At 39.5% G+C, this 72,089-nt stretch overlaps 2 protein-coding genes and 1 pseudogene across 14 annotated transcripts; 2 read left to right on the forward strand and 1 right to left on the reverse strand.

The window, feature by feature from the left end:
- Window positions 1-1,731: 1,731 nt before the first annotated feature.
- LOC148877922 (dynamin-related protein 3A pseudogene) lies at window positions 1,732-2,291 on the reverse strand (annotated as a pseudogene).
- A 6,669-nt stretch (window positions 2,292-8,960) lies between these two features.
- LOC148877923 (F-box/LRR-repeat protein At3g58900-like) lies at window positions 8,961-43,557 on the forward strand. 8 transcript variants are annotated; one of them, XR_016099620.1, is made up of 8 exons: window positions 8,961-10,334; window positions 10,840-10,995; window positions 11,142-11,183; window positions 11,296-11,366; window positions 11,441-11,557; window positions 13,837-13,891; window positions 42,766-42,903; window positions 43,001-43,557. XR_016099620.1 is itself a non-coding variant. In XM_088946704.1 (7 exons), the coding sequence occupies exons 1-7, from the start codon at window positions 9,249-9,251 to the stop codon at window positions 43,003-43,005; spliced, it is 1,740 nt and encodes a 579-aa protein (XP_088802830.1). In that variant the 5' UTR covers window positions 8,961-9,248; the 3' UTR covers window positions 43,006-43,557. The 8 variants fall into 8 exon arrangements, 5 of the variants coding, with proteins under 5 accessions (XP_088802830.1, XP_088802813.1, XP_088802842.1 ...); XR_016099616.1 differs by having other exon boundaries at window positions 11,296-11,557; XR_016099621.1 differs by lacking the exon at window positions 43,001-43,557 and having other exon boundaries at window positions 11,441-11,553; window positions 42,766-42,851.
- A 12,396-nt stretch (window positions 43,558-55,953) lies between these two features.
- LOC148877924 (F-box/LRR-repeat protein At3g58900-like) lies at window positions 55,954-58,667 on the forward strand. Of its 6 annotated transcripts, none has more exons than XM_088946771.1 (5): window positions 55,954-57,134; window positions 57,748-57,912; window positions 58,020-58,061; window positions 58,180-58,237; window positions 58,331-58,667. In XM_088946771.1, the coding sequence occupies exons 1-5, from the start codon at window positions 56,094-56,096 to the stop codon at window positions 58,462-58,464; spliced, it is 1,440 nt and encodes a 479-aa protein (XP_088802897.1). In that variant the 5' UTR covers window positions 55,954-56,093; the 3' UTR covers window positions 58,465-58,667. The 6 variants fall into 6 exon arrangements, with proteins under 6 accessions (XP_088802897.1, XP_088802915.1, XP_088802886.1 ...); XM_088946789.1 differs by having other exon boundaries at window positions 58,184-58,237; XM_088946760.1 differs by having other exon boundaries at window positions 58,180-58,667.
- Window positions 58,668-72,089: the final 13,422 nt, after the last annotated feature.

Here is a 72,089-nt window from a genome sequence, read left to right on the forward strand (position 1 = left end):
TTAAATGGTTACCGCATTTGGATCCCAAAAAAAAAAATCATTGGTAACATACATTAACCCTAAACATAACAAGTTAAATAGCAATCCCTTTTGCATGATTAGCAACACCAACACCATGGTTATGAAGAAATTCCCTCTAAAAACCTAAATGAGAACCAATAAACCCTAACACTTATAAACCTATTATTAGGGAGGAAGAGCACTCATCGACATGGGAATTGATGGTGTGCGATCTGGAAGCTCCTAACTAGAAGGATGCCTGGACGTTGTTCATGTAGCGAGCTAGACCAAGCTGCAAAATAGAGATCAGATCAGAGAGACCGGGGTGGATGACCCAAGGAGCTCGCTCTGATGCTTAAGTCAGTATCTTTGTTGTGGTTGCGAGCTGAAAGCTTGAATGCTATAGAGCTTGTGTGCAAATAATCGTGCGTACCTCTTTGTGTCATTGGAGTTGGTGCCTTTATGTTGGCTTTGTTTGGCATGGGCTTCACACACTGCATCCGAGAATTCTGGGAAGTCGCCTCAACGTGCGTGCTGGGTACCTCCAAGGATCTTGGACCGGTTAGGCGACCTCTCGGAAATCTCGGATGCAGTGCGTGAAGCCCACGCCAAACAAAGCCTATATAAAGGCATCAACCCCAATGACACAGAGAGATACACACGATTATTTGCACACAAGCTTTCTAGCATTCAAGCTTTCAACTCGCAACCACAACAAAAATACCGACTTAAGCATCGGAGCGACCTCCCTGAGTCATCCACCCCGGTCTCTCTAATCTCTGTTTTGCAACTTGGTCCAGCCCGCTACGCGAACAACGTCCAAGCATCCTTTCGGCTAGGAACTTCCAAATCACGCACCATCAGGAATAGTTGCCACAATAAACACCCACCTTCGCCTCCATCCAGGTGATCAACAATGTAACTTCGATACGAAGAAGATATGCTTCTAAAACTTCACCACGACAAAGTAGGAAAAGGGAAATAGGTCTGAAAAGTAAGTGTAATAAGTATAATAAGGATAATGAGGATAAAATTGTCTGAATAATCATCAAAAGGGCATTTTGGGGATTTAGAAGTCTTGAAATGGCAAATTGAGAATCTTTTTTGACGGAACACTAATAGAGGAGGATCTTTGTCACAGACCCCATAGTACGGGGGGGTCTGTGTAGTATACCCTTAGTTTTAATTTTACTCCATTTGAATCAAAAATAGAAAAAAGAGAAAGGCAAATTTCTTAAAGTACCCCTATTGTTTAAGAGATTGACTTACTCACTCCTACTATTTGGAAATTAACTTAAAGTACCCTTAAGTTTTTTGACAATTGACTAAATCCTCTTCTATTTAACATCTGCTAATAAAAAAAAAATGAAAAAGATTGTTTTATCCATCATTCTCCTTTAAATTTTCAAAATGAAACATTTGAATAATTTTTTTTTATCTTTTTATCTATTTTAATATGTATACAAAGAGTGGTTTGAAATGATGGTACAATATGGCTTTTACTTGGAGTCACGAACAGCATCGGATCACTGTTGTGAATTGGTGGTCATGTGGAAGAAAAAAATTAAAAAAAAAAATAGAGAACAAACGGTACGATATAGTGGCTTTTACTTCGAATAATCGAAGAAAAATTAGATATGGTGGCTCTTCACAAAGATTTGTTGGAAGATATAATGAATTCATGCTCCACCAGAGAGCTCAAATGTTGCCATTTCTTCATTTTCCCCTCAATCAATGATGTAAGGCTTCACAGTATTTAGAAAGAATGTTCAAGAGGAGAGTTCCTTGACCAACCTTTGATTCTGTTATTTCCCCATAACTGGCATGGTCCTTTGCAACAGAAACCAATCCAATGCTGAACTTATTCGTGACTTCAAAGCTGGAAGCACTGTCTTTTATGTGTTGCACCATAATCTGGTTCAATTTCTTTGCTAACTGAGGAATGCCACAACAATCAACAAAACCATTATAGACAGGGCGACTGCGGAAGAAGTTCTCATCATAGGCAAGTGAATCCTCAATACTCCGGCTGTACATAATATCCTCTGGACCACGATTCATGACACTCACATAACCAAGTCAAAGAGAGAGATCACTTTTCTAAGGAAATAATTATGGGCATCAATACCTTCGTCCATAATATCCAACTTTGTAATTACAACAATAGTTCGATAACCATCAAGATCAACAATCACAGCTATCTGAAGTGCATATGGATTAGCCAAATCTAAATTTTCTGGAGATACTACCAAAATTAAACAACTAGGGTGTTTGATGTACGATAGTATCATTGTTCTAATTCTTGCTTCAATATCAGATGGTTGGTTACCAACTGGAACCTTTTGTTATTCCAAGTAAATCCCCCAAGTCATCAATCTTCTCAAAGGTTAGGTTCTTTTGTCATTTTCTCTTGAATTCGAAATGCTACCAAGTGATGGATCAGTTTCTACTATTTACACCACCCAAAAGCCGATTTGTTCCCCCTGAATATGACAAATTCCCCCTGTTAGCCTATTAATTGATATATTGAGAAACTAAAAGCTTTACAGAACTAGTTTCACATCCAGATTTACAAAGGAATTCCACCAGCAAATACGGTATCTATGTCCTATCTCCCAAGGAAGGAGAGTCATCAACAATTGACACCATAACCATAAGAACACTCAAAAATCTAATTCATCATCTTGTTAGATAGTGTATGTCTTTAGCTCTAATCAGATTGACGTGCATATCCATTTATTGTAAATGAATAAAAGTACATAATTGGTTCATGTTATAATTGATGCATTTCTGTGTAATTATCCTTAAACTAAACACTTATGAGACTCGTGTTAGTTTAGAATGTTATCAGCCGTTGGATAGACTTGGGAAATTTTATCCTGCAAAGGCTAACACTAATGTGCTGCCAAGAAGGTTGGGGTAGCTTGTCTCAGTTACCAGGGTTAGACTCAAAGCACATGTAGTGTGTGTTTGTTTGAAACACTGAACCCGGACCATTTTCTAGTTGTGCCCTGGACCTTGGAGACTGGTGTACAAAACTGGAAAGTTACACCTAACCCCTAGATTCGATTATGGTACTACACTAGGTATCGGATTGGGCTGTCTTTGATATGTCAATCAGTGAGATCCTTTGGGGGTCAAAACCTAGGTATGTTGGGGTAGTCTGAGAATTCACTCGAGTGATCATAGTAACAGGATCAGCCCCTTTGTCAGACAAAGTGAATGATTGAGTCTACACTCTCTCTTATGGAAACCAAAACTGTTGGCAATCGATTTTAAACTATATATATGTTTTAAGAAAAATGTTTGCAAATTGTTTTAATTCCCGATATCAGAGTAGAGAGTGCAACACTACACCTTACAGCTAGGGGAGAGGTCCTTCCTTGTCGGACAGTGGTTAAGTGTAAGAGATCATTTAAGGCTATTTTACCTAATGGGTTATATCTCACTTAAATCCATTGTCCTTGAGCCTTCATAGGATGGCTAGGCTCAAGGACCATTTAATGTAAATGTTGGGCTCATTAATAGCCCATACTGATGGATCAAGGGTTCACTGTACTTGACAAAGAATTTGGCCAGGCTTTATCACATAAGTTGGGTTGAACCCATATGGGCTTCTGTGAGGTCATTGTTAGGGTCCCACGCCATACAAAGAGAATCAAATGGGCCAACAACTATTTAGGGTCGTGAGCCACATGTTTAATAGGCCTAAAGCCCATGATTAATTAGATTAATCAAGTGGTCACATGACAGGTTAGCAGTCATGTGACATGGGCAAATATGGGTTTGGATATGGGTTTAGATCAGCAATTAGGATAAGAGGATAAGTCTTATCCACTTAAAGAGTCCAAATCCAAATAAAGATTTGGATTAGGACCCTCCTAATTGGATTAGGAGTGCTAATTCTTAAGGCTTATAAAAGGAAGAGGGTGAATTGCTCCAGTTATAACATCTTCTCTCAGTTCTCTCCTGCTCTTGCCTCCCTAAACCCTAGTTCGCCCTCCAATTCTTGAACTAATAAAGATCAGTTTTGATATCTAAGTTTTGTAAGAAAATATTAGAACCAATTCATACTCACCTCCCTTGCTCGATCCAAGTTGTTAGATTACAGTTCTTGCTAAAGGACTATGTTGCTGAATCGACTTCAATTCAAGTAATGCCATCTTTAGTGGAAGATGGTTTTGGTACCCTCTTTGGGCGTGAACTACCACTTTGGGAGCTACACTTGTGGATTCCTTATTAGGTATACTTCTCCCTTTCTTTTAGTTTCAGATCTGGTCCAGTTTGGTGCAAGAACGATCCTTGAAAAATGCAGTTTTTCTAAAAGTGGAAATATAATTCATTGGAAGGTAAAAGAAAATTTTTTAAATTTTGTCCAGCCATTTAGCATGGTTTGGCCATCCATATGATGGATTTCCCCTTCCTTCAGTGGTATCAGAGTCAGATTCAATCTTGAACCGAAATAAAATCAGATCTAAAGCAAGACTGAAATCGGTAGAACTGTTCTAGCCGATTTGCGCAATTAGCAGTTTTCTGAAAAACCGGTTCTCAGATTTTGGGTGATTTGATCTAAAATTAATTTTGCTATATTCTGATATAATTTTAGAATTGTTCTATTATTATTTCTTGGATTTTTTGGTTGTTTGTGTGATGAAGATCAAATTCTTTATTGGCTCCAAGATTTGCACATCCGGCTGTTTATTTATTTGACAATTGGTCTCTAAATAATTTTTTTTAGACAAAATGTATTAGGATTTATTCTGATATAATTAATAGAAAATTAAGGTTTTCTATTTTTTTACATTGGAAGACCTGCTAGAGCGTGCGAAGGGGAAGAAGAAAATTTTGCAAAAAAATCTACAATCTACGATTAACCAGTTTTCTTGCAGGTTTGCAATTTGCCTGGATTCGGACCATCACACTTGCAGCTCTAGATTATTTGTTTTGCTATGATTGATTGTCAATATTCAGTATTAATAATTTCATATCGAATATCCATGAATTGTAGCATGTTTTGGACACCAAATCCTAGGCCGAATTGACCTAGTTTGGTCCAAACTGGTTGGACCAAACCCATGGTTCAATGGGGTCTAATCTCAACCCCATGGGTCACGCTTTAGGTGGCTCAAGTTCGACTATGGGCTAAGGGTTTGATGGCCCATCACATGGAATAATTCGGCCCTCCCTTGCTGATCACTTCTTTTGCCATATCTCCAAGAACTAGGCCAAGCTTTGTGTGAACCATGACCACAACATAGAACCTTTTAACTTCTTCTGCAATGACCCTCTTAATATAACCTTTTAACTTGATAAGAATAACAAGAAAATGTTGAATTGACCACTAAATTCCATACCATACATGAAGCACATAACAGAACAAATTCCAAAATACACATACTGCCATTTCTTCTTTGCTTGTGGGTTGTTACTTGTTAGTACAGTCTCTAACCTTTACAAATTCAAAGAACATTGTGATCAATAGATTATCATCAATATATAGCCAGTTATACCACATTGTGATCAACGATTGCTAGAATGTCAATGTGTAAGGGGTGAAGATTGCAGCTTTAGGAAACCAGCCCAAACAGTGATGGCATTCATGTAGAATCATTATTGACTGCCATGATCTTGAGATCTGACATCAAGACCGGTGATGACTACATCTCTGTTGGCCTTAATTGGTACAACCAACTTGTGTATAGAGAACATTGCATGCATCAATTGGTTCAGGTTCCGATCCATACTTAGTTGTGGAGAGATCCTAGAAGACTTCAATCTTAGAATTTTCAAATTCCAACGTCTAGTTGCCTTTCTTCTTCCTGAATAACCGTGAATTGGTCTTTCAGGGTGGAAGATGGATTGTTGTCGTAGTTGATGATGAGACCTTGATCCATAAGGTTTTTACACCATGTGACTATGATCAAGAGTTGCTTTTTGGGTGGAGAGCTTTATTCTGTAGCAACAAGTGACTACATCCACATTTTGGATTGAGGGGATTAGTGATACTGGAGGATGACAACTCTGTGTTGAAGTACCTCCACAAGAAGTTTTCACTCCCAAATGAAGAAAATGAGAATTGGAGATGGATTCTTCTTATACAAAAAGAACAATACTAGAAAGAGAGAGAGAGAGAGAGAGAGAGGAAGAGAGGGAGTATTGCTTCCTGTGCTAGAGAGTATGGAGAGATTGAAGATACGTCATGGATTCTCTTTTATTTTCCTATCAATGGTTTTAAAAGTTAGATTATTTCCTTATCTAGTGAAGATCAAAGCTGTTTTGAGTAATTAAGTTTAAAGAGAAAATGAAAAAAAAAAGAAAATAGAAAAAGTTTAGTGGGGTATTTTGGTAATTTAACGTCTTTTGTCATCAAACTTAATGACCAAAAGGGTATTTATCACAATATAAAAGTTTAAGGGGTCTTTGTTGCAAATTAAAGTATAGGAGTCTTTATACGGGGTCATATATAGGAAGTCTAGAATTAATCCATGTCATTATGAAACTATCAACTAGAAACTCTACTTTTCCCAAAAGAATCATCTTAAAACCTCTCTCTCTCTCTCTCTCTCTCACACACACACACACAATGTTCCAATAACCTAAACAATTTAATATCCTAAAATTTCTCCTAAACAAACTCCCCCACCATCCCCAAATTTCTCCTATGTTATCTATAATTTAGTTGAGAGTTTCTCTCCTAAATTATCTCTAATTATTATTTATCTTCTCCCCCACTTTTTATCTACATTTGTCTGAAGAAGGTTTGAACTAAAAAAATTTAAGAATTATTTATATGTTCTAACAAAATTCTATAATAACTTTAAAATATTTATTAAAAAGACAAAAAGAATTATAAACGATTTAATAGTATTCATAATATTAATAATTATATATTTTTACAAAATTCATTACAAAATTATGTACAAACAATATAAATTATGATTTTCTGGATTATTCAGTCTAAAAGTTTTTCAAATAATAAAAATCTAACATTAAAAACGAAATATTATTTAAATATTTCAACAACTAAATATCATAAATAATAAAATATTAAAGTTAATATTTTAAATCAATTAATAATATATTTTAAATAGTTGTTGAGTAACTTTCAATTATAATAAATAGATTAAGATTTTAAATATTTAGTTAAGTAACTAAATATTTTAAATAATGAAATATTTAACATAACTAGATTTTAAATAGTTAAAATAACAAAATTATGTATTAATATAATTTTATGGATTATTAAATTCAACAAGTAATTAATATTTTAAAATTTAAACAATGATATTATTTCAATAAATAAATAATTTTGTAAATAATTAATTTCATTTATACCAATTAATAATTATAAGAAATAACTTTCAAAAAATTATTGTTTATTAATAATTTTAAAACTTAATCTTTATTTATTATATATTTATCTATATTATAATTAATGTTTATTGTATTTTAGTATTTATTCTTTTTGTGATAAATATATTTTCAATAGTTATGTATAAATCTATTTTTGTTTTGTTATTTAATAGAAAATTTTCAATAATTATTGGAGTTGAAACTACTATTATTTAGCATTTTAAATTTAATTTATTGTGTATTTTCACTATAAATTTTTAATAATTATTGGACATTAACTATTGTTCACGGGTTAGTTCGATTCAGTTGTAGGTTGTTTGGCCAACCAATTTGACCTGATCAGGTTGGGGGGGTGGTTACTCAGGTTATATCGGTTTGGGTCAATTTTCAGTTTAGTCGGTTGGTTCAAAAGATTTAAACTTAAAAAATAAATTTTAAAAATTAAGTTAAATTTTAAAAAAATAAAATGGCATTATTAAAAATAAATTTATGATATAAACTTTTTTAGCCTAAGAAATATTGGAATTTTCCCACTTTCTCATATTAAAAAATATAATTAAAATAATATATATATATATATATGGTTGGGCCGTTCGATTTTAGTTAGTTTACAATTGACCAAAGCAAAACTAATCCAACCCAGTCAGGATGGAAAATTGTTGAACCAAAGCCAACTGGAAATACTAGAAATCGGGTTGGTCAATTTCATTAGTTTGATTCAAAATGGCAACGAGGCAAGGCGGGGACAAAGAGCCTCTCCCGATCCTTGTCCCCACTAAAATCCCCATCCACGTCTTGTCCCCATCTCCACTAACGGGGACAATGTTATCCCCATCCCGGTCTCCACGGGGATCCCCACTCCCCATGATTCTTTATAATGTCAACCATAATGTTTTTGTTTTGATTTTATTTAAAACATGAAAATAAAATAATTAAAACTTACAATCCTATTAGAAAAGATCCAAACATATTCAACCATATTTTAAAAAATATTAACATATAGATGTATGTGTATATATATATATTACAATCCTATTAGAAAATATTCAAACATATTCAACCATATTTTTAAAAATATCAACATATAGACGTATGTGTGTGTGTATAATATATATATTAGCAGGGATCGGGGTCCACATTGGGCAGGGAATGCTCTCTCCGTCCTCGCCAACGGGGATGAAAAATTCCCCATCTCTGTCTTGACAGGGAGAAAATCATCCACATCCTTGCCCAATTCAAGGCAAATCCCCACGGGAATCAAAGAAATGAAAAAATTGTCATCCCTAAATTTGATAAACAACCATATCTAAAATTAAATATTATTATTTTTATATTATAAAAAATTATTAAAAGTAATAAATAATTATATAAAACAAAAATATATTCTTATATTTTTCTATTATTTATCTTTTAACTTAACAAATTCCGTACATCACACGGTCGCCGCTGATAAAGAAATGACGCTCAATAACGAAAGACAATTTTGCTACGACGTGGTTTTAGCGCTGCGGAGCATGAAATCAAAGCCTTCGATGAATTATTATGGCCCCACCAAAATCGTGGTGGGACCAAAACAATATATCAAATCAAAGCCCTGCGCTAAAACCATGTCGTAGCAAAACTGAATCCCCAAATCTTTCTCCTTCACGACTCCACCCTTTCGCGCTCGCGGCCATTCTGCGTAGGAATTCAGTAATTCCAAGTTTCCAACCACCGCTCCGTCAATTTCCACCTTGCACGTTCCTCCTCTTCTCTGTGTCATCAATTCAGTGCTCTCCTTTATATTGTAGAAACACTCTTTAGTGAAGGGAGGTTATGCGGACAATAGTTCATCCTTCATCCCTCAGCAAATTTTGTCTCGTAAACGGTCGTAGACAAGCTGAACCACCGATAAAATGGAAGGAAGTGATCTGCCATGCTTTGATGCTGATGAGTTGAAGCCTTCGCATGCCATGGAAAATAGAGACCGTATAAGTGGTTTACCAGACACAATACTCCATCACATTTTATCTTTCATCGACACGAAATACGCAGTCCAAACAAGCATTTTGTCGAAAAGATGGAAGCATGTCTGGACATCTCTGCCATATCTGAACTTCGATCATAACCTTTTTTGGGAGCCCAAGCCCGTAAGAGGCGAAGAAGACCGCAGAACGTACCGCTTTATGGATTTCGTGGACCGGGTTCTTCTTTTTCGAGACGGTTCCAATGTACTGAAATTCCAGCTTTCCTGTGGCAGTTGCATGAATATTGGTCGTGTTGTTACATGGACTCACATTTTAGTAAGGTGTAACATCCAAGAGCTTGATTTTGACATCTCTGCTGATGAATCAGTGCAGTTGCCTGACTGTCTCTTTACCTGCAAGTCGTTGAGAGTATTAAAATTGAGTTTGGGTTCAAGACATCCCGTGCTTGTGATACCCAATTCTATGGTTGTACTTAGGTTCAAGGTCATACAAATTAGATCACTTCTGCATCCTATGTCACTTTTACCCAGGCTCAAGGTTCTACATCTTAGATCACTTTCTTTGATGGACGGAGATTTAATTGATGATCTCTCTTCGAAGTGCCCGGCTTTAGAATCTTTAATAATTACAAACTGCAAAGTTAAGCGTCTGGGTAATCTCAATATTACTTCCCTTCTGCTTAAGAATTTGGTTATAGAAATTTGTCACGAGGAATTGTATATTGACGAGGATGAGTTTGAAGATTTTGATCGTCCAGACAAATGCAGAATCAAAATATCTGCTCCGAATCTTTTATCATTTAAATGTAGCGATTACATCACAAGAGAGTATTATCTGGGGAACCTCTCTGAGATAATCAATGCAGATATTGACTTCTACTTGGATCATAATTCTTATATTGACATTGGATCCCTTTCTTTACGAAGGAAGAAAAAACATGCTAATTGTCTGATCAAATGGCTTAAAGGGCTTTATAATGCAAAGTATCTAATATTCTCCTTTTGGTCTCTCCAGGTAATAATTTGATTTCTCCTTTGCCTAGTAAAGAAAACCATGAACTAGTAATGGTATGTATGCAGTTTTTCATGCTATCAAATAACGTAGAGGAGTTGGCCAATCTAATGTTCAATCCTCCTACCCTATCTCCCTTGTTTATAACTTCCCTGCTTTTGGAAAAACATCATCACTTACACGGTTGGACAGCAGCTACTAACACACACATGCTTCACTCTCTCTTTGGAATTAATGTAAAAACCCGTCCCATGGATTAATGGTGATAAAGCTCACCCCATTGACACTGGACCAATTTCTTATTTTGCAACTCCAGGGAAGATCATGGCCCTGAAATGGTATATGAAAGAAGGTTGCCAAGTTTCAACCATTATGTTTTTGGTCCCTATAAGATATTAGATGGTTGTCCTGTTTATTTTAGGGCTCTATCACCTCCGTTTATTTCCTCTTTTTCTTCTATGTAACTGATAAATTTATTAAAATGTAAGTGTTCTTTTCCTGTTTCAAGATTATCTCAGAAGTCTTTGATCTATTGGAAGAAGCTCTGCCTGCTCCATTTCCTAATCTAAATTATCTGAAGCTTAAAGCACGGCCTTGCTGTGGAATGATTTACTTACTCAATGGATCTCCCAGTATAGAAACGCTTGTCTTGGAAATAATTGAGGTGATAATCTGAACTTAGTAGCTTCAGTTTATCACATATCCAAGTCCTTGGTTAACAGTAAACTTTCTTTGATAAATAAAATGCCATTTTAATATTTCAGTTTTCATTATTTATCAAAAAATGTTTCAATTTTCATTGCTGTCTAGGAGAAAATCCCATGGCATCCAGTGGAGGGAAATCGAAATGAGGTAGGTCATCAAGTTCCATTTCAGTAATGCAATTATTTTATTGTATCCATTAACTTGTTTGGATGTCTGTAAAGTTGTTGTTTTAACTCTCATTTTCTGGTTGTTTATGTAGGAGAAGTTAGATTTATCAGTCAACTATTGGGAATCACAGTTTGAGTTTCTAGGGACATTGAATCACCTCAAGTATGTTGAGATATGGAATTTTTCAGGACATGTCCATGAAGTCATGTTGCTTAAATTCTTGCTGACGAATGCAGTTGTCTTGGAGGAACTTGTTATTCACCCTTCAGAGGGATGGAAACATGATAGTGATACAGAGGAAAGGCTTCTTAAAGTTGGTGACGAGATCAAAACATTTTCACGAGCCTCTGCAAGTATCAGAATACTCTCATTTCTCGGCTGTTCACTATGATTTGATCTTGTGATACAAAAACATTTTATTCTAAAGTTCCATATGTTTTCTTTTTATATTATTAAGTTTACATTGCATTTTCACACTTAAGAATATGTATTAGTTTTTTAGGCTATTGAGCTCATGGTTAAAGAAGATGATTAGAGCTTTTAGATGGGCTAATATTGAATGTTAATTGGACCTTCCATGATACAGTGGCAATGGGATGTTGGTGCTGAAGCTATAGCTATGAGCCAAAAATGGTTATAATGTCTGTAAACAGAACAGAATGATGATTTTTGTTTTTAGTAGAAAAATTGAATGATGGTTGATGTCCATTATATTGAGAACAATGGATTTTATTTAGAAGATTTTCTATTATGTGTATATTGGAATTAGGTATGCCATGTACTGTTCCTTTTAACCACCAAATGAGATTATTCTCTTTCTCTTGTTCTTTTTCTGCTTTTCAGGATTCTACCCTTCTCAACCCTGTCAAGGGGTGGTTGACTCAATCCAAAATGTACTTCTGACATGAATATTTTGGATCATCTTTCAAACAAAAATAATAATAAAAGAAAGAAAAATGTGTGGAGAAATTAGTCAATTTTTCCAAAGACAAGGTAACTATGGCATCTAGCCTCTATTTCCAAAATGAGGAGTTCCCATGGATGAGTAAACATTTCTGGAGGATTTGATTAGGAATCACTGCAAAGAAAGGGGAATACAAAAAAGATTCCTAGTAACATAACATTCAGCATCTCAGCAACTCACCACCCACTTGCTGAATGATGAATCACAGACAGTGTGATGATTATTTTATTCCTAGAAATTTTACTGTATGCTAATAATGCCCCCAAAATTTAGATTAACAAGACCAAAAAAGGAGCCGATCTAGGATGATAATGTATTCATTCTTGTCAAGAAAACACCACCATACAAGATCTTCTTTCAAAACCCTGCATTGTCTTCACCTGACTTCTCAGGCAAGGTAAAGTATGCTTCTGTGGCTCCTAATAATCTATATCTAAGCATAGACATAATTGTTTTCTCTTGAGGTCTATGTAGTATTTCCATCTCTTTCTTTTTGAGGATGCTCCTTTATTGTTGTGGATTTTGTTGTTCCAGGTGCCGCCTTATCACCCTCTGATGATTGTATTATTTTCTTTTTTTAATGAATTTTTTCTATTTACTCTTCAAAAAAACCTATATCTAAGTGTATACTTAAAGTGCTAGATGGCATGCAATTGGATCTTCTCCTTTTAGCGTTTGTTATCCTCGAGTGAGAATGCGGTTGCACTCCTCATGTGACGTGTGGTGCTCTGGTCTTTTGCTAAAGGGTATCAAGTGTGTGCCAACTTCTTCTTCTCCTCTCTCTCTCTCTGTCTGTCTCTTCCCCCCCCCCCCCCCCCTCCTTCCTTCCCCTTCCCATCTCTCTCTTCCTGATGCCTCTCGCTTTGAGAGTCCTTATTCAGATCCACCTCACCCCATCTTGTTATCCTTCTCTCAGTTGATCTGCCCCTCTCTCTCAGTCAATTGAAGTTGTTCAGTGTTCAGCAGCGCTCTGGTCTTTTGCAGGTTTGGAAAAGAGTAGGGCTTGTTCGTTATCTGTTCTTTCACCATGATAGGGTTTTGCAGGTTTTGGTAGTGTTAAACCTCTTTTTTCAACACAATAGAGTGCTTCCTTGCCACTAACAGACCAGAGAAGGACCACCATCGACAGCAATTGACGGTAACCAGAAAACACCACTTTATGGAAATGATACCTACTTTTCTCCTCATTTCTCTTAAAAAATAGTTTGACTCTGTTTCTTTCTTTCATTTTTCTGTTGTCCTCTGTGAGTGTGTGTAGGCTTCCTTCGCGTTTCTCTGTTTTGCTTTGCAGGCAGGGGTTCTTAGTTCTTGCTAGTAGCTTACAGTGGTTCTCAGTTCTCTTCTTCTAGCAGTTTGGGGTTCTCAATTCTTGTTAGGGTTGGTTTCTGAAAAGGCTTTCAATTCTAGGGTTTCACAGTGTTAAGGTTTTGGGGTTTTGTTACTATTTTGTAGGGGTTTTTGGTGGAACTGGGGTTGGGGCCTGGGAGTAGGGGTTTCTTCCTGGGTTGTTTGTTGGATTGTTCGAAAATGTAGGCAATTCTCCTTTGGTGTTTTGTTATTTTATTTTTGGCCTTAGTTTTTTCTTGTGTAATTTGTTGGTTGTTTATTTAATTGTTTCACTATTTGTTGCATATGCGATTATTTAATTGTTTATATAATTCGTTGCAGTTTTATGGTGCTGCTGGGATTCTTCCCTGGGTTTTTGTTGGCTTCTTCAGAAAAGGTGGATCGTTCTGCTGTGGTGTTTTCTTAGTTTATTGATCTATTTGCCTTTTCTGTTCTTTAATTTAAAGCTTGCTTAATTATTTGATGGCTGTTTATTTACTTATTTAATTATTGGAATCTTGGAACCAATTAAATCTTTAATTTATTGCAAAAATGTATTTGGTTATTTGATTATTGTAATAATTAGTTATTATTTATGTAATTGTGCATAATATGGATGCCTACCATCCTTGTGAACCACTCTGGTTTTGCCTGTTGTAGGACGTGGCTTAATATATATTGCTTTTTAAAGATTAGATCTTGTTTTTGTACATGTGTCCATTTTTGGAGTAGTCGATGTAGTTAATTTTGGAGCTCCCTTAATATCTTTCTATGCTATACTGTTGCTCTGAGATACTTTCAGTACAGATATTGTATTATTGAAGTAGTATTTTGTTTTGTTGGAGATTGATTGCTGTGAGTTTAAAAATGGGAAAAGGTAATTTTGGTTTTAAATTAAAAAAGTTTTCTTCTGCATGGTTTTGGTTCTAGGGAGCAATGATGATGGAAGTCTCTTCTGCATGCATGGACAATTTTAGATGCTTTTCAGGTTCTCCAGTTGTTAGGTTCTGTCTGTTCTTAGGAAGAAAGCTCTCTCATATCTTTGTTTTCTAGAGGAGTAACTTTTTTTTTTTGAAAGAAATGAGTATTGTTTTCAAGCTATATCACAGGGTTTCTTTGCTGTTATGTGTTGCTTTTCTTTCTAGGGTATTTTTGCTGCTTCCCACATGAGCTCATCTATTTCTTATTTTATTTGTTATTTTTCTGTTTGAATTAAGGATTTTTTTTATCAGTAAACATGTATTTTATTTAAATTTCAGATTGTAAACAGTTTATACAACTTGGTGATGGGACTGATGATCCTTTAATCACTCTTTTCTATCCCTCATTACAGTGTAGCCCAAAATAATTGCTGTCTCAATGCCCCTTGTTTTGCTAGACAATCAGCTAGCCCATTTCAACTACTTCGGGCCCATTTAAATTCAGCCTCAACCTCCTTTACAACCTTCTCGACTTCCCTAATCACATGTTTAAACATCCACGGGGTATGGCTGCTGTTTGCTGCCCAGGAAATGACTACTTTTCAGTCCCTTCCACCTCAACATGCATGTATCCTAACTGTTTGGCTAGCTTTAAACCTTGTAGTAATGCCAAAAGTTCAGCCTTCAGTGAGTTTCCGGTGCCAACCTGTCTTGAGAACATACCCAGTATCCTCCTTTCACAATTTCTTAATACTCCTATTCCTGAAAGATTTGGATTTCCCAAGGAACTCCCTTCAAAATTCAGTTCCACATTATTGCCTTCTGGTGGTTTCCACTCCATCCTTACTTTCTCTTACTCTTGATGATTGTGCTACTTCAGACCAGGTTCTTAAAATGTCTGTGACTGAGAAGAGTTGAAAGCTGTCCAAGGATTTTACCCAATGAGCTACTTTCACCTTGATGCTATCAATCACTTCCTCTACTGTTCTGCTTTTTTCTAAGAAAATCTTGTTACTTCTTTCTTTCCACACTACCCAACAAATTGCTGCCTTTGTTGCTTTCCACATCACCATCCTTCTTTTCTTTCGTTGTCTTAAGAAGTCACGGTTGAAGAGTCCTGCCATATCTTGAGGGAAAGCCCACCCCACCTACAGCCAAAGAGAGTACAAAAGAATTCCCAAATTCAAAGCACAAAAGAACAAGATATCATTAAATGAGATAGGGTCTCACCACTTTCCTTGCACAAAGAGCACACATGAGGAGAAAGGCAAATGTATGGCCTTCTTCTCTGCAGCATATCACAAGTATTTACCTAACCAAGGAATATTTCCCAACAGAAGGCTTGAATCTTTGGGGGAATATGCTTGCACCAAATTTCTTTCACAGGGAAATCCCCAACTAGGGTGTTGGGGGAAGCAAGTACTCTGAAGAAAGAAGAGCAAGAAAATAGACCGTCTAGAGAGCCTACCCAAATTCTAGAATCTTTCAACAATGTGTTTAAGACGAAGACAAGAGCCATACCAAAAATCTTCTAAAATCAGGGCGAATCAAACCATATATGATTCATGCATTGCCGCCGACACCTATACAGACTGCTGACATCATCCGACGGTGGTCTGACATCAGCAGTTCATCTTGTGCAAGAGAGTCAGCAAGAAAGGTATTTCCAAGTGTTGAATGAGTTTGTATGATACCCATTCAAGTTGTCAACTAGTATTGTAAATCTAGGGTTTGTATGAGAAAGGAAGAAAGAAAGAGAGAAAGGAGAAGAAGAGAGGAATGTATTGAATGGTGTGTTCTTGTTACTGTTCACACCCTCAAAAAGCATTTTATATTTTGAAACAAGAAATTACAAAGAGGTCCCTACTTGGGCACCCAAATACAAAAAGAGTACAAAGAGAAGAGGTAAAGACTAAAAACACCCTTGCCTAAACTTTCTCAACAAGGTCCAACAAATAGATTAAAGACTCACACTCATTTTCCCTTAGTTCCCTTCTGAAACCCAAATTCCAATTCACACCATTTGGACTCGGTGTTCCCAAAGTGGATCTAGTGGACTAGAGTTTCTTATTGGAGGTGTTAAGAAGGCGTGGCTTTGGGAACAAATGGTGTAGTTGGATAAGTGGTTGTCTAAATTCCTATCATTACTCAGTCTTAGTCAATGGAGTGGTTAAGGATTTCGTTCCAGCCAATAAAGGTCTAAGACAAGATGACCCACTTTTTTCTTTCCTCTTTACCCTTGTGGCTAATGTATTCAGTAGATTGATCTCCAAAGCAAATGAGGGGGACCTAATAAAGGGTTGGAGAATAGGGAGGAGAGGCATTCCAGTAACCCACCTTTAGTTTGCTGATGATATTGTTATCTTCTATGAAGGGAATGATTTGAGTAAGGTGGATAACCTTGGGAATTTAATAAGAGAATTTGATCATGCTTCCAATTTAGGATAAACTTTGATAAAAGTTCTGAGGCTGGAATAAACATGGAGGATTGGGAGGTAGAATCCATTGCAAGGTGTCTAGGTTGTGTCACCTCTTCTTGGCCTTTGACCTACTTAGATCTTCCCTCAAGTGCCAACCCTAAAGAGTAGTTTTCGGGCCCCTATGGTGAAGAAATTTGATAAATACTTGGCGACTTGCAAAAATAATTACATCTCTATAGGGGGTAGGGTGAGTTTGGTTAGGGCCACACTTGCCAACCTTCCAACCTATTTCCTTTTAGTCTTTAGGATTTCCCCAAGGGAGGCTAAGAAACTAGAGAAGGTAATAAGGGATTTTTTGAGGGAACATGGAGAAGTGAAAAAGGATCATCTAATTAGATGGGAAATAGTTAATAAAACTAAGGAAGAAGGGGGGTTTGGGGACAGGGAACATAGTGCAAAAAAATGAAGCCCTTTTAGGGAAGTGGTTGCTTAAAAAATGGTTGGGATGCCGAGATATCTCATTGGGCTACCCTCACAACACCTTGGAAGGCTATACATAGTATTCTCCCTCGCTTTCTCGGGTTTATCAGGTATGATGCTTACTTTGGTGATTCTATTCGATTCTGGGAGGATGTTTGGGTGGGTAATCAACCCCCCAAGGATTGGTTCCCTTCACTATACTCTCTCTCCCTTTACAAAAAAAAAGAGCCAATTTCAAAGTGTCTTCTGGACCCATTCCTTCCCTTGTCTTTAAACTGGGACTTTGGATTTCGTAGGGGACTAAGGGATGGTGAGTTGACTTGTATCACTGAGTTGCTTCATTTATTTGAGTCAGTTTGTTTGGACCCCATAAACTCTGATCAAAGAGTTTCGACTTCCCTTCCAAAAGGTACCTTTACTTGTTCTTTTCTTCTAAAATCCCTTAGCTCCGACCCTAGCCTCCGAGTGTTCCCTGTTAAAGAAGTTTGGATAAGACCTATTCCTCCAAAAATTATCGTGCTCTGCTGAGAAGTTTACTGTGGGAAAATCAATACTTTGGAAAACTCGCAGAAAAAGATACATTTTCTTTGTCTTTCCCCAAACTGGTGTTCCTTGTGTAAGGCCCAGAATGAGGACTGTTTTCATTTACTGATATCCTGCTCCTTTGCTATAGCTTTATGGAGTTGGAGCTTTAGGGCTTGTTCGTTTCCTCTTAACTCTTATCTCTTAAGAGGAATCTTTTAACTTTAAGACAAAATTGGTTGTTCGTTTCCTCTTATCTCCTATCTCTTAAAGTGCAATCATATAACCTTTTGTTTTCCAATGATGCCCCCAAAAAGACAAACAAAAACTCTCATATATGGGGTCAAAATGGATATTTGATAGTTTTCAGAATTCAGAATTAAGAGCAACATTCTCTGCATTCAGAGTTCAGAGGAAAGAAAAGTTCACCAATACCAATATACCTCTTAATGTAATTATTACACTTTCAGATGTCAGACTTCAAAGCAAACGAACAAGCCCTTAGTTTATTTGGCTGTAGATGGATTCCGCGGCTCCGCCATCTAATGTGAGTTTGCTATTCAATTCATCTACTTTTGTGTGGGATGCGAGAAGAGGTAACTTCATGTGAAAATGTATTAGGATAGCTACCTTATGGACTATTTGGGGGGAAAGGAATGCTAGAATATTCGTAGAGAAGGAAAGAAGCTTGGCTAAAGTGAAGGACTACATTTTAACAAGAAGAATTGGTCAACAATAGCTAATACCTCCATTAGGAAGAATAGAAATGTGATAGATTGGAAACCTCCTCCAGAAGGTGTCATTAAATTAAATTTTGATGGAAGCAGCCAAGGTAACCCCAAGCCTTCTAGTATAGGGGGTGCTGAGGAATAAGGATAGCAACATTATGTTCTTATTCTCATGACTGGTGGGAGTGGGAGACTCTGAAGGGATGAGGGATCCATTGTATGGACGCCCAAATCTTGTGGAATAAGGGGCGAATTTCAAAAAAATTTTCTCTCCCTTCAATTGGGAATCGCATTCCCTATTTAGAAAATCATATTTTCAAGGATCAATCTTGAACCATAAACTGAACCAGATCTGAACCAAAAGGAGTAGGAGAGGATTATACCTGATACGGAGAAATAATATCTCCCAACGAAGGTATTCACGCCCAAGGAAGGATCCAAAGACTGCTTCCACTGAAGATGGCGCAATGTAGGATGGAGCAGAATCAGCAGTGTTCTTTTCCAAGAACTCTATCCTTCGCAAGAAACAGCAGGATGGCACGCGAGCACAGCTTCCTATCAATTCTTTCTCAAAGAACTGATGTCAAGATCAAATCTTGACTTCTCCCACAACTGGAGATCGAACTGGATGTCTAGCGGCTGCAGGAAGGAGGCGGCAAGAAAGATCTTTGCAGGGATTGCAGAAATCTTTCTTCTGTGATTTCAGCTCTGAAGAGGATCTGATTATGTGATTCATCTAAAGGTTGTCGCCCCCTCCTTTTGTAAACCCAAAGGATCAGCTCCTAATCCAATTAGAAGTTACTGATCCAAATCATATTTGGATCAGACCTCTCTTTAGGTGATAAGGATAAATCCTTATCTTATCTGTAGATTAGATCAACCTTCTCCTAATCTTATCAGGAGGTTTCTAGATCTGAATCATATTCAGATCTGGATTCTCTAAGTGGATAGGGTTAAGACCCTATCCTATCTGCTGATCCATCTCAGAATTCGCCCATATTTAACTTATTAAATAAGTCTAGTTCGAAATGGGCTTTAGGTCCATTAAGCTTATGTGCTCACTTAACCTTCCTAACTGCTGCCCAGTTGGACTTCCTTGTATGGCGTGGGACCCAAGCATTGATCTACACATCAACCACATAGGTTCGGCCCAGCCTTTGTTACAAGGCCTGGCCGAATACACTGTTATGGACAGTGCACCCCCTGAAACCCATCAAATGGGCTCTATGGGCCCAACACTTATCCTAAGAGGTCCCTGGGTCAAGCCACCTTGTAACACCCAGGGACTGTGGGCAGATGCAAGATTAGCCCATCAGGTATTATCCTCAATGGTCTTACACTTAACCTCTTAGCCCATAATGATCATACACTACCCGACAAGAGAGGACCTCTCCCTCGGCTGCAAGGAACAGTGTTGCACTCTCTACTTATATGGACCCCGGGAATTAAAACATTTTGCAAACATTTTAGAAACCATAATATATATACTTTTATATCTCATATAAAATATACTTTGCAAAACAAATCTCAATGATTGAAATCGGCTGCCGGCAGTCTTGGTTTCCATTAGTGAGAGTGCATCCCTGATCATTACCTTTGTCCGACAAAGGGGCTGATCCTGTCACTATGATCACCCACTCAGATGAATTCTCGGATTGTCCCAACATACCCAGGTTTTGACCCCCGCTAAGGATCTCACTGACTAGTACATCAAAGACAACCCGATCCAACACCTAGTGCAGTATCATAATCGAGTCTAGGGGTCGGGTGTAACTTTCCAGTTTTGCCCATCAATCTCCAAGGTCCAGGGCAATACTGGAAATCTGGTTCAGTTCAAAGATTCAATTAATCCTACACTACATGTGCCTAGGGTCTCACCCTGGCAGTTGAGACAGGCCACCCCAACCGATTTGGCACAACAGTGTTAGCCTTATCAGGATAGGTCTCCCTAGACCGACCCACTGGCTGTGAACATTCTAAACTAACACGAGTCTCATTAAGTGTCCAGTTTAAGGGCATTACACAGAAACATACCAAGGGAACATGAATCAAATATGCACTTTTATTCATTTACAATAAACTCATAAAGTACATCATTCTGATTGAAGCTAAGGGCATACAAAACTGTCCAACAGACTCTAAAAGGGAAGAAATACTAGCTGTTGTACAAGGGATCTAGATTGCCAACTAACTTGGGGTGGAACATCTCCTAATTGAAGGGGATTCTCATGTGGTAATAGGGTGGCTTTTAAACCCAGATGCTGTCATTTGGGGCTATAGAGACCTCCTAAAAAAAGTAAAGTGGTTAATTAGTAATATGACAGTTGAGGTTAAATGGGTAAGCAAGTCAACTAATACTATGGCTGATTCTTTGGCTAAACAAGGGGTTTCAAGGGGAGGTCCTTTTTGTGCTACTTTGTAACTTGTTCTAGTAAATTGGAAAGTTGTATTTAACTAGTTTCGGGAGGTCACATCTCGTGCCTCTCCTTGGGTAGCTTGTACTTTCTTGTCTTTGGTATTTAATAAAATTCATTTAATTATCAAAAAAAAAAAAATAGAGACTAGTTTGAGTAACAAAAGGCCAATTTTCTGTCCCAAATTGAGGAACTAGATGGAAAGGAGTCTTAGAGGTCTATGAGTGAGCAAGAGAGAGAAGTGAGATAAGGACTCAAAAAGGAATTGGTAGAAGTCCCTTTTTTTATCAGTAATTGGAAGAAGTCCTTTTGAGAGAGGAGATTTCCTATAGGCAGAAATCAAGACACAAATGGATCGAGCAAGGGGATGGGAATACTAAATACTATTAGAATGCTAGAGTGTGTTTGGCTGATAGGGTCTCCTATTAGCCCATTCTTCTGTTAATTTTATCTTGTAACTGGGCCTTTGCTAATGGGCCTAATCTTGTTTATGTTTTAAGTATTCTGGTTGTCCCATTACTAATCAGGGGTATACCAGTAATTTTATTGTACTTTTTACTTCACTTATATTTAAATAAAGGCCTGGTTGACTGCTAACACAGTTCGACATTCTCTGCATCTAAGAAGTTCATCCTCTTCTTTACTAATTCGAGTTCAGCTTCTTAGTTTACATGGTATCAGAGCATTAACTCCTTCCTGGTTTCAACCGGTGCACTATCTTCTCTTGTTGCCTTCTTTCATCTTCTCCTTTATTTCTGGGTTGTTGCAGTGAAGACCTAGGAGTGTAAGGGAACTCAGCAAGTTCGAACCTAGGGTTTCTCTTGGTTGTATGACTCAAGGGAAGTAAGACCCAGAAGTAGATGTCCTATTAGTTTTTTTTTTTAGCAAGTAGTAGCTATTTGGCTACTAAGAGAGGTCTGTACAAGACAAACCTAGTTGAGGACTGATTCTAGCAGTCCTAGCACTAGCCGAAAGGGGGAGGGCTTCCTCTACAGTTACAGCTTTGGTGCTCTAGCCAGATTTGTGCAGAACAATGGTAAAGGCATAGCCTCCTCTACAGTTGCAGCTTCGGTGCATTAGCAAGACCTTTACAGACCTTCATTTCCAAGTCGGTTATCAGCCCATCTTCTGGTATCGGCACTACTTCAGTTTTGTGAACTGGTTCAGTTACAGACCTTCATTTGCTATTGTACCCGAACTGGTTTAGTCTAAGTGAAACCTATCCGGTGTGCTACCAGCACTGTGAACTCTGTGACCACTTCGGCCAGCCCTAACCAGAACCACCTACAGCACTGTGAACAAACTCTTTGACCGAAGTTAGGATGCCATCACTATCTGGTGAAGTTTCTTCTAGAGATAACAGATCTGTTACAAGGTCCTCAAATCTGGAGAACCCTAATCTGCATAGCTTGCAGATTACAAGTGTGCTATTGGATGAGTATAATTTTAGAGAATGGTCAGTCTCAGCAAGACTGTTCATTACCTCTCGTGACCTCACTGGCTATTTGGATGGAGACAAAAATGAACCAGAAATCAACAGCCTGAATACACTGTGTGGCACAAGGAAAATGCCACAGTCATGTCTTGGTTGCTGGCCTCCATGACTCCTCGGGTGGCCAGAATTGTTCATCACTTCCCTACAGCCACAAAAATCTGGGAGAAAGTATCTAAGACATATGGCCAAAAGAAGAATAATGCCAGAATCTACAGGCTGAACCAAGACATTGCAGCCCTAAGGCAATGATACATGTCTTTGCCAACATACTTTGCAACATTGGAAGGCCTCTGGGAAGAGCTTGACCATCACTTGATATTGGATTGGGAAAATGCAAGGGATAAGGAGAGGCATGACAAGCAAATTGAGGAGGGTAGAGCCTTCAAGTTCTTGGCAGACTTAGACCCTATATATGAAGGTGTAAGGTCACAGATTCTAGGGAGAGACGAATTACCTAAAATTCATCATGTTTACTACCTAGTGAGGATTGAAGAAGTAAGGAGAAAGGAGATGCAAGTTGATTCCCAGACACAAGCAACATAATTATTTGGAGAACATTTAGCTTTAGTCTCCACTAAGGGAAACAGATTTTCAGACAAGAAGACCCTCAAGTGTACCCATTGTGGTGGTGAGAAACACACAAAGGAGAAATGTTGGGTATTGTACCCTCATCTGAAGCCAGCTGCTCTTAGAAAGGACAAAAGGCAACATAAGGGCCATACGACAAGTGGGAATCTTGCCATCAACAGCAGTAGTGACATCTCACAGAGTACTCAGCCAGTGTCTTCCTCCACCACAAAGCAGGTTGCTGATTCTGCTGGACCAAGTACCTTGGGCTTTACAACTAGTGAGGTAGAGGTTCTCAGTCGGGCATTAGCTCGTCTGAAGAAGAATCCTTTAGTTTCCACCTCTCTTGTCAAATCAGGTACAGCCTCTGCATTTAGTGCAACTACTTCCATTAATTCTAGCTTTTGGGTGATTGACTCAGGGGCCACTGACCATGTGACACACATGTCCTCGTTATTCTCCTCATATCATTTGTTGTCTGGCCAGGATAAGATGAGAGTAGCTGATGGGTCACTCTCCACCATCTCGGGAAAGGGAGTGGTTAACCTAAGCAAGGATCTCTCTCTTAAATCAGTCTTACATGTTCCTAGTCTTACATCAAATCTGTTGTCTGTTTCAAAGCTTACAAGAAACTTGAACTGCAGTATAACTTTTTTTCCCTCTCACTGTGTCTTCCAGGACAGGTTGACGAGGAGAACGATTGGGAGTGGTCGTGAGTATGAGGGCCTCTACTATTTTGATGTGGATGTCAGCTCAGCACTGCAAGCTTCTGCTACTACTAGTCCAGAAAGTGTGGAGTCAAGAGCTAGTCTGCACTTGTGGCATGCTAGGCTAGGTCACTTGTCATTTTCTTCTTTAGCTATGTTGTTTCTCGATTTATGTAAGGGAATTCCGAGTCAAAGTTTAGTTTGTGATGTATGTCAAATGTCAAAACAGTGCAGATCAATGTATCCAATTTCTAGTAATGAAATACAAAGCCTCTTTTGATTTGGTCCATTCTGATGTTTGGGGTCCTTCACCCATTGTTTCCATTGATGGCTTCCGTTATTTTATCAGTTTTATTGACCATTATTCTCGGTGCACTTGGATTTATCTGTTAAAAGGACGTGAAGAAGTTCCACGGGTAACTATGATGTTTTGCAAGATGATTGAAACACAATTCGGGAAGAAGATTAAACAATTCCGTTTAGACAATGCAGCTGAATACTTTGAAAGATCCTTGAACTCATTCATGGAAGACGAAGGCATGTTACATCAGTCATCATGTGCTCACACCCCTTAGCAAAATGGAGTTGCTGAGCACAAGAACAGGCACCTAATGGAGACAACTCGAGCTTTACTTTTCCAGCACAATGTGCCCAAGCAATATTGGTCTCAAGCTGTCAGTACTGGATATGAAGACCCCCTTCTCTTTGTTGTGTCTCACTCTTTCAAATTTTCCTCTTCTTCCACGGGTTTTTGGATGTACATGCTTCATATATGTGAAGGATCCAAAGAAAACCAAGCTGGATCCTAAGGCTACAAAGGGAATATTTTTGGGGTACTCTCCTACACAAAAGGGGTATAAGTGTTATGATCCTGTCTCCAAGAAAAAATGTCACCAGAGATGTAGTCTTTTTTGAGTCTCAACCCTATTTCTAATCTTCCCAAAATCCTTTTCAGGGGGAGATTAGTGGAATAGAAGAGGATTCTCAGTCTCCCTTCTTTTTCATTCCCCTTTCATCACCTATTTGTAACATTCCGGGTCAACCTAGTAAGACTCCAGCTTCAGCTGATGCTTCTGATGACTCCAGCAGGCAAGAGAAAGAGATACTCACATACAGTAGAAGGAAAAAGGGCCCTTAGCCCCATGATTGCAACCAGTTGGACTCAGATCAATCTGTCTCTACAATCCAAGGTATTTTTTACTCTCTCAATTCAGATTTGGATCTTCCTATTGCTCTCCGTAAGCATGTTCGTTCTTGTACCACTCGGCATTCCATAGCTGATTATGTCTCTTACTCACATTTATCACCTGCCTATCATTCCTTTGTGTCTGCTCTTCTCTATATGTGTCCCTTCCAGATATTCAGAGGCGGTATCTGATCCAAGATGGAAAGAAGCCATGAATGAAGAAATGAAAGCCCTAATGAAAGCAAGAATGTGGGAATTTGTGGACCTACCAGAAGGGAAAGACACTGTTGGGTGCAAGTGGGTATTCACAGTAAAGCACAGGGAAGACGAGTCAATTGAAAGATACAAGGCCAGACTTGTAGCAAAGGGATTTACACAAAAAGAAGGAATTGACTACAAGGAAACCTTTGCCCCGGTAGCAAAACTCAACACAATCAGGGTTCTACTGTCATTAGCTACAAAATTCTCTTGGGAACTCCATCAACTGGATGTGAAGAATGCTTTCCTAAATGGTGATCTACATGAAGACTCATGGAACCCCCACCTGGATATAATGTTGGAAAGGTGTGTAAATTAAGGAAAGCTTTGTATGGCTTGAAGCAATTTCCCCGAGCATGGTTTGAGAGACTTTGTACGGCCATGAAAAAAGTGGGGTACACTTAGAGCAGTGCGGATCATACATTGTTTACAAGGAGGTAGGATGGAAAACTTACAGCTCTCATTGTTTATGTGGATGATATGGTGATTACTGGAAATGATGTGAAAGAGATGAAGAGGCTGGAGGAGTTCTTAGCTTCAGAATTTGAGATCAAGGACCTAGGAAATCTAAGATATTTTCTCGGGATTGAAGTTGCTAGATCAAGAGAAGGAATCTACATATGTCAATGAAAATATGTGCTAGATCTCCTAGAAGAAACAGGCATGATGGGGTGCAGGCCAGCAAACACACCAATAGAACCGAACCATGGATTACAAGAATCAATGGGTGAGGAATACTGTGATAAGGAAATGTACCAAAAATTGGTAGGAAAACTGATATACTTATCCCTTACTAGGCCAGACATTGCCTATGCAGTGCATGTTGCCAGTCAATTCATGCACTCACAAAAGACTCCTCATATGAGAGCAGTGGAAAGAATTCTCAGATACTTGAAAACTTGTCCAGGGAAAGGAATTCTATTCAAGAAGAACAGTAGACTTGAAATTGAAGCCTACACTGATGCTGATTGGGATGGGTCTATTGGAAACAGAAAATCAACCTCAGGTTACTGTACATTCTTGGGAGGAAACCTAGTTACATGGCGCAGTAAGAAGTAGAATATTGTGGCTAGATCAAGTGCAGAAGCTGAATACCGAGCTATGGCACATGGGGTGGCTGAACTCTTATGGCTCAGAACTCTCCTTAATGAGCTTGGTATCAAGACTGAAGGTCCTCTCAAGTAGTATTGTGATAATAAAGCAGCTATCAACATTGCCAACAATCCCGTGCAACATGACAAGACAAAACATATTGAAATTGATCGACACTTTGTCAGAGAGATAATTGTTTCAGGGGAACTCTGTGTGCCTTATACTCCATTAGAAATGCAGATTGCAGATGTATTAACAAAAAGGCTGGCAACTACAAAGTTCAAGGATATACTTGGCAAGCTGAACATGATTGATATCCATGTTTAGCTTGAGGGGGAGTGTTTGAATGCTAGAGTGTGTTCAGCTGATAGGGTCTCCTATTAGCCCATTTTTATGTTAATTTTATCTTGTAACTGGGCCTTTGCTGATGGGCCTAATCTTGTTTATGTTTTAAGTATTCTGGTTGTCCCATTACTAATCAGGGGTATACCAGTAATTTTGTTGTACTTTGTATTTCACTTATATTTAAATAAAGGCCTGGTCGACTGCTAACACAGTTCGACATTCTCTGCATCTAAGAAGTTCAGTCTCTTCTTTACTACTTCGAGTTCAACTTCTTAGTTTACAAATACTTTCATGCTTTGGCCAATGAGAGGAGAAAGAATTTTGTGGGTAAGGTAGAGGCCAATGAGGAAGAAATTACTTCTCAAGATGAGATAGCTAGAACCTTTGTGGAGCATTCCAAATCAATAATTAGAAGGCCATTGAATAATAGGTAAAGTGTGGAAGGATTGGAGTGGCCAAGGTTGGGTAAGGAAAACATCCACTGGCCAAGAGGCTCATTTTCTTGTGCCTCTTTTTACAAAGTCTTAAGTCAGCCCCCTAGTCCTATTGGCCCTCCCTTCCTGGTTAAGGAGGTTTGGTGCAAACCTATTCCTCCTAGAGTTGGTAGTTTTTGTTGGGAAGCCTATCTAGAAAGAATCAACACATGTGATCTACTCCAAAAAAAAAGAACCAAGACTTGTTTATCCCCATATTGGTGTGTTCTTTGTAAAGCGGAGGGGGAGACTGGTTTTCAAACCTATTGGTGACTTGCCAGTTTGCTAAGTCCATTTGGGGGTGGGCTCTTTCCCTTTTTGGGTGTAGTTGGAATCCTCCTTCAAATTTGCAAAGCCTCTTTTCTCTTTCTTTCTTCAGGTGCCGAAGGAAAAGGGGAAGGACCATGTGGAGATGTTTGAGGGCTGCAGTTTGTTAGGCCCTATGGGAGGAAAAGAATTCCAAAATCTTTTCTGAAGTAGAAAAAAAGTAATGAAGAACTGAGAGATTTAATTCATAAGGGTTGTTCAGTGGCTGAAATCTTCAGAGCTGTTTACAGATTTCACAGTGGTTGATTTGTTGAGGAAGTGGGGTGAGATTGCTAACTGCACCCAGGCCAAAGCAATTTTGTGTGTGTCCTAGACTCCCCACTGGCTGGCTTCTTAAAACTGAACTTTGATGGGAGTAGTCAGGGGAATCCTGGACAATCGGGGATTGGAGGTGTGTTTAGGGATGAGAATGGGCTTGTTTCAGCTTTGTTCTCCGGTCCAATTGGAGTGGATGACTCTCTCAGGGCTGAAATCTTTGCAGTTTTGGAAGGAGTTCAAAGAGCCAAGGAAATGAATATAAGAAAACTCATCATTGAAGGGGATTCAGAGGTGGTGGTAGGGTGGCTGAATAAAGAAAATAGCAATTTATGGATGTACAGTAACGAGAGGAGGAAGTTTAGGTGGCTGGTTCAAGAGATGGAAGTTAAGGTCAGTTGGGTGAATAGATCAGCTAACTCCTTTGCGGATGGGTTAGCTAAGCAAGGAGTCGAGAGGGAGTCAATGTTTTGGGCATGTGTAATTTTTCTTTTTTATTCTTGGGAGTGTTAAGCTCCTTTTGGAAGATAAGAAAGTTTATCCTCCTCTCTGTAATTCTTTTGTGATTAAGTAATGAAATGTTGTTATTGATAAAAAAAACCCATTGGTCAGAGAGGAATTTTGAAGAAGAGATAAGGCAAGCAATTTTCCTGATGGATAGATCTAAGGCCCTAGGCCCAGATGGGTTCACTATGGATTTTTTACTAGGACTGTTCGGGTGTGACTAAAGATGATTTTACACTTGCGATTTACTTCAAAGAAAAAGGCCTAATTGGTGTTTATCCCTGCACTGATGCATCCTTTGTAAGGAGAATGGTGAGACTTGTCATCACTTACTGATATCTTGCCCATTTATTTCAAAGATTTGGTGTTGGTTTTCCTCTCTTTTAGGTTGCAAGTGGACCCCTCCTTCAAATGTGCAAAGTTTGTTTCATTTTACTTCAGTTAGGGGGTTAAAGAAGAGAGGGAAAATCTTGTGGAGATGCATAAGAGCATTTATCTGTTGGATAGTTTAGGAGGAAAGGAATCAAAGGACCTTCCATGGGAAAGAAAGAAATAAGGATGCCATCATTGAATTAATTTCTATTAGGGTAGCTCATTGGGCTAGGATTATGAAGCTTCTTGAAGACTATTCAGAAGGAGACATTATTAGGAATTGGAAAGAAGTGGCACGGTCATCTCCAACAAAGATTGCATCTAACCCAGTTTGGTCTCCTCCAGCTTTGGGGTTCACTAAGCTGAGCTTCGATGGTAGTAGCGAAGGAAATCCAGGCCCGCCAGGTATAGGAGGGGTTTTTAGGGATGAAGAAGGCCGAATTATTGCCATGTATTCTAGTTCAATTGGATGGGGGGATTCTCTAAGAGCTGGAATATTGGCTGTTCTGGATGGGGTAAAAAGAGCCCAAGAGCTGAATATTAGAAAACTGATGGTGGAAGGTGATTCTGAGCTGGCTATCAGTTGGCCACAGAAGGACTATTTCAATTTTTGGAAGTATCTAAATGAGAAAAAGAAAGTTAAACATTTTACTCAAAACATGGAAATCAAGTTTCAGTGGACTAAGAGGAGTGTCAATTCCTTGGCAGATTCACTAGCCAAACAAGGGGTGGGAAGAGTCAATCTATTCTGGGCAATATTGTAAATTTAAATGTACCTTTAGGGAGGGTTAAGAGATTTTACCCCTCCTCTTGTATCTTTTTACTTTAATATCTATTAATGAAAGTTTCTGTTAATTATCAAAAAAAATTGATTTTTTTAAGGTTTTTTAGAGAGTTTGTAGATAAGCATAGGGTTAGTTCGGGAGCCAATGCCACATTGCCACCTTCGTAGCTCTAGTCTCTATGAAATAAGAAGCTAGGCACCCTAAGGATTTTAGGCCTATTAGTCTAATGATTAGTATCTACAAAATCTTAGCTAAGGTTCCTTTGAGGCTTAGAGAAGTGCTAATGAATGTGTGGAGGATATGAGGAGGTTTGGCCAACAAGGCTTTGATTGCAAATTGGACCTAGAGAAGGCTTATGACTTGGTGGTTTGGACCTTTCTTTTAGGCTCCGTTCACTTTTCGGTAAGTTACTTACCCGGTTAAATGCAACTACCTAGGTAAATTTTTCCTGGGAAACACTTACCCGAGTAAGTGCATTTACCCATGTTCTTTTATTTCTCAAGTAAATAAGGTAATGACCATTTTAGTCATAAAAATCTATTATTAAAAGGGGCACTTTTGTCTCATTCAAGTATTAGCAACTTTCCTCCTAGGTGGGAAAGTTATTTACCCACCTAGGGATGGGTATCACTTACAGGAAAATAAACTTTCCCTAATCCCCACATTAATTTGAAAAATGAACATGGGATTCTTGGTCAATGGGAACCAAAATCCCATTGACCAACTTTCCCCCCTCTCAAAATCCAAAAAAAGAATGCCCCCCCTTAGAGGTTCTTAGGAGTTGAGGTTTTGGCGAGAGATGGTGTGAATGGATTCTTTGGTTGTTTAAGTTCTTGACTTCTTGTCATTACTCAATGTTAGTCAATGGTGTGGTGAAGGATTTTTTTTCCAACTTGTAGAGGCCTGAGACAATGTGGCCCTCTTTCACAGTTCCTTTTCACCCTTGTAGTTGACATGTTTAGTAGATTAATTTCAAAAGTTGACAAGGATGAGGTAATTAGGGGGTGGAAAATAGTTAGGGATAATGTTCCGATTACCCATCTCTGATTTGTTGATGATATAATAATCTTTTGTGAAGGGGATGATCCAAGGAAGGTGAGGAATCTCAAAGATGTTATCAAACTTTTTGAAAGTGTTTCTAACCTGAAAATCAATTGGGATAAGAGTTGTGTCATGGGTATTAACTTGGATGATCAGGCTGTTGTCCATTGCAGTGTTAGAATTTCTTACTTCCTCTTGGCATATGAACAAGTTGCAAGAGTTGCTCTTTTCTTCCCCATTTTTTTCCTGTTGTATAGGGTGAATGGGAATTGGAAAACCATCTGTTTAATTTGTTTTTGCTGCAGCTATCCATAGCCACTTCATAGGGACAACTTCGTAGCAATAGGTAGCCTCTAAGGATATTTCTTGTTTCTTGTGGAGTTGGAAGGTAGCTTTCATTGCAAGTGGTCAAAATTTTTATAGATATGCAATGTCATGCATATTCATTGATTTGGGAAGAGAGACAATATGATTAATTATCAATGTTTTTCTAGGCCATTATTGAAGGGCACTGAAAAAATTTTGAGGAAATACAACTTCAGCTATGTTGGTTAATTGGGAAGAGAGAAACAATAGGGTAAACACCATTTTTCCTAGGCTATTATTGAAGGATTTATTCATTATACATTTTGTCTCCCGTTCCTAACGAGCTATTCTTTTTTTGAGGTGGCCCTCTAGTTTCACGTGTTTAATAATTAATTAATAGAGTAGAAACCGCTATTTGCTGATTCGATCAAGCTTCTTGTGAAAGGAAGAGGGGAAAGTTGTCGATTTCAGCAATAGGAAGAGAAAGAGGAAGGAAAGGAGAAGGTCAACTAGGATTGTGTTTCATAACCCTAGCCGCCAACCCCTCATTCTATTTATATTTAACTTAAATATGAGATATTACAAAGATGCCCTTAGTAGGGCGGCAACTCAACTAAATAGTTACAACTCTTTTAAAAATAAAAACTAATGGGCCCAAGGCCCAACAACTTCTTAATTTAAAAGAAAATAAAATAAACACAAATCGGCCCATTCAACACTCCCCCTCAAGTTGGGAGTAGATGTCACACACTCCCAACTTGTGTAGATCATGCTCCAGCTTATTCTTTGCAATGCCTTTTGTGAGAACATCAGCAAGCTGCAGATCAGAAGAAATGTATGGAACACAAACCTCTCCAGAAGTTACCCTTTCTCTGATAAAAGATCTATCTACTTCAATGTGCTTAGTTCGGTCATGCTGGACTGGATTATGGGCAATATTAATTGCTGTCTGGTTATCGCAGTATAGCATCATAGGTTCTTCTGCCTGTACACCGATTTCTTCTAACAGAGAACGGATCCAGAGAAGTTCTGAAACTCCATGTGCCATGGCCCTATATTCGGCTTCTGCACTTGATCTTGCCACAATTGTTTGTTTTTTACTCTTCCATAAGACTAGGTTACCCCCAACTAGGGTGCACACTCCTGAAGTTGATCTTCTGTCATCAAGGCATCTTGCCCAATCCGCATCTGTATAAGCCTTTAGCTTCAACTGTCCATGATCAGTAAACAATATGCCTTTGCCTGGATGTCCCTTCAAATAAGCAAGGATCCTGTCAATTGCCTTCTAGTGCTAGTCTCGTGGAGCTTGCATGTATTGACTCACTACACTTACTGCATAGGAGATGTCTGGTCTTGTCATACACAAGTATAGTAGCCGACCCACAAGTCTTTGGTATCTCCTAAGGTCATTTACTAGTTCACCTTCTGATGCATTGATTCTATGGTTCTGATCAATGGGGGTGCTAGCTGCCTTTGTTCCAAGCTTCCCTGTCTCTTTGAGAAGGTCCAAGACATACTTCCTTTAAGAGATAAAAATTCCATCTTTCAATCTTGCAACTTCGATGCCTAAGAAGTATCTCAGTTCTCCAAGGTCCTTAATCTCAAATTCCTTATGTAGGTTCCTCTTCAGACTATCAATCTCACTCAAATCATTCCCAGTGACAACAATATCATCCACATAAACAATCAGGATTGACACCAAAGATCCCATGCGCTTCACAAACAAGGTGTGATCAGATTGAGTTTGAGTGTAGCCAAAAACACTCAAACCATGCTCTGGGAGATTGTTTCAAGCCATATAGTGACTTCTTCAGTTTGCATACCTTTCCCTTTTCAGCATTATCATAAAAATCAACTAGAAGATCCATATACACATCTTCTTGCAGATCCCCATTTAGGAAAGCATTCTTCACATCCAGTTGAAACAAGGGCCAAGAGTATGAGGCAGCAAGAGAAAGGAGTATCCGAACAGAGGCCATCTTTGCAATTGGCGCAAATGTCTCTAGATAATCAATGCCATAGGTCTGTGTGTACCATTTCGCAACAAGTCTTGCCTTGTACCTCTCTATATTTCCATCTGCCTTATTCTTTACTGTGTAAACCCATCTGCATCCAACTGTCTCCTTGCCTTCTGGTAGGTCCACAATCTCCCATGTCTGATTCTTAATCAAAGCCTCCATCTCTTCTTGCATAGCTGTCTTCCACTCAGGTTTGGAGAGAGCCTGACTAACACCCTTAGGTATAGACACTGAATCAAGAGAAGAGAGAAAAGCACGGTAGGAAGGAGAAAGTCCACTGTAGGATAAGTACTGTGAAATACAATGAGCAGTGCACTTTCTCTTCCCTTTTCTAAGAGCAATAAGGAGATCAAGGTTATCTGTAACAGTGTTAGTAGGACCAATGGGAACTGAAATAGTAGTGGGATCAAGAGGAATACCTGAATCCGTATCAGCCGAATCTGGAGAATAGGGAGATCAAGGTTATCTGTAACAGTGTTGGTAGGACCAATGGGAACTGAAATAGTAGTGGGATCAAGAGGAATACCTGAATCCGTATCAGTCGAATCTGGAGAATAGGGAGATCAAGGTTATCTGTAACAGTGTTAGTAGGACCAATGGGAACTGAAATAGTAGTGGGATCAAGAGGAATACCTGAATCCATATCAACCGAATCTGGAGTCTCCAATGGGAACTTAGCATAGCGGACTGATTAGAAATGAGATTCTTCATCATTACATCCCTCCTGCACTCCTCTCCTGACACAAAGGCATATGCTTGGGAGAGAGTGACACTGTCCCTGGAAAGAAAATGTTGTCGTGCAATGTCATACTCAAGGTTAAGGCCAGCAAGGAATTCGAACACCCTATACTTCTCTAAGTGTCTTTGATAGGTAGTTGCATCCTTGGTGGTTTCCCAAGCAAAAGTCTCTAGATGGTCGATCTCCTGCCACAGGGTCTTAAGGACTGAAAAATAGGCTACAACAGATCTATCTCCCTGTCTTGTAGCAATAATCTAATTCCTCGGTTGATAAGCCCTAGCAACATTCTCCCTTTGTGAATAGGTTTCTGCAACCCCATCCCATATCTCCTTAACAGTATTTGCCCATAAAAAATTTTTACTTATAATGGCAACATGGAATTACACAACCATGTCATTACCATATAATTTTCCTGCAACCACCGGGAGTTGCCAGATTCAGGTTTCACCTCTTCACCAGTAATATACCCCAATTTTCCATGAGCCCCAATGGCCATCTTTGCAGATTGGGACCATTCCAAGTAGTTTGTACCATCCAACCTAACTGTAGTAATGGTCCCAGCTCCGAAGGGGTCTCCAGCACCTCCTCCCACAAGTCCCATTTCATTCCCGGGCTTATATTCAACTCTGTGTCCCTCCATGCTTCTTCAAAAGGGTGTAGAAACAAATAAAAAATGCAGCAAGAACAAACAAAACACCTTCTGGAACCAACGACACTCCTTTGGTGTCCTGGACTTTCTTCCCACGAAAGATTCCTTTTCTGTGGGATGGGAGAAGAGAGAGAAAAAGCAACCGCCCTCTCTAGGATCCTCCAAACCACGTGGGACTTGAATCGCCCCTTTTAAAAAACTCCAAGGAACCCTAAAAAAATAGGGTGCCACTACCTAGGTCAAAATTGAAGAGTCCAACAATAACAAGACTCCTCCCATTTCTCTAGTTTTTCCTGATTCTGATGAGAAACCCTAGACCAGCTACTGGTGTAGTTGGCCAATCTAGAAACCACTATCTGCTGATTCGGTCAAGCTTCTTGTGAAAGGAAGAGGGGAAAGTTGTAGATTTCAGCAATAGGAAGAGAAAGAGGAAAGAAAGGAGAAGAAGGTCAACTAGGATTGTGTTTCATAACCCTAGCCGCCAGCCCCTCATTCTATTTATATTTAACTTAAATATGAGATATTACAAAGATGCCCTTAGTAGGGCAGCAACTCAACTAAATAGTTACAACTCTTTTAAAAATAAAAACTAACGGGCCCAAGGCCCAACAACTTCTTAATTTAAAAGAAAATAAACTAAACACAAATCGGCCCATTCAACAAATAGTGTGTGGTTGCAGGTTCTGGGGTGAGGATTATTTCTTTCATTGGTTTGTAGGTTGTTGTAGACAAGCACTAATTCAGAAATTCTTACATGTAGGGAGGCTAGCTATCTTAGTGGGTACAAACCTCTGATTCATAAATCTTGAAAGGGTCTATTTATGCCTTATTTAATTGCATCTAATTTAATTAATATTGCATGCAATCCTGTTATAATATTCCAGTTTCTTTATTGTATTGACAGTGTGATCTAATTAACTTGTCTTTTTTAATTAATTTTGTTGTTTGAACTGGTGCTCTCAGCTCTCCACCTTAGTGCTGCCAAGCTATATTCCTTCATAGCTATTCTTATATGTGTGTTCCTCCGCTGTTTTTGGTACTCTTGTTTGCTGTACCGGTTCTCTTGTGAATTGTTGGTGGTTAAGGGTAGCAATAGGTGCCCTCTAAGGATATTTCTAGTCTCTTCTGGAGTTGGAAGGTGGATCTCATTGCAAGTGGCCAAAATTTTTATAGATATGCAATTTCATGTTGTTAGAGTTAGCCGAACAAGGGTAGATTAGTCAACTCACCTTGGTTAAGTTATGAGCTTATGTGGCAGTCTTATTAGAGGTTCTCTGTCTCATACTTAAGTAGGGGCAGTTTAGTCCTTGTACATTTAATTAGAAGCCTAATCACTATTAAGAGGTCGACTGATAGGGTTTAGCTATCAGGTTCGACAGTTCTTTCGTCTTCTCCTTCTTCTCTTCTTCTTCTCCTTCTCTTTCTTCTTCTCCTTACTGGTTCGGACTACTGTAGCAATAGTAGAAACATGGTATCAGAGCGTGACAACTTCAGTTCGTGACCTGTTTCAGTTCGTGACTACTTCAATTCGTGCTTCAATTCTCTCCTTTTCTTCTCTGGGCTGTCAATGGAGAAAAGTGGTTCGTCGCAGGCCTGAAACATCACAACTCTTCTTTTTTCTGGTGCGCAGGACCTCCTTTCCTAAGAAAACAACTTCAGCAGTGAATGGTTGGATGAAGCTCTCAAACGAAGGTTGGTTATCTCTCCTCTGTGTGCTGTTGGTATTTCTGGGTTGAAAATCTTCAAGAACTTGAGAGGACTGATCAAAACCTAGAGAACTAGGTTGGTTGTTGCCCTGGTTCTTGGAAAAATTCCAAGAACAGGCTGTGTTTACAGTGACCAAATGGTGTAAGGGCTGGCTATTGTAGGTGGCCGAATGGTGCAAGGTGTAATGCAATGGTACTAGTTGAGTTTTTGTTGGTCTTGTGGTGCCCTCTTAAAAGCGTTAAAGCAGGTCTGTATTGTATGTGACAGCTATGGCTGTGTGGTGGTGCTTGTGAGGCACAAACTCTGTTGAGTAGTTGTAAGAGAGCTTGCATGTGGTTAGTAAGTGCTGAATTAATGTCGGTGTAGTCTGTGTTTTTTTGTGAAAACAGTAGTGGTGTGGATAAGAACAAAGGCGTGTGTATCTATCATTGTGTTTAGGGACTGCTGTAGGTTCTAGAACATCAAACTCTTGACAGCAGCACTTAGTTGGTGATTGGGAATTCAGATTAGAGGCAGCATTGAAAGAGTATCATGGCAGCAATGGGAGATGGCTGTAGTGATCAGAAAGCTAGTGTGGTGGTTTCCTCTGACTATCTAGGTGTACAGATGACCTCAATTAAACTGAATGGTGAGAACTATGTTCCATGGGCCAACAAGTCGGTGGAAGTTTTTCTCAAGGCAAAGAGAAAAGTGAAGCATGTGAAAGAAGATAAACCACCGGCTGACTTTCCAGGGTTTGATGATTGGGAACAGGAGGATGCTCAAATCATGACATAGCTATGGAACAGTATGGAACCCAAAATAAGTGCCAACTTCATGTTCTTAGATACAGCTAAGGACATATGGGAACATGCCAAGAAGTTGTATTCTAGGCAAGATAATACTACAAGGGTATATCAGCTCTATCAGGAGTACTTTGGTCTACAACAAGGAAATAAAACCCTAGAAGAGTACTATGCCAGTATGAAGAACCTCAAAAATGAACTCAATGTCTATCATCCTCTCACTCCAGATGTTAAGCTTCAGCAACAACAGAGGGAACAACTAGATGTCACAAGGTTCTTAGTGGGGTTGAAATCAGAGTATGAACCAGTTAGGCCCCAAATATTGGGGGGCTCTACCCTTCCTACACTTGAGGAAGTGTTTGCTCGGCTTCGTAGGATTTCTTTGGGACAGACAGAGAATCCCACACAATCTGATAGATCAGCTTTTGTGACAACCAGAGGAGGTGGACGTGGTACGAAATGGGGTGGACATGCCTCCCGAGGAGGTCGTGGTGGTTCCACATTTGGCCGTGGTGGTGGTCGTGACTCAAGGGGAGGCCGTGGTAAAGAAAAAGGCAGATCTACAAGGAAGTGTACCCACTGTGGCAGGGAAGGACATTCCGTAAATTTTTGTTATGATCTTCATGGCCACCCTCCCTCTAAATGGGCCAATCATGCTGTTGATGTCAGTGATAATCAACAGGCAGACCTAACTCCTTCCACATCTACATCTGTTTCCAGAAGGGAGATGGTGAGTGTACCGCGTGATGAGTATGAGCGGTTCCTTCAGTCCACTTCACAGCACACTACTGCTACTCTTGCCCACTCAGGTATAGCTTGCCTGCCATCTAAAACCTCTCCTTAGATTATTGACTCTAGAGCCTCTGATCACATGACCAGGACTCCAGGTGTGTTCTCTTCTCTCTCTGAAACTTCCACATCTCAAACTGTTACCCTTGCCAATGGTTCCTCCTCTCCCATCTATGGTATTGGCAATGTTGACATGGCTTCTCTTTCTTTATCATTTGTTCTATATGTCCCTAAGTTTCCATTCAATCTTATGTCTGTTAGTAAATTAACCGAGACTCTTAACTGTTCTGTTACTTTTTCCCTTCCTCTTGTGTTTTTCAAGATGGGGAAGAAGATTGGTGGGGGGCATGAAGCTGGTGGATTGTATTATCTTGACAGTGGTGGATCGTCAGTTGCACTTCAGACTTCACTCACTCCTCCACAGTGGCATTGTCGATTGGGACATCCTTCTCTCAAGGCACTCAAGATACTAGTTTCGTCTTTGAGTCATTTGTCAGTGTTACAGTGTGAGTCGTGTCAGTTTGGGAAACATCGTCGTGTTTCCTTCAGTCCTAGGGTTGAAAGTTGTATGTTGAGTCCTTTTGCTTTGGTTCATTCAGATGTTTGGGGCCCGATCAAAATAGTCTTATAATGGTTACAAGCATTTTGTCACTTTTATTGATGATTGTTCAAGAATGACATGGATTTATTTAATGAAAGAAAAGAGTGAATTATTTTCCATTTTTCAAAAATTCCATGCTGAAATACGTACACAATTTGGTGTTCCAATCAAAGTTCTTCGTTCAGATAATGGTCGTATTTTCTAACTTCCTTTCAACAGTATTTAGAACAACATGGCATCATTCATCAAACTTCTTGTGCATCCACTCCTCAACAAAATGGGGTGGCTGAACGGAAGAACCGTCATCTCCTTGAAACAGCTCGATCTATTCTTCATCATATGAGTGTTCCTAAGCGGTTTTGGAGTGATGTTGTACTTACTGCGTGTTTCCTCATTAATCGGATGCCCTCCTTTATTCTTCATGGTCGGTCTCCCTTCTCTATCTTATTCCCCACCTTGTCTCCCTTTCCATTAACACCTCGTATCTTTGGCTGTGTGTGCTTTGTTCACAATCTGAGTCTTGGAATAGACAAGTTGGATGTACGCTCCATTAAGTGTGTCTTTCTTGGCTACTCTCGGACTCAAAAAGGGTACAAGTGTTACAATCCCATTACTCGGAAGTGCTATGTCTGTCCTGATATCACCTTTTTTGAGTCTGTTCCCTTCTTCTCAGGAACTGAAGCATCTTCGTCTCCACCTTTACTTCCTCTTCCTCTTCCGGTCAGTGATCCCGTTCCGAGTGTTCCTGTTGGAGTTGACTTGTCACTTCATCCAGTGCAGATCCCTATTGAACGACCACCAATTCGGCAAGTGTATACATGTCGAATGACACCGGCCCCTTCTCCAGCTTCTACCTTGTTCGCGGATCCTGTCATTGCTCTTGTTGCTGAACCCTCAGGATTTGACCTACCCATTTGCCTTACAGAAAGGTAAACGTAGTTCTACTCTCCATCCCATTTCCAATTTTGTTTAAGTATCTCGCCTTTCCGCCTCACATCGCCAGTTTGTTTCACTATTGTCATTTATTTCCATACCTAACAATGTCCAAGAGGCTCTTAGTTCACCTGGGTGGAGGCAGGCAATGGAGGAGGAACTCTCTGCTCTTCAGCATACTCACACGTGGGAGCTCACTACTCTTCCTCCTGGTAAGCATGTTGTGGGTTGTAAATGGGTGTATATTGTTAAATACTTGCCAGATGGTAGTGTGGAGCGTCTGAAAGCCAGACTTGTTGCTAAAGGGTATTCACTGTTGTATGGAGTGGACTATATGGAGACCTTCTCTCCAGTGGCTAAGATTAGCTTTGTCCGTGTGTTAATTTCCCTGGCAGTTATGTATGATTGGCCCTTATTTCAACTTGACATAAAAAATGCCTGCCTTCATGGTGACCTTATAGAGGAGGTATATATGGAGCAACCACCTGGGTTTGTTGCTCATGGGGAGGCTGGTAAGGTGTGCAGACTGAAAAAAGCAATTTATGGGTTGAAACAATCGCCTCGTGCTTGGTTCAGGAAGTTTAGTGAAGTGGTGAAGAATTTTGGAATGAAACAATGCCACGTTGATCACTCAGCGTTCAACTATGACTCAGAAGCTGAAAAGATTTTATTAGTGGTCTACGTGGATGATATTGTCATAACTGGCAGTGACAAATTGGGGATCGACAAACTCAAGGTCTTTCTGCAAAATCATTTTCAAACAAAAGACCTTGGGACATTGAAGTATTTCTTAGGTATAGAAGTTGCTAGATCAAGACAAAGTGTAAACTTGTGCCAAAGAAAATATGTTCTCGATCTATTGGACGAAACAGGACTGTTAGGTGCAAAACCAGCTGAGACTCCTATGGAACCAAATGTTAAGTTGAGCAGTGATACAGGGGAAATATTTGATGATCTTGGAAGGTATAGACGACTAATGGGGAAGCTGAACTATTTGACTATCACGAGACCAGGCATCTCCTTTGCAGTCAGTGTGGTGAGCCAATTTATGCAGAACCCTCGTATATCTCACTGGGATGCAGTTCTTAGAATTATAAGATATTTGAAGGGAGCTCTGGGCCGTGGGCTATTGTATAAACCAGGAGGAAAACTTGAAGTAGTTGGGTACACGGATGCAGATTGGGCGGGCTCTATGTCTAATAGAAGATCTACTATAGGTTAATGCACATTTCTTGGAGGAAATCTTGTGATGTGGAAGAGTAAAAAGCAGACGGTTGTGGCTAGAAGCAGTGCTGAAGCCGAGTACAGAGCCATGGCACACACTACATGTGAATTAGCGTGGTTGAGGAATCTCCTACAAGAAATCGGGTTCCACATGGATAAACCTATGAAGTTGTACTGTGACAATCAAGTTGTGCTCCATATCTCATCCAACCCTGTTTTTCATGAGAGAACAAAGCACATAGAGATTGATTGCCACTTTGTGAGGGAGAAGGTTCTTACTGGAGAGATAAGCATAGAACATGTAAGCTCAGGTGATCAGTGGGCAGATTTGTTTACAAAAGCCTTAAGCTCAGGGAGAGTGAACTATATATGTAACAAGCTGGGATTATATGACATATATTCTCCAACTTGAGGGGGAGTGTTTGAATTAGCTGAACAAGGGTAGATTAGTCAACTCACCTTGGTTAAGTTATGAGCTTATGTGGCAGTCTTATTAGAGGTTCTCTGTTCCATACTTAAGTATGGGCAGTTTAGTCCTTGTACATTTAATTAGAAGCCTAATCACTATTAATAGGTCGACTGATAGGGCTTGGCTATCAGGTTCGACAGTTCTTTCATCTTCTTCTTCTTCTTCTCCTCCTCTTTCTTCTTCTCCTTACTGGTTCGGACTACTGTAGCAACAGTAGAAACACATGTATTTGTTGATTTGGGAAGAGAGGCAAGATGATTCATTATTATTTATTTCTAGGCCATTATTGGAGGGGACTCTTTGTTTTTTTTTTTTTTGAGGAAATACAATTTCAGCCATGTTGGTTGATTTAGAAGAGAGAAACATGATACAACACCATTGTTCCTATGTGCCTATTAAAAAAATGCTATTGTTCCTAGGCTTTTATTGAAGGGCTTATTCACAATACATTTGGTCTCCTGTTCCTAATGAGCTATTCATTTTGAAATGGAGAAAAAAGGGGGGGAAATGGTCATATACCTGAAAGGAAAAACATTGACAAGAGTAATAATAATGTCGTTAATTTGAAGGGACATATTTGTCCTTGAGAAATCAACATCAACTAATTACCTTACACTGCTTTACATGTAAGGTAATTAGATATACAAGCATGATAGAGTGAGAGAGAGGAAATGCGTATGTATTAGATATATTAGATGGATCAAGAGTTATGAGTAAAGTTAGAGCACTAATTAGGAAATTCTTACATGTAGGAATGCTTGCCAAGGCTAGCTATCTTAGTGGGGGGGAAAGACTCGGTATGAGCCTTCTTCAACTAACATAAAGTAAAAGATAAATGAGTTTTATATTTTTTAATAAATAGGTCTTGAGTTTTAATAAATGGGTGTACCTCATCAGAAAATTTCATGGCAGTCATTTCCTTGATTTTTTTTTGGTATCTTTAAAAAAATTCTTGCCAGGGTTAATTGCTATTTTGTGCCAAATGACATGGGTTCTTTCAATAGATTTGTTTGCAGTAATGTGCCAAAAAGAAGTATGGTTTTATTCTGTCAGTATTCTTGACTCTGACTCTAATAATGACTTTATTAGTTTTCATGGAGGTCACCTTTACCACAACCATTGTGGATTCTAACCACCTTATTTTCTACATCTAAACTCAGTAAAATTTCCAGCAGTCTATAAGAGTTTTGTTATGTTGGTTGTTTTTGCTCGCTCTATTACTAGGTCCCCTAGATGTGATCCATAAAATGCGCACCTACCCACTTGTTACTTTCTTTCCAACTGGTGAACTGAAATGATATCTTAGATGCCCTAAAAGAAGAGGTGGGATTATGGGGAGATGCACTAGAGCAGCAGTAGTCTGGACAATTTGGGAGGAAAGGAACCTAAGAATTTTTGAAGACAAGGAAAGAACAAAGGAAGCTGTGATTGAGGTTATTACCCTAAGGGTAGCACATTGGGTGAGCACCTTAAAGATTTTTTCTTACTTTAAGGTTGAAGATTTCTTCAGATCGTGGGGAATAGTTGCATATTCTTCCTCTAGAAGACAGCAAGTACATGAGGCCTGGTCTCCTCCATGTGTTGGGTGGAAGAAATTAAACTTTGATGGTAGCCGTATGGGCAATTCTGGCCCATCATTTATTGGTGGGGTAATTAGGGAAGATGGAAACATTTTAGCTCTGTATTCAGGGCCTATTCAGCATGGTGATGTGGTGAGATCTGAACTGGTGGCAGCAGTCCATGGAGTAGAGAAAGCTAAAGAAATGGGGATTGATAGATTGATTATTGAAGGTGATTCAAAAGTAGTTGTGGGTTGGCTGAAAAGTGGGGAAGGAATTATCTGGAAGTTAAGGAATGATTTCAGGCGCTTCAAGCAGATTTCTAAAGACATGATGATCCAAATTAGGTGGATTAGGAGATCTGCAAACAGTATGGCTGATGGTCTAGCAAAGCAAGGAATTCAGAGACAATCTATGTTCTGGGAAGTTCTGTAAATAGTACATAGTTTCTGTTTGGTCTATTTGAGCTATTTGTTTTGGCCCACAAATCCTTGTATTTCTTATATTTAATCTAATGAATCTATTTTTCTATTGCTGATTAAAAAAAATGTGACTGATTTTCTCCATTTGTGATTAATACTTGCCCGCCTACCTGTTGCAGACTGCTTTCCTAATATCGGGAATGCAATTGGGAATACCTTAGGTGTCCGATTGCCTCAGAACGAAGCTGCTTCATGCCATGTTGATACTGGGTGCAAGCATGAGGAATTCTATGAAAGATACTTTAAAATAGATGGAGGTAAAGCTGAGAAGTTCTTGATCAAAGATGAATGCAAGAATGCAGATAGTTTTTCACTTTAAACACCCAAACTTATGAGCTTTCTTGCCTGGGCAAGGCTGATGAAGCTTGCAGGTGGTTATTGTTGAGAAAAAGACTTTCTTTTCTTTAGATGTTGAGAAAAGACTTGGTACAAAAAGCAAGACAAAAAAGACATTGGCAAGGTCTTCTACAGGTTCCATGCGCTGGGGTTGTTACTCATAAAACATTGAGGACCTTTCTATATTGATGGCAGTGCTGTTGCTGCGGATGATAATATTGATATCAATGTTGATATTCATGACGATGAATGGATTTCAAATCTGCACCCCACAATGTCCCACAGCACATCCTCACCGTGTATTAGGAACATCTCCTGATGATAATACCAGTCTCGATGATGTCATCATCGGGAGATGTTCTCGATACACAGCGGGGAAACTGGACCCCTAAAATTGTCTTTAAAATTTCAGCTGAGTTGAGTTGGGGGAGAAGAAAGATTTCTATGTTTATTTATTAACAATATAATCTTGTTAATTGTTGTTGCTTTTATTGTTGAAAACTTGTAAATTTAATTTTGCTGAAAACTTGTAAATTTAATTTAATTTTAGGGTAAATTACAATGACCCCTCTGTACTATGGAGTCTGTGACAAAGACCTCCTGTACTTTGTTTTGCGACAAAGACCCCCCTGTACTACGACCATAAGACAAAACTCCCCTCCGTTAGTTTTTCGTTAAAAAATCTGTTGTTGCAATTCCCATATTACCCTTTTAGACAATTGGAAAAAAACACTGTTCATTTTCTCCAGCTCGCGATACATGAACAGCACATACTCTCACTCTCTCTCCCGATCTTTCTTCTTCCTCTACTTTCCGCTGGACTGATGGAAAAATGGGCGAAGATGATGGAGACGAACTGGGCTGGGGGTAGAGACTGATTCGGCGGAAGTACAGAGGGGGGCAGCAACTGGTTCGGCAATGACAGAGGGCGCATCAACTGTAGGAAGGAGGAGAAATAGAAAAGGAAAACAATAATAAAAGATGGAGAGGGGAAGAGAGGCCGGTGGTGGATTCGCCACTGAGTTCGAATCCGCCGCTGCAATCAGATGCAGCGGTGGAAGTGGAGGAGGGGTTGCTCTTCTAGAGGCTATAGGGGAGGAGAGAAAGGAGAGAGAAAGGGAGATCGGTAAGTTCTCTACCTCTTAGAATAAGCCATGTCTGCGCCCAGGCGCTCAATCTCCATGACTCCGATATCTAACTGGGGTGTTACGCAGTTCAGACCGGAGAAGGTGCGACACGTGATAAACTACGATTCTTTCGACAAGCCAACTAACACAGTAATAATAATATTGTTCTTTGCTGAGATTTGTTCATTCAAGTTTTTCCCCTACACTTCCTCGAGTAAGGGAAAGAAGGTTCGCACAGGACATGTGATGATAATGGCTTATGGAAAGAGAAAGACAGGGAGCTTTCCGATTTTTTATTTGACTATCAAAAATAATTCGATTTTTTATTTACGGGTGAATTTGGCAGATCACGTGCTCACTTTCTTCTTTCTTCTTTTTTCTCCTTACTTCTATTCCGTGTATTTAAAGGACACTGGTGGTATGGAGGATGCAGATATCTAACGGTCTTGTTGTCTAAACTTGGACGAAGGATGCAGATAACACCGTTTTCTTTCTACTACTGTCTACGAGTTTACAGAAAATATATATAATATATTATCGTAGAAACATGGCCACGCAACCGGAGATAGTGTTAAAAAGGACGTCTTGCGTCGTCGGAGGCAACGGTGAACAAAGACACTGACAGTGTAACACCTGCTTGAAGTTGAAGGTGGGCTTTATTCACCGGTTGCTGGTGTTGAAGCAAGTGTTGCACATTGCGTCAACACCACTATTCTGGCTCGTCGGAAGCAAGTGTTGCACATTGTTTCAACACCACACAAAATGACATGATCATGCCGGCAATTCTGGAAGGTTAAAAAATTCCGAGCGGGACGAAGTGATTCACTCCTGGAAACATGTGAAGGAAAAAATCGGATCTGATGCTGAGGGGAAAATACAAAGACGCGATGAACAAAGTGAGGGAAAAATAGTGTAGAGATAGAGAACAGCAGTGGCGGTAATCCCCGATCTCTCGTTGTAATCGTGAAGTCAGGAAAGATAAACAGTGCTTTCTTGTTATAATAAGGGTAGTATGGGGATTAAAAATATTATAAAGCGAATTTTAATAAAAAACTAACAGAAGGGGTTTTTTGTCTAATTGTCATAGTACAGGGAGTCTTTGTGTAAAACGAAGTACAAGGGGGCCTTTGTCATAGACCCCATAGTACAGAGGGGGTCATTGTAATTTACCCTAAATTTTAAATTGTAGAGCAGTTATGCTTTAAAATGTTATGGTTTCGGTCCTTTTTCTTACTTAGATTGTTGAATTTTCCTTCAGCAACTTGTGGGTAAAACAAGTTTAGTTCTCAATTTTTTAGGTGTTTGGTTAAGTGGTGTTGCGCTGACTTTTGCATTTTGGGTTGATGAATACAAATTCATGAGAAGGGAAAATTTCTGTTAGGTACCTTCTATTTTAAGGGTTGTATCAAGTCAGTCCCCAAATTTTAAAAGGATTTGTATACTGCAATCTCCCTCATAAATTTGAATTGCAGTTTCCTCTTGGTCTATTAGTAGCCCCCCTATAAATTGCATTCTACCTATGGATTTGGCATCAATCCATGGTTAGGATTCAGTCCATCCCTAGAGTGGAGCTTTAAATTTCTAGGTGTGGACTGACCTATAAAAACCCCAATTTTAAAATGTATCTCGTACCTGAACTTTAAAAAGTTATCTAATAGGTCTATCTGTTAACATCTGTTAGTGATAAATGAAATGACAAAATTACCTATTAAGTATCATCTAATTTTCTTTATTCACCACTTCGGCATAAACCAATTCTAAGAGTAAAGCAGATTGAATTGGTAGTGCTTCTATGATGCAGAATCACTGCATTCGTTAATGTTAAAGTCAAGGTCTTCATAGAGTAAAAACTAGAACCTTGAAAATCCCTCAACGAATGGAGATAAAACTTAATTCAGTACAGGGTTAGAATTCTTAGGCTCAAAATACAGTTGGGGTGGATGCTAGATCAGAATTGATGCCAATTCATGAACAGGCATTGGTGTATAGAATGGGTATTTGACATTTTAAGTTTTTATAAGTCTGCAGCGGAATTTGGAAATGTGCAATGGACCTTTCGTACTTTACGATTATTTTATTGATCAGTTTCCGACACCGTCGAAAAAACAATCAAACCTAATTACAAGAACTACAACACGACAATCCCCGGTCATTCAATGAACTGAAAACCCTATTAACCAGAGAGATTCCACGTGTTGTCATCACCTCCGGAAAGGCGATGTAGGAAAAACCACCTCCACCGCCAATTTGGGTCTCTCTCTCGCTCGTCGCGTCTCGGCTTCTCCCTCGCTCGTCTCCCACTCACGGTAAAATAACTGTTAGAGGGTACAATACAGCTGCAACTCAACGAGTGAGCCAGAGTCGATACCTTGGGAGTGGAAGAGATTCCACTCAGGAGAATGGTAAGAAACATGTTATCACATCATATTTGAGTGTCATTTTGGGTTGACTGATTCAAACTTTCGAAGGTTGTTCTATAATCAAAGCCATGACAACAGGAGAACGGTGTAAATTATATTGAAGAGAAAAATGGAATTTAGGCATCAATTACACACTTGTCTACCATACATTGTAGAGAAGCAAATGGATGCTCATGGGCACCTATAATTTTGAACATTCGGTCCACTGCAAACTGGGTCATCATCATCTTAGCCATGTCCCAATTATATGGGGTTGGTTATGAATCCTGTTTTTCCTTTCAATCTGCCCCTCATCTAGCCTTTTAACCTGTAACAGATCAGTTTTCCTAACGGGAGCTGTAGATAGTCTTCTATACAGGTAATCAAACCATCTCAATTTGCTTTTTCTAACAAGTGCTGTATGGAGAGTGTATTCATATCCAGAGTATATATACAGCTTTAGAATGCAAGATATCTAAATAAACAGTTTCAGTGCTTGGGTGAAACTTTTTTGTTTTTTCACTTTTCGTGGGGAAGAGGACAAGTCTGTACAAATCGTATGTCTAAGACTCAGTTTCAAAGGAATATGAATACAAATATATAGAGTGCAAAACCTTGTAATTTATATCATCTTGTATGTATTTGTACAGTATAAATAATACTCTTTCCAAACTGAACTTGAAGAAAAATACACTGATGGCTTTAAAAATCTTTAAGGCTGTGTTTGGTTTGAAGGAAAGGAAAGGAAGGGAAGAAAAAAAAATTCCCTATCCATTGTTTGGTTAATCAATGGAAAGGGTAAGGAAAATTAATTTTTCCTTGTTTGGTGAGGCAAGGAAAACATATTGAAAATTAATAATCATGGGTCCCACAACTATTATACATGAAAGATATGCTCATTGCTCTATGAATATCAATATTTATATAGAAGTAAATCAAAATTGTCATTGCTCTATGAATCCTCCTCCACTTCCACATTGTCATTGCTCAGGGGGAAGCAAAAACAGAGCCCTTCAAGAGATCAAAGCTTTGTTCTAATAGAATCACTCCTCTACCATCTATATGTCACCAGTGTGGTTTCTAAATGCATCTCCTATTGCTCTCTCTGAAATGGGGAAACTCTGGCAAGGATATTAGTATCCTTAAGAAATGTTGATATGTCACACTTCCACGATTGACAAATTTTTCACGGTAACATTGTTTTCATTAATATCACTCGTTTTATTTTAAAATAAAAGAAGCCACCTCCTTTCATCTCTTCTTTTAAGAAGACAGGTAATAATAAAGATTAAAAAAATGCCACCAGAAATTAGAGCTTTCTATTGGAAAGTATATCAATCTAAAATAACTCCTATGAAGATCTAGAGGAGGCCCTCTCTCTCTCTCTACCAAAGAAGCGAGGCAAAAATTCTTTGGAGGTGTAAATAGGTGGTGGAAAAGACAATCATGAGAGGCTATTAGTGATAATATTTTGGTAAGATAAACCCATTAGATAAAGTCACCAAACATGTTTTTACTCATATTTGTAAATGGTATATTCAAGAAATGGTAGTTTATGGGGGAATCCTCTTCTTCTAGAAAGATACTTGTCCTCAACTGGCTAGTTCCTTCCTCTCAATGTCATTAAACTAAACTCCAATAGGTGGTGTATTGATAATCCGGGAAAAGTTCAGGTGTTGAACCCATTCCGTTGACATTTGATGCCATTAATGGTGGCTTGATTTTGAACAACATTATGGGATGATTAATTTCATGCAACATTCCTCAGACTACTTAATGGTGGCTTAAGCTTAGTTCTAATCAGTTTTTTTTTTTTTTGTGTGTGTGTGGTCTAGCTTATTAGATTTTTATCATGTACCTCCATTGAAACTACTAATTATCTATCATTTAAGATGAATTTTTCATTATTATCAATACACATACGAAAACTGGAGAAATTGGCTCTCCAAGTACAGGTAAGACTCTTCCTACTTAAATCAATAATATGAAAAGTGAACCATGACTAACATAGCTCAAAAACATAGTGTGAAAAAGTGAAAATGAAATTTCGTAAGTTATTTAACTTAAACCAAAAATTCATCAAAAGAAAAAATTAGACAAGCATTACATTACATTTCTTTGTATCTAATAACTACTTTTATCTTTTTCTCTTTAATCACCATTAGTAATCTACCTAATAATATTCATCTTACAATAAAATTTAACTTTTCCGCATGTGTATGTCTAGAATATTTCTTTTTATTTTCTTGAAACTATGGACATCCTAATGATTGAAATAGCAAAGTACTTATGATACTTCTGCCAGTGTTCTCCTACAGGATGAAATAGAGGTTTATAAGAATTTGCTTCAATAGATAGACCACATAGGCCCACATATTTCTTCTACCTAAGGTCTGAGGCATGCAGATGAAGGGATGAGAGATCCATCATATGGATAGCCGAACCCTGCAGGAAGGTAGGGTGAAATTTCAAAAATTTCTCTCTCTCTCCCATGTGGGAATCATATTCCCTGTTTTAGAAAACTACATTTTCAATGATCAATCTTGAACTATAAACCAAACCAAATCTGAAACTAAAAGGTAGGATAGGGATATACCTGATACAGAGTAGTAGTAACTCCCAATGAAGGTGTTCATGCCCAAGGAGATCTCCAAAGACTGCTCCCACTGAAGATGATACAGTGTAGGGTGGAGCAAAATCAACAGGGTGGTCCTTCTGCAAGAACCTGATTCTTCACCAAGAATCCGATGGAGGGCGAGTGAGCACGACTTCATATCAGTTTTTCTCCAAAAACTGATATCAAGAACACTTCTTGATCACTCCTACTGGTGGAGAACGAACTGACAATGGCGGTAGCAATAGAAGGAGGCAAGAGCAGAAGATGGCATCAGTGTGACTGGAGTTGTCTTCTCTCTTGGATCTGAGATCTTGTTGGGTGAAGTAGGGTTCACCCTCCTCTATTTGTAGCCTTAAAGAGAGCAGTTCCTAATCTCATTAGGAGTTTCCTAATCCAAATCTGTATTTGGATTTGGACTCTCTTTAAAAGATAAGGATAAACCCTTATTTGCATATTAAGATCAACCCTCCTAATCTATTTAGGAGTTTCCTAATCCAAATCATTATTTGGATATGGACTCTCTGAGTGGATAGAGATAACTCCCTATCTTATCTGCTGATCCAAATCCCAAAACCGCCCATCTTTAATTAATCATATTAAACCAATTCGATTTGGGCTTTAGTCCCATTAAGTCCATGTGCACATTCGGCTTCCAAACTGCTGCCCAGTTGGGTATCCTTGTATGGCGTGGGACTCAAACATTGATCTACACATCATCCATATGGGTTCAGCCCAGCCTTTGTTACAAGGCCTAGCCGAATTCACTATAGAAAACAGTGAACCCCTGAGCCCATCACCATGGGCTCTTAATGGGCCCAACACTTACACTAAGTGGTCCCCAAGTCAAGCCACCTTATAAAAACACGACTGTGGGTAGATGCAAGATTAACCCATTAGGTATTACCCTCAATGGTCTTACACTTAACCTCTCAATCCATAATGATCAAACACTGCCCGACAAGAGAGGACCTCACCCTCAACTACAAAGAACAGTGTTGCACTCTCTACTCACATGGATCCCGGGAATTAAAACATTTTGCAAACATTTTGAAATCGTAATATATATGTATATCTCTATATAAATATATTTTGCAAAAACAAATTTCAACGATTAAAATCAACTGCCGACAGCTTTGGTTTCCATCAGAGAGAGTGCATCCCCGATCATTACCTTTGTCCAATAAAGGGGTTGATCATGTCACTATGATCACCCACTCAGATGAATTCTCGGACTGTCCCAACATACCCAGGTTTTGACCCCCTCTAAAGATCTCACTAATTGGCATATCAAAAACAACACAATCCGACACCTAGTGCAGTATCATAATCGAGTCTAGGGGTCACGTGTAACATTCCAGTTTTTCCCATCAATCTCCAAGGTCCAATGCAATACTGGAATTCTGGTCCGGTTCAAGGTTTTAAGAAAATCCACACTGCATGTACCTTAGGTCTCGTCCTGGTAGCTGAGACAAGCCACTCCAACCAACTTGGTAGCACATCAGTGTCAGCATTGGTAGGATAAATCTCCCTAAATCTATCCAACGGCTGTGAAGATTCTAAACTAACATGAGTCTCATATGTGTCCAATTTAAGGGTATTACACAGAAACACATCATAATAATATGAATCAAATATGTAATTTATTCATTTACATTAAATGTCATAATGTACATCATTCTGATTGGAGATAATGGCACACATTGTCTAACAACAGATTCAAAGCTTGCCACTCAAATATTAAAGAAAGTCAATGTGTATGTTACAGTAAATCTTAAAAGTGATGTTTTATTTATTTTATTTATTTTTTATTTTCTTGATTTTCCAAGCTCATAGGTGATTACCATACTGACCATTGACAATAATAAGATAAAGGAAGTTGGACTGAACATAAGGCACCTTCTTGCATGACTTATCTAAAACTTTTGGTATCCACAAGACCACAACTACAAAGGTACTTCAAGGTTGGAAGTTAGATTGAACAGAGGGCACCTTCTTGCTAGGTCATCTTCTGTCTTTGAGGGAAAGACTTGTTAAAGTCCTTACCATATCTAAGGTGGGAAGTAAATAATATAGTTACAGGAGTACAATGATGTGGCTGTTAAATTCCTTGTTTGGTTTTGACCAAGCACTGAGTCCCAGTTCAATGATATACTGATGAAACAGAAAACTCCTTATATTATGGAGTTGGATGATCTATCATACTCGAGTTTAATGAGGTCTTGGGCCAGTCCAGTTGGGTCTTGGGTATGCCCAAACCCATTTGCAATCCTATAAATGGTATGGTTGCATGAGTGTCAGACAATTCCATTAAATAATTTTTTTGGTAGAATAGTCTCTATTAATGCTAAAATATTTTCCCATCATACCATATGGACAGGGTCGCCTCATCCGCCAACTACTCAGAGAGAAGTCACACCCCGCTTTTAATGCTGAGATAAAGATAAAATAGCAAGTCCTCCTAAATATCACAGAGGTTGGGTTAAAAACACAACGAACAGACAGTGATAACAATGTTAACAAATGGACATATCACAAATCACATAAGACTAGGATTATAGCCACCATAAACATAATGTAAAAGTGGTAAAGAAGTAGTAATCACATCATAGCCAAAGGTCTAAAGCCTCAAAACCAGTAAATTGATAACCTTATAGAACAACTTAGAAGAAACCCAAACATAAGAACACTTTTACATACCATGACAACATCGAGGAACTAAATTTTAACTACCAACTTCAGGCATAACATCGACAGAAGAGGTAAAAAGATAAGCATCACTCCATATTACACAATACAAATACAGTAGATATTTACAAAGCATGATTTCCTACAAATGAAGATGTATTTAGCAACAGGTTAAGGACACATGCATTGCTTTTTATCAGTTTGTAAGATACATTTATTGTCAACCTCTAGTCGCACCATAAGCCCCTTGAACATTGGATATCTCAATTAAAGAAACCTTCAATCATATGACAAATGAATGAACCAAAAACCAGGACTAAGACTAAAAGCAACAGGCAAGTCAACTTTCTCAGAATAAAATGTACAGACCATGCATCAACCAATTAGACCAGATACTCTACACCAAGTCACAATTGACATGCAGAGATGAAAAAGCAAGGAGACAAAACACTTGGTTTGACTTATCTCTTTAAAAGGTTCAAAGGTCTAGAACACCAAGCTATTGCTTATTCCTCTCAAAGTTTGAAGCACCAAGTTATTGTTCATTCCTAAGAAGAACCTCAAATGCTTAGATTAAAATCATCAGCAAAATACACAAATGCTGATTTTGTCCCAATGTTCAAAATCAATTAAAATCCCAAACCTTAATACGGAGGAAACAACCCTTTCAATAGAAATAAGCTTCTGCATTGTGTGCCATATCACTAGAATCAAGTGCAAAACATTCACTATGAAAGATGCTAGTGATAAAATGTGCACCGAAAGACGATTGTTGGATATTGATTAATTGTATCCTTCTACATATTATTATTTTGTGAACTCAATAGATTTTTATACATTTTAGAATTTAGAAACTAACAGAGTACAATCATATAAGCTCATTATTTATTCAACCTTATGGAGTACAATTGTATATGGTCATTCAATAAACCCTATGGAGTTCGGAATAAGGAATCTACGGTGGCCAAACAACTACTCTCTTCGTTCTGTGATCAATACAATTTGGTAACCAATGGGCCAGAGAAAAAATAATTGGCTAAACTAAAACAAGATACTAACATATCAAATAAGAAAAACAGCATAATGAGACCAAAATTAAAGAACAAGGCATCAACACTTTAATGGAGATATTCTTGGCAAAAAGACGATGTGAGATTTAAGAGGAAGCTACGATTCACAGTTATTTCTTTAGAACATGAAAAACTCGATGGAAGGAGAAGCTCTCGAATTTTTTTCCTCACATTTTCTTTCATTTTCGAGGGAAGTGGTTTTTTATCAAAATGGAAGGACCCCACTTCCTCATTTTCATGATTTTAAATCCTCCCATTTTCCTTCCTTTTTTTCATTTATGATCAAATCAAATAAGGGAAGATTTGGAATCTTTTGGAATATTCCAAATTTTCCCTTCTTTTCCTTCAAATCAAATACAACCTAAATGGCTATTCCAGGAATAAAATATCACATTTCCACTTAAATGGGAATGTCCATTTCTTTATGAACAACTATTTTTAAATCCTCTGCTTTTCTAACTATTTTGAATTGTAATCTGTTATAATTATATGCTCTTCTAACAGTTTTCAAAAGCAATCATTTCAGTTAAAATTTAGGAAAAATTCCCGATAGGTACATTGTACTTTAGGCTAAGTGCCAATTTAGTATCCGAACTTTAAAACGCAATAATGTAGTACCCAAATTTTTAAAATGTGACAATTTAGTACCTACCATTATGGGACCGTCATTTATGTATATCATGTGACCTCATGTGCGATTTAAGGCTTTTAAAAATACCAAAATTACCCTTAAAAATAAAACTTCATCATCTTCTTGAAATAGAGCCCAAACTCTCAACAGTGGCTAACCATGAACCTTCAAAAACCATTATTTCAATTATTTCAAGATGGAGCATAACATATACAACTGAAACTGTGAATGTTGTATGAAGTTTCTCATCATTCTCCTTATTGGTTGCCATCAAAAGAAGTTCTAATCTCTTTAGGTCTTCTCCTTTAATGCTTACACATACGATTCCAGTACCATGCTTTACAATAAAGCCCCATTCGCTTTTCAGTAAGTTACTTACCTGGGTAAATGCAATTACCTGGATAAGTTTTTCATGGGAAACACATCTGGGTAAATGCATTTACCCATGCTCTTTTATTTATCAGGTAAATAAGTTAATAACCATTTTAGTCATAAAAATTCATTATTAAAATGGACATTTTTGTCCCGTTCAAGCGTTAGTAACTTTCCTCTTAGGTGAAAAAGTTATTTATCCACGAGGGTAAGTGATACCCAGGAAAATAAACTTTCACGGGTCCCATAACATTCTTAACCAATAGGAACCAAAATTCCATTCACCAATTTCCCCCCTCTCAAAAAAATAAAAAATAAAAAAACACCCCCTAAAAGTCATTGCTGCAGGTGTTACCAATGATGCCACCGTTATAAGATCTCCCTCGTTTTCCCTATCTTCATCATCTACAACAATGATAACTGCACATGTGAAGTCAAAGTCAGTAACAACCTTAAATGACAAAAATGAGGTGCTACAACCTAAACCAATATAACCACAAACGAACCTTGCCTTGACGGATGTCTTCAATGGCCTCTGATATAGAGCAAAACCCTTCTGTAGAATGGTCCAAATCATGTTCATTCTTATCAACAAAGAACTCATCAGTAGCCGGTGCGGCATCTGCTGCAAGTGTGCCAAATGCTACTGTATCAGGTTGCATTTCAACACTTGTCTTTCTATAAATAAGAGAACTTTGTCCTGCAACCGAATCGTTTTTGTAATAAGATAGGAGATCACCTTCTCCAGATATTAATGTTGCCCTTGCTTTACCGTCACCCTTGACACTGAAGCATGATTTTCTGCTTCAGTAGACCAAATTTGAACTGAAGGGATTCATGGTATGCAATCCATACCAGTTCGTGTTTTTGCGTCGATGGTAGCCCAAGCTCTTAACTAGCATAGTGCTCTCAATGGACCTCTTAGTCTGCATTTAAACAGAGCCCAAGTTCTTAACTAGTATAGTGCATACCATGAATGGACCTCTTAGTCTGCATTTAGAGAGGCCAAAAAGATACATATCATTTTGACTTTTAATTCAATGTGGTTAACCTAAGCTACCCAAACAATCACAGAAAGCTTCTCAGCTCAGCTTTAGGTGTTAGAACCATGAGGGTATAAAATGGCAAAACGGCAACTGTTTCCATAGAGAGAGGAGAAAAATTGGAAGGAAGAATAATGGCGGTAGGGAGCGCTATGCACTGCTGCTGTTCGAAAGCTTGAAGAGAATGAACAGTGGCGGTCAACAGTAATTTAGCACAACGAGAAACATTGAGTTATCAGTCTTTGAGTTAAACACATCTCAGCACTCATCAGTCTTGGAAGGAAAAACCAGGTGGGGCATTTCTTATGCAGTTGTTGCTGATCGCTGATAAAAAAAAAAAATAGATGACACTAGAATGACATTTGTGTCTTTTTTCATAATGCTTAAGGATACTAAATTTACACTCAAGCTGGTACAATATTCCTATCGGGAATTTTCCCTAAAATTTACTTTGGCATGAGGACGATTCTCGGTAGTCTCCGACTCCGTGAGTCAGTGAACAATTTACGGAGATGGTAGTTTCCACTAGATGTGTGGAGATAGAAATTGAACGTCTCTTCCTGTCTGAACTCCAAGCCTTGAAGGGTAACCAACTAACCACAGCAAATATACGAACACCAAACAAGGCTCTTCAGTCTTCCCCCGCTTAGACAGTCAGGCCCGCGGCCACAACTCGCGAGTCAGACTCGGATTCTCGAGAGTCACCGAGTCTGGGCCTCTGGGGCTCAGGGTCACTACTCGGCACTGGACCCGTGGACCGTAAGACACTGAATCGCCTCCGGTTTTTACGTATGTGTAACCGAATCTTTCGTTAATCTTTTTTTGGTAAAATAATCTTTCATTAATCCAAGAGAAAGTCAGAGAGAGAGAGAGAGAAAAAAAAGCAGAGATTTGGTGAGAAACCTCGATACAAATAAAATAGGTTGTTATATATGTTTCATATCGCCCTTGCCTTCTCCCCTTCCCGCCTCTACCGTTCTGCGCCAAACCATCGGATCATCGCCGCTCAGCCATTGAAGACGTCGGTCTCCACATTCAAGGTACCTCTCTCTAGTCTCTACCTAATACAATAGATATTTCACAACTCAACAGCCCTAATTGCGAGAAATCCAGCTTGGACTGAACCATAAGAGATTATAAAGGTATTGATAGAGAGAAAAGAGAACAATGGAAGCAATAGAGTCAAAAATTTGCTCTGTTCCTAGTAAAAAATTGAAGCCTTTTAAGTCTGAAAAAGCGGTGGAAAGCACAGAAGACAGGATCAGTGCTTTACCCAAGGCAGTTCTCCATTACATCCTCTCTTTTCTGGATGTAAGATCCGCTGTACAAACCAGCATGCTGTCGAAGAGATGGAGATACGTCTGGACTACTCTCCCCTATCTAAATTTCGACCATATTTTATTTCTAGCTTACGGTTGGAATTGGGGAGGGGAAAACCTCGGAATGGACCAGTTTCTTGATCTTATAGACCGAGTTTTGTTTCTCCGTGGTGGCTCCCATATACAGAAATTTCGTCTGTACTGCATCCGTAATTATTTCGATACAGGTCGTCTTCATACGTGGACGCTTGTTGCGGCAAGGTGCAATGTTGAAGAAGTTGATATTAGGGTATCTGCTAAAGAAGCTGTTGAGCTGCCTCACTGCCTCTATATTTCTGAATCCATGAGTGTATTGAAGTTGAATTTGGGTTCCAAGCGCCCCAAGCTTGTTCTACCTAGTTCAATGGGCTTACCCAACCTCAAAATCCTGCATCTTTGTTCGCTTTGTTTTGTGGATGATGAATTAACCAATAAGCTCTTATGTAACTGTCCACATTTGGAATCATTGATCATAAGATACTGTACATTGAAGAATGTTGAGAATCTGAAAATTTCTGCTCCACGACTTAAGAACTTGGTGATAGAAACTTGTTTTGAGGATTCTGAGGTTTATGAGGAATCTGGTCGTTCATTCAGTTGTAAGATCAACGTGTCTGCTCCAAATCTCATTTCATTGAAGTGCAGAGACCACTTGAAGAGAGAGTATACTTTAGAGAACCTTTATTCCCTAGTTAATGCCGACATTGATATGTACTTGGAAGAGGATTACGACAATGAACTCTTAAAGCTTCCTCACAAGAGGAAGGAGGAGTATGCACAATGTATGATAAAATGGCTTACAGGTCTTTCTAACATAAAAGCTCTAACATTATCAGACTTGTTGCTTAAGGTATGTTATTTTCCTTGTCCTAAGAGAAGAATAAATTCTAATGGTTATAGACTTACTTTTCCTGTGGTTTTTTTACCCTGAGGATGGCATTAGAACTCACTATTAGATGAATTGACTAGTTTGCTTTTACTTGTGTGGATAAATGCAAACCAGTCAGATGTTAAGGCCATCATGTTTATCCTACTCCTAACCCCTCCTAGAAAAGGAGTCCTTGCAACAAGTCAGATTTTGGCAACTCCTAGATGGAATTCTTGTTGCTTACTTGGAATCATCAGTTCCCTTGCAACTATTAACTCAAATCTTTTTGTGCTACGCATTGGCTATAACATTGACAATCTTTCAGGCTTATAAGCTATGATCCTCTTTTCCCCTAGTCCTGATTTTAGCTCAAATTTGGACTATTGAATTGTCCTCCATCATGAATTTGGGATATTACCCACTAAACTTAGTCCTGGTTGACCTATAAGTGGACTTTCGATAGTGCATATTTTCTTCTTTTCCCCTGAAGATGAATTCTGTAATTTTCTTGTTTTCCCCTTTCTCAAGTGCAATGTAATCTTATTGGATTATTCTTTTTTTTTTTTGGGGGGGGGGGGCTTTTTCATGTTCCTAGATTGTTGCAGAAGTCCCTGATGTATTAGAAAACCTGCCCACTTCATTTTTTAAATCAAAATATTTGAAGCTGAAATCAGGGCTTTCCAAAGATTCAATCATTGCAATATGTTACTTACTCAAGCACTTTACTGACATAGAAACTCTTGTCTTGGAAATAACTAAGGTAATAATCAAATACTTAATATTCAGTTTATTAAATCTCTTTGTCATTAAATTACAGTTTCAATTGTTTTGTTCTAACTTTTGACTTCTAATTTGGATTTTAACTAGAGAGTTTGCCGATGGCATCCGATGTACCAGTACGGGGATGAGGTAATCACCAGACCCTGTATTCCAGACTTCCAGTTATTATAGTTTATTTCTCTTTAATTGATGAAACAATTTAGAGACCTAAATTTTTTTCTTATATTATTCTCTGGCTCTTTTCTAGACAGAGTCTAATTTACCAGTCATTAGAGCATATTGGGAAGCGGAGTTGCCGGAAAAATGTACTTTGAATCACCTGAAGTCTGTTGAGATTCTGAATCTCTTAGGATATGTAAATGAACTCATGTTTCTTAAACTTCTGCTCAAGAGGGCAGTGGTCTTGCAGAAAATTGTTATTAATACTTCCAAGACATGGCCCCAAGATAGAGAAGAGAGATTGATGAAATTTAGGAAGGAGCTGCAAACATTTCCACAAGCGTCTTCAAGTGTCACGATACTATTTATATAAGATACTTGTTGACAGTTTGTGTACTGAACAGAATGGAATGGCACAACAGTATTCAACATACAGTTTAGACAAGGCATAGATGATAATGATGACTGTAAAACAGCATGCAAACATTCATATTTAATAGTTTTGGTTTTACATTGCAATATATTTGTAATTGTAATTATAGATTTTGATATCATATTGTAATCCTGTTGATATTATATTTAGTCTAAATACCAAATGTAAACAATCAGAAGATTGAGGTGAACAATCAACTGTTTGCATCTTAGGGGCTGATTTTTGTTCCTGATGGCTGATGTGGCAGTCATTTTCTTTAAACAAAATCATACATACTGGCAAATGGCCCTTAAAAGTTAATATGGACAGTTCTAAAAAGAAAGGTCCCACTCCTTGTCTGAAAAACATTGATTCTTCAAACAAAACATAGAAAACATGTTATTTTGCTTGTGTGGTGTATTTCTTATTTCTGAAACTGAAACAGGATACACCATGATTTTCTTGTTTCAAAAGCATGTTTTCCTCCGAGGATTTGGAATTATGTTTCATAAAGCATAGAATATATATTATAGAGATTTTGGTGGGGTGAATGTTTTATTTTGTTTGTACTTTGGACCCGAATTCATAAATGTGGGTTGGGATGATCCGTAAAAGCTTTCAGCCATCACTTGTAGGAGTGTGTACAGAAGATTTTAGTGTTTGTACCACAAACCAATTCATAACCCATTTCAACCTCTAAAGACAATTATGACTTTGAAACCATCTTTTTGTCTTGGTTTCATAAACGAGATTGTTTGTCTAAATCCAACTGAACGTCTCACCTCAAGTATTTGAAGTTAATCATTTCAAAACTAGCACTTGAGAAGTATGGAACAAATAAATGAAGCTCCATGACAAACCATAGACCACAATGGCTTTTAGATTTGTTACAGACAAAGCGATTGTTTGGCATCGATGTCGTTGCTCCAGAAAATGGCGCCATGTCGGAAAAAGCGGTGCTCCAGGAAACACTTGATTGTTTGGAACCGTTTTTCCATAAAAAATGGTGTTCCAAGTCACTTCTTGGAAATCAGAAAGGTGTGGCTTGAAGCAACGCCAAATTTGGCATTTCCTGGAGCTGCATCTCATTGTTGCCAACGGGGACATGATGTGGCACTGGATAATAGGTACTAGTGCTAAAAATGTTTCCTAAAGCATTGGTACCAAACAAAAAACGTTGTTGTTGCTCCAAGAAACGTCCTACCTGACAACAACATTTCCAAAGAAAAAAAAGCTTCCAACCCATACATTAGCAGCATTGATGCCAAACATATACAAAGGCACCGGTTTGGCAAGTCTTTTTAAGCTGCATTTGGCATTCCTTATTTTAAGGACTAATCTCCTTTTGCAATTTTAACTTAAGATACGTTAAATGGTGAGAAGACAAACTGAACTTTTGGGGTCCTGTCTTTAAAGATCATTACCATCTATAGGTAGTTTGGTTTATCAAGTTTTTAGAATAAAGGTTATTTCAGTCTTTTTGGATCTTTCTGAGTGCACGTCGTAGACACGTCAAACACTGCTATTGTTGGCTTTTTAGAAAAAAAAAAAACGAAATAGAAAAATCATTACCATTCCCATGGTCAATTAATGGACTCCGGATCTCTTGCCCACGAGAACTTTGCCCACGCCTACCCACAATACAGTACCCCCCTTGAATTGGGAACATCTCCCCATGCATAATACTATGCAGAGGATGAGATGTTCTCCATGTGTGACTGCAATAAACGTGGACCAATGAAAGCACGTAGATGTGGCTGGCTATTAACAAGTTATGGCCATTGTCAATATGAGAGTATGATAAGTGAGAAAAATTATCATCTTTCTTTCAAGAATGATGGTGACTTTTTTCCGCTATATGGAATAAAAATTTGGGATTATAGCCAAAAAGGGCAACTTTTGGACCCTAATATCAATAAAAGTATTTTTTTTAATATAATTATTAAAATAAGCTAAAAATATTAAATATCAAATAGGGGCAAAAACATTGTTCATCTCCTTCCACCTTCAAACCGTCGAACAAATTTCCTCCAATATTAATAAATATTGATCACAGATTCCTACTTTTTTGTTCACCCTTATAATTGTTAGTTTGCTGCAAACAAAAATGGCGATGAAGAAGAAGGGAGAGAGATTCGTTTGGTCTGAGGTCATCGTCTCTAGTGATTTGGGTTCCTCTCCTCGGCACACAAAGGTAGTAGATAGTATAAGTCTCCAGAGAGGAGCTCTTCATTGTGGATGAGTGGTTGAGATAAGAGATCATGGCTCCGGAATATGCCGTAGCCTGGAAATCCGTTGGTGATGCATTCTATGGTAATGGGTGCATATAGCTCCATGATGCCTATGTTAGATGTTACCACTTTGATCACCTCATGTACACCTTCGATGCCACGAATTGAAACATGCAGTTTCCCAGAAGCACTACTATAATGTGTGTGTTGTGCCTTGTTCTTACCCTCTGTCTTCTTTTCCATAATTTCTTATTAATTTTTTCCCCTGAGAAAAATGATCAGAGAGACAATTTGTGTCAGCAAGTTGCTTCACTTCTCCACCGGACACATCAGGTCGAAGTACGAGAGGCATCTCCTTCTGTGCTTCTGCCTCAGAAAAGAAAAAGAAAGGGGAGTGTCTTGCTCTGAGTTTGGAAAAACTCAGATGTAGAGAAGAAGAAGAAGAAGAAAAAGAAGAAGAAAAAGAGAGAGAGATTGGAAGTGGGGAGATTTATTCAGTGGTACACAAGAAGAAGGAGATAAACAGTGTTTTTGCCCCTATTTGACATTTGAAAAAAAAAAGTTAATCTATTATAGAAATTATGTTAAAAATTTTATTTGTATTGATATTAGGGCCCAAAAATTGTCCTCATCAGCTAGAAATGCTATTGTACAATTTATGCAACACTTGGGTTTGTTGGCCCAGGGTCGGATTCATGAAAAGACTTGTCTAAATTTGTCATGTAGTGCTTTTTAAGGCATAATAGTTGGAATTTGGCTTTGGTCAGTGCAACGTCCATTCTAGCAGCTTTTACAATCTTGCATTAGAAGATATCTCCATGCTCGGGAGATTCTTAATGCAAGGTTTAAGAGGCTATTGTGTGCACAGACTTACAATGACCGAAGTTGAACTCCAATGGTTGCATACACCCGATGTTATTAGCAATATAAACTAATAAATTTAATAGGGATTTTTCATTTTCTAATCTTATTGTATTCTTGAGCAAAATCTATACTCTATACTGATTAGTGCATAAACTGCAAAGCAAAGAAATTGATTGCTAAACATAAAATAATGAAAATTAAATAGATGGTATAATGTTTTTAATGTGATTGATTGAAATTTTGATTTAATACATAACAAATATTTGAAATATTTCATAATTGGGACTCTTTTTTAAGGAAGTTGTGAAAATGTGTGAGAGCATGCTAATCTACATTATTGGTAAGTGATGACCTAGCACATGAGCAAGTAAATCACTTAATCGCAGGCTTTGCAAAAACTTTGCATCACATTATTGCTTTTTTATCATGTATATTTCTTTTTTGTTTTTTGTATAAAGCCTTGTTTGGTGATACTTCATGCCAAGGTTCAAAATTTCAATATGTACCAGACCATATTGGGAGCCTCCCGATAGCCCCTACAGGGGGTGTTTCAAGGTCTTGATTGGTCCAGAGGGTAGACGAACCTTAAATTGGCCCCTTTAAACCAGATTTGAAAAAAAAAAAAAAAAACTTAACAAAAAAAGCTATTGATACTGCTCAATATGCCTCTACTAGCATACTAGACATATCGATATTTTGAACCTTGCTTCATGCTTTATACTTTCATAATGCCATCATATAAATTACTTGTAATATTTCTATTTTAATATTTTTATTTGAAAAACTATTTGGATAAAAATTTTTTAAAAATATATATATATGCTTTTTATAATAAAAGTAAATAATGGCATTTGGATACAACAAAATGTTGTATACATATGCATGTCATGTGACATATGCATATGACATCACGCATCATATACATATCACTAAATACCTTCAAATGCCATGTCATATTCATATATGCTGTCATATGAAATTTATATATGATGTTATATAGTAAAACATGTCACCAATTACATACAAATGCCATGTGGCATCCATATATACAGCCACATGGCATATACGTATCATGAACTTTGTGTTCGGATGCTACGTGACATTCATATATGCCACCATGTGGTATGTAAGTGTCATTGATTTACATTCAGAAAAAAAAAGATTAATATATTGCTCATTCCAAAGGTCATGGTTGAACTATTTGGGTGTATGTCAATGTTTTCAATCCATGTTGGCACAATCAAAATGTTCAACCCATTACCCATTGTAATCAAGTTAACCTCCAACCTATCTTTTAGCCAAAAAAAAAAAAAAACCATTGATTAGGTTAGAGACTCGATGATCCCTAACAATTAAATTGTCAGCCCGATCTATCCAAACAATGGGCCATTGGTTGATCATTTCTAAATTAATGGAATAATTTTGTTTTTTACACTTTTAAGATTTATAAATTATAATATTTTAAGTCTCTTTAAATAATAATACTTTTCTATCTCATCTGCCTTCGGATAGTGGGGAAGATTAAGAGAGGGTGTATTTGTACTCTTATTCACCTTGAATTATGTAAAAGTCATTTATGAAAAAATAAATACCATTACCACGTCTCCTATTTAAAGAGGGCATCTAATCTTATGTGACATTTATATAATGAATATCTAAGGACTGTGTCTTATCATATATATATATATATATATAGATGAAAGTGGAAATGGTAGTTTTAACCCTAACATCCATTCAAATAAATTTAATCAAAAGAAACTACAAACAGAAAAAGTACAGGGGTATTTTGGAATAAACAACCATGGATCCATAGCCTTGAACGTTTTTTCACACAATTTAGGGGTACTTTTGGAATAAACAGCCATGGGTCCATGCCCTTAAACATTTTCCACTTAGTTTAGGTGATCATGTTACTATTTTCATATGGCATAACAAATAGTTCTTAATGCAAGGTTGATCAAGTAAATAGATTGCAAACTATAAGATAGGTTTAAGTAAATCTATAAAACTATAAGGGGTATTCTAGTAAATGACAATATATATAATAAACAATATTGAACAATTGTATCCTTGTACTTTCTGACCAAATCATTTTTTCTTCATTTTTAATTGTTTAAATGAACAAAAACACAACAGTTATACATGCAACACACCACAACACCAAACACCCTATTAGAGAGAGGCATAGTGGCAACATCGGCACCAATGACAATAATAGAAATATTGGGCCTATTGGCAATACGAGAGTTACAAAAACAATAGAAAAAATGGCAAGTCTTAGTGATGATGCACGACCTGGTTGTTAGACAGTTTTGTATGCCCTTAGCTTCAATCAAGATGATGTACTTTATGAGTTTATTGTAAATGAATAAAAGTGCATATTTGATTCATGTTCCCTTGGTATGTTTCTGTGTAATACCCTTAAACTGGACACTTAACGAGATTCGTGTTAGTTTAGAATGTTCACAGCCAGTGGGTCAGTCTAGGGAGACCTACCCTGACAAGGCTGACACTATGGTGCCACCAAGTCGGTTGGGGTGGCTTGTCTCAGCTGCCACGGTGAGACCTTAGGCACATACTGTGTATGATTAATTGAATCTATGAATATGACCAAATTTCCAGTATTGCCCTAGACCTTGGAGATTGATGGGCAAAACTGAAAAGTTACACTCGACCCCTAGACTCGATTATGATACTGCACTATTTGTCGGATTGGGCTATCTTTGATATATCATTCAGTGAGATCCTTAGCGGGGGTCAAAACCTGGGTATGTTGGGACAGTTTGAGAATTCATCTGAGTGGGTGATCATAGTGACAGGATCAGCCCCTTTGTCGGACAAAGGTAATGGTCGGGGATGCACTCTCACTGATGGAAACCAAGACTCCCGACAGCCGATTTCAATCATTGAGATTTATTTTGCAAAATATATTTTATATAAAAGTATATATATTATGGTTTCGAAATGATTTGCAAAAGGTTTTAATTCTTGGGATCCATATAAGCAGAGAGTGCAACACTGTTCCTTGCAGCCGAGGGAGAGGTCCTCTCTTGTCGGGCAGTGTATGATCATTATGGGCTGAGAGGTTAAGTGTAAGACCATTGAGGATAACACCAGATGGGCTAATCTTGCATCTGCCCACAGTCCCTGGGTGTTACAAGGTGGTTTGGCCCAGGGACCACTTATGGTAAGTGTTGGGCCCATAGAGCCCATGAGATGGGTTTCAGGGGGTGCATTGTCCATAACAGTGTATTCGGCCAAGCCTAGTAACAAAAGCTGGGCCGAACCCATGTGGCTGATGTGTAGATCAATGTTTGGGTTCCACGCCATACAAGGAAGCCCAACTGGGTAGCAGTTTGGAAGGCTAAGTGAATACGTAACATTAAATGGGCCTTAAGCCCATTTCAAACTGAGCTGGTTTGAACAGTCAATTAAAAGGGGCGAATTCTGAGATGGATCAGCTGATAGGATTGGGCCCAGACCCTATCCACTTAGAGAGTCCAAGATCTAAATAAGATTAAGATCTGGAAGCCTCCTAATTAGATTAGGAGATGGCTGATATGATCTGCAGATAAGATAAGGGTTTATCCTTATCACCTAAAGAGAGGTCTTATCTAAATATGATTTGGATAAGCAACTCCTAATTGGATTAGGAGCTGATCATTTTAGGTTAACAAAAGAAGGAGGGGGCGGCAGCCTTTTCACATGCAACCAACACATTCTTGTCTTCTGAGCTGAAATCACAAGAAGAGAAAATTATGCACCATGCGAATACTCTCTTGCCCCCTCCTTCCTGCAGCCACCACCTCCAGCAATTTGATCTCCTACTCTCTACAGGAGTAATCAAGATTTGATCTTGATACCAATCTTTTGGGGAAAATATTGATTGGAGCTGCATTCACAAGCCATCATGTTGATTCTTGCAAAGGGTCAAGTTCTTTTGGAAAAACACTGTTGATTCTACTCCATCCTGCACTGCGCCATCTTCAGTGGGAGGAGATTTTGGATCATTCTTTGGGCGTGAACACCTCCGTTGGGAGATACTGTTTCTCTGTATCAGGTACATCCTCCCTATTACTCCTTTTGGTTCAGATCTGATTTGGTTAATGGTTCAAGATTGATACTTGAAAAATATGTTTTTCTAAAATAGGGAATTCAATTCCCTACAAAGATGGGAGAAATTTTTGAAATTCGCCTAATCTATTCTGCAAGATTTGGGCGTCCATCTAATGGATATCCTATCCCTTCACTGGTCACTCCTAGCTGGAAGTGGCTGCGCTCCTATCTGCGGCAGACGAAGCACCTGTGAAGAAGAAGATGAAGGGATTCCGGGGAGCTCACCTGGCGGGAACACTTTGATGCTTAAGTTAGTAACTGGGAGAGAAAGCTGAGAGCTGAAAGAGAGAGTTGCAAAGAAAAATAAAAGGGCTAGAGTGCAGATCATGCAAGTTGCAATCCCCTTGCTCTTTGGGGGTCGGAGCTCTTATTCTCTGGCATAACCGCTTCTGATTCTCTATCGCAACCGTTACTTGCTAGGGCTGCACAGGAAACTGTTACAGAGTACGGCCCTGGTAGGCGAGGGACACCTCTCTGGGTTGGCAGGCATGACGTCGTCTAGCGAGAGACGTGGGTGCAGTCTCCAGATGTGGCAGGTACCTTGTGATACACCGAGCTGCTCTGCCCCGAGCTACCTCGTGCCGAGCTAACTTGTGCCAAGCTAACTTGTGCCAAGCTATCTTGTGCTGGGCTGCAGGCATTGTGCCGAGGTGCTTCTACCCGAGGTGGCCCACTTGAGTTTGGATGGGCAAGTTTATTCTTAGAAGGCTCCCGAGCTCAACCCGAAGTGCTTTCAGCTCAGAAAATTCCCGTCTTGGAAGAATCTTAGCTTGGGGTAATTGGAGTGTCATCTTGTAGCGAGCTGCTGCGGTGGATCTTGGCGGACTAGTCGCACTGAGTTGTTCCCTTGTGCTGAGTCACGTCCATGTGTCCCCTTATGATGAGGTCGGGTCAAGTCACCCTCCATCAATTGCCCCCCACTCCCCGAGCCAGGGGTCCTGACCTGGTGTGGGGAGTTCACAACGTGATGGGTGGATTTGGCCCAAAGTCTAGGCCGCCTCGTCAAAGTTCGCCGTTCGGCTCAATCAAGGATAACTCGGGTCGCGTACAGTTCACGCATGGATGTCACGCGATTTATAGACTTTGCGGATGTCAAAAAATGCATTACATTGATTTCACCTCGGGGGTCACGCAGCCGGTTTTCTTGAGAGCCGTTAGATCGTCTTGATCTCAACCGTTGAATCTCGGGCATACCGGCTATAAATAGGGGGGACCCCAGTCATTTTCTCTGCCATAAGTTCACTAATGTTGGTCTTGAGGTCGCGGCTAAGCTCTTCAACTCGGGTTTTCCAGTCTGCCATTCTTCCTAGTTCGGTCGTCTTCCCTTGGTGAGTCTCCTTAGCCTCTCCTCTTCAGTTTGGTTTCAGTCTTTTCAGTTTTGTAGTTAGCTTCCCTTAGTTCATTTTTCAGTTCGTAGCTATGTCAAACCATAGCTTCGATAGTCTTTTAGATGAGCCCGAGGTGGGTACCTTGGCTCAAGTAGGTGCCTCCGAGGCACATTCCACCTACGAGGTGCGGGAGACCTCGGGTAACCCGGCATCCACCTTTAATCGAGGTCAGATAATAGACAAGTTCGGTCCTTCTACCATGACGGTAGGTAGGCTTAGGAACTGATAGCTCGGTATAACCTTCCTAGGGAGTATACCTATCACCTTCCTGCGGGCGACTTCCCTTGGGAACACGGTCGCAACGAGATTGTGATTTTTGGGGAACAGCTCGTGGTCGAACTCCGTCTTCCACTGCACTCCCTAATTATTGAAGTGTTAAATCACTTCGACGTCACCATAGATCAAATCCACCCGAACTCCATTCAGAATGTGGTCGGTACCATCTCCCTTTGTTTTGACTACGCCCTGCCTCTCGACCTTGACATTTTTGCCTCATACTTTCCATAAAGAATAATGCTTCTAGCGTTCTCCCCGAGCACAGGCAGACTTACTACCTGTCCCCTTGCCCGAGCTACCCAATAAAATCTCGGCCTGGAAACAAGATTATTTTGTAGTTCGGAACCCTACGGGAAGGCCCTTCCCTACTCACTGGAGGGTGGCCATCCAGGACTCCAACATTACACTGGACCGGGATACAAGGGAGATGCTCTAGTCTTGGGCGGAGCTCGGCTTCGACTATAAGGGCTTCATCACCGAGAACAAGCTCATTGAGGCCGGTCTGAGTCCCGGTAGGTCGCCTTGTTTAGATTTAGTATTTTTCTTCGGTAGCCAGCTTCTACTTCTTGGTACCATTACTAACGTCAAACTCTATTGCAGGTCCCATGGAGCGACTTAGTGCAGAGACTCTTTGGAAAAATGAAGGGGAGAAAGAAGCGAGCTGCAAAGAGAGCTTGCATTGAATCTCCTCAGGCTCCTACTCTGGAGCTCGAACAGCCTGCTGTAGCAGCTCCGGTGATTGACTTGGAGGGGTCAGAGAACCTCCCACCTCTGGAGCCCGAGACAATTGCGGAGCCTGTTCTTGAGATAACTATGGAGCCCGCTCCCGAGACCACTACAGAGCCCACTCCCGTGCCCGTCACTACCTCAGGGAATGAAGGAACAGCTCGGAGCATCTTGAACCCGCAACATAGCCTTCGGAAGAGCAAAGGGGTTGTGCATGCCGAGGAGGTCTCCGAATGGGCAGAGCTATCGCCTTCTCATCTCGAAGCTCGGGCAGCTACCCACTCTATGGTGGTAAGTCTCGTTATACTTCAAACTTCTGCAATTGTTTCCTTACTTGTGCTAACCGGCATTCTCTTGGCAGGTGAACTCTATCGTGCATGCCCTGACTCTCCAATCTAAGAGGTACTTGAAGCGAGCTCAAGCTACCAAAGACTCAGCCTGCGCAGCTCACTCTGATCTAAAGCTAGCTCGCGACCAAATCCACCGGCTGGAGGGCGATGTGCTAGCTCAGAAAGAGTTAGTTACGTCGTTGATGTCAAAGAAGGAGGAGTGGCAGCGCAAGAAGGAGGAGTTGTTGCGCGAGAAGGAGGAATTATTGTGCAAGATGAAGAACCTTGAGTCGGATAAGGGAACTCCGAAGCATCAGGTCAAGAACCTCGAGACTGATGTTAAGGAGCGAACTAAGATCCTCCTTAATGCCATGGAGGAGGCCAAAGTCAAGGCTGTTCAACACTACATCAAGTCGGAGGAGTTCGACGGGGTGATGGTGGAGGCCTACCACAAAGGCTTCAAGCTCAGTCAGTGGCTGATAAAGTGTGAGTTCCCGCAACTCGACGTAAGCGCCATCACCACCTCACGAATCACAGGAGAGATAGCCCGTGAAGCCGCCGAAGACCTGGACTTTGAGGAGGAGGGTGATGACATTGAAGCCCACTTCCATCGATCAGGCCAGCACTTCTGTGGAGGCTCCGAGCGAGAAGTCCCCCAAGTAGTTCAAACGGTCCTTGTACTTTGAGCCTGCGAGCTTAGTTTTTTCTCTTTCCTTCTTTTGTAATGAACTCCTTGTAATGAAATATCTTTGTAATGAAAGTCCACTTTCCGCTAAGTGTTCGTGTAATTTACCTTATCTGTCGAAGTGATTATTTTACCCCGAGTTGTTAAGCTATCGAGCTAAATACCCAAAGTAGGGGTTTCTTGACTATCGTCGCCCCGAACTATCTCCCAGTACTTGGGGGTGATTCTATGATGTACACCGAGGTGAGCGACATAGTGGGATATATTCCCGACCTATCTGCACCTGGGTTACTTAAGTTGACGTCAATTGTCCCTAACGGGTTCAACCTGCTATATGCCGGGGGGGACTATGCATCATAGGGTTCACACCCGAGCTGCCTGCGCCTTCGGCATTACAAGTACTTAGCCTATGCCGATAAGGTGATTAGGTCTTACACGGTACCGATGGTCCACTCTCTGGAGTTCGCCCATGCCGAAGATGTGACTGGGCGTCGAGGTCCTTAGCTCGGCGTTTTAGCCCTTAGGCTGAGGGAGTGACTTATGGTCCACTCTGGAGTTCGCCCATGCTGAAGAGGCGATTGGGCGTCGAGGTCCTTAGCTCGGTGTTTTGGCCCTTAGGCTGAGGGAGTGACTTATAGTCCACTCCTCTAGAGTTCGCCCATGCCGAAGAGGCGACTAGGCACTAAGGCCCTTAGCTCGGCGTTTTGGCCCTTAGGCTGAGGGAGTGACTTATAGTCCACACCTCTAGGGTTCGGTAATTACAGGCAATATTGCCTTAGGTTGACAATATTCCACGCTCGAGGTATCTGCTTCCCTTCTAGGGTTTTGAGCTCATGCGTTCCTTCCCCAAGCACCCGCTTTACTCGGTAGGGACCTTATCAATTTGGCCCGAGCTTACCAACACTGGGCTTAGGTACCATGACTTTACAAAGAATTAGGTCATTGACGCAGAGGTTCTGCTTCTTGACCCTGGCATTATAGTATCGAGCTACTCTCTTCTTGTAGGCCATGATCCTAATGTATGCAAGGTCCTGTACCTCATCAAGTAGGTCGAGGTTGGTGCGTAATTCATCCTTGTTTGCTTCATTGTTGTATGCTTCTAGGCGTAACGTGGGGACCTCGATTTCGGTGGGGATCACTGCTTCGGTGCCGTAAGTGAGGTTGAAGGGGGTTTCGTCTGTTGCGGTCTTCACCGTAGTTCGGTAAGCCCATAGTACGATGGGCAGCTCGTCTGCCCACAATCCCTTAGCTCGGTCTAGGCGTGCCTTCAGTCCGCGGAGAATGGCTCTGTTTGTGACCTCCGCTTGGCCGTTCGCTAGAAGGTGTGCCACCGAGGTAAAATTTTGTTGTATTCCCATATCTTTGCACCAGTTCTGGAATTTAATGTCCTCGAACTACTTGCCGTTGTCAGAGATGAGTACTCAGGGTAGCCCGAAACGGCACACTATATTATTCTAGAAGAAGTTCTGCACATTTCGCACTGTGATCATTGCGAGAGGTTCGACTTCCACCCACTTGGTGAAATAATCAACTGCTACGACTAAGAACCTCCTTTGTCCTGTCGCTGGTGGAAACAGTCTGAGTATATCGATCCCCACTGTGCGAAGGGTCATGGGTTGGTGAGGTACTTTAGGTCGGCAGCGGACTGGTAGTGGATATTTGTGTGCTTCTAACATTTATCACACCTTCTGACGAACTCAATCGCATCTACTTTCAATGTTGGCCAATAATATCCATGTCGTAGTGCTTTTTGGGTGAGGGCCCTGCCCCCCAAGTGTCCGCCGCACAAGCCCTCATGAGTGTCGCGGAGTACGAGCTCGGCTTTGGAAGGTCGCAAGCAACGTAGATAAGGGAACGTGTAGGATCTTTAGTACAACCATCCGTCTATTAAGACGTATTTGGCTACCTAACGCTCTACCCTTCTGGAAACATTACGATCTGCAAGGAGGGTCCCGTGTAGCAGGTAGCTCACGAGTGGATCAATCCAGCTCGGCTCTGCTTGTACGACAGGAGCGACCTCCTCTGCCCCCCTGAGAATGCTAGGCCGAGGCAGGTTCTCTATGTACACGGTTCTCATGGTGTTATCGCTTGTGCTGGCTAGTCGGGACAGGGCGTTGGCCTCAGCGTTCTCGGATCTTGGGATCTATTTGATGAAATATGACTGAAAGTTGAGCAGAGCCTCTTTGACTTTGGCTAAGTAGGAGACCATATTTGGCTTGCGAGCTTCGTACTCGTCGGTGACCTGGTTGACCACGAGCTGGGAGTCACTGCAGATAACGATGTGTTTGGCTTTTACTCATTCGCTAGGGTAAGCTCGGCTATCAATGCCTCGTACTCCGCTTCATTGTTGGACGCAGCAAACTCGAAGCGTAAAGTGTACTCCAATTTCACGCTGCTTGGTCCGTACAAAATGATTCTAGCTCCGCTGCCCTGCTGATTTGACAAGCCATCAACATGGAGGATCCAGACTTCCCATCCCAAGTCGGGTTCTGTCTAACCACGAGAGAGGTCGTGCTAGTTGGAGACTCACTATGCTCGGGCTCGACCAAATCAGGGGCCTCGATGCTGAAAGTGCATTCTGCGACAAAGTCAACTAAGGCTTGGGCCTTAATTGCAGTTCGTGGTTTGTACTGGATGTCATACTCACTGAGTTTGATGGCCCACTTTGTCAATCTACCGAAGACCTCGGGCTTGAGCAAGACTTGCCTCAGAGGCTTATTGGTGAGGACAATGATCGTATGAGCTTGGAAATACTATCGAAGTTTCTGAGCTGCAACGACTAGCGCGTACACCAACTTTTCGATCTCCGGATACCTCGTCTTTGCTTCCTGCAACACTTTGCTAACATAGTAGATGGGTCGTTGGACCCAATCTACTACTTTTGTCAGTACCGAGTGGATTACCTCGTCACTCGCGGAGAGGTACAACTCCAAAATGTCTCCCTCCTCGGGTCGGGTTAACACCGGGATAC

The sequence above is a fragment of the Nelumbo lutea genome, chromosome 1 (assembly GCF_056320005.1).
Source record: "Nelumbo lutea isolate HS-2025 chromosome 1, American lotus-T2T, whole genome shotgun sequence".
NCBI lineage: Eukaryota > Viridiplantae > Streptophyta > Magnoliopsida > Proteales > Nelumbonaceae > Nelumbo > Nelumbo lutea.

Bases quoted from the DNA above. Each gene is read 5' to 3' on its own strand.
- LOC148877923 (XM_088946687.1), top strand. From the start codon at position 9,249: ATGGAAGGAAGTGATCTGCCATGCTTTGATGCTGATGAGTTGAAGCCT. The intron at 10,996-11,141 runs GTGATAATCTGA...ATTGCTGTCTAG, and splicing joins TTGTCTTGGAAATAATTGAG to GAGAAAATCCCATGGCATCC. The intron at 11,554-13,836 runs GCAAGTATCAGA...AATTCGTTGCAG, and splicing joins AAACATTTTCACGAGCCTCT to TTTTATGGTGCTGCTGGGAT.
- LOC148877924 (XM_088946760.1), top strand. From the start codon at position 56,094: ATGGAAGCAATAGAGTCAAAAATTTGCTCTGTTCCTAGTAAAAAATTG. The intron at 57,135-57,747 runs GTATGTTATTTT...TCATGTTCCTAG, and splicing joins TATCAGACTTGTTGCTTAAG to ATTGTTGCAGAAGTCCCTGA. The intron at 58,062-58,179 runs GTAATCACCAGA...GCTCTTTTCTAG, and splicing joins TGTACCAGTACGGGGATGAG to ACAGAGTCTAATTTACCAGT.